The sequence below is a fragment of the Brassica napus genome, chromosome C8, assembly GCF_020379485.1.
Source record: "Brassica napus cultivar Da-Ae chromosome C8, Da-Ae, whole genome shotgun sequence".
Lineage (NCBI taxonomy): Eukaryota > Viridiplantae > Streptophyta > Magnoliopsida > Brassicales > Brassicaceae > Brassica > Brassica napus.
The window spans coordinates 3,723,647-3,795,735 of NC_063451.1; the positions used below are offsets into that span (position 1 = coordinate 3,723,647).

General features: G+C 36.9%; 3 protein-coding genes and 1 long non-coding RNA gene across 20 annotated transcripts; 3 read left to right on the top strand and 1 right to left on the bottom strand.

Annotated features, from left to right (window-relative positions):
• Positions 1 to 9,810: 9,810 nt before the first annotated feature.
• Positions 9,811 to 14,292, top strand: LOC106430325. Of its 17 annotated transcripts, none has more exons than XR_007327441.1 (11): positions 9,811 to 9,825; positions 9,933 to 9,989; positions 10,134 to 10,250; positions 10,364 to 10,469; positions 10,603 to 10,902; positions 10,973 to 11,066; positions 12,683 to 12,881; positions 12,963 to 13,091; positions 13,187 to 13,716; positions 13,814 to 13,851; positions 14,046 to 14,292. It is a non-coding gene; the product is annotated as an uncharacterized LOC106430325 (long non-coding RNA). The 17 variants fall into 17 exon arrangements; XR_007327437.1 differs by having other exon boundaries at positions 10,370 to 10,469; XR_007327434.1 differs by having other exon boundaries at positions 10,413 to 10,469.
• Positions 14,293 to 34,168: 19,876 nt separating this feature from the next.
• LOC106419519 (potassium transporter 9) lies at positions 34,169 to 38,476 on the top strand. The gene is made up of 9 exons (XM_013860320.3): positions 34,169 to 34,529; positions 35,465 to 35,690; positions 35,775 to 36,020; positions 36,096 to 36,146; positions 36,233 to 36,493; positions 36,591 to 36,758; positions 36,843 to 37,097; positions 37,291 to 37,813; positions 37,876 to 38,476. The coding sequence occupies exons 1-9, from the start codon at positions 34,398 to 34,400 to the stop codon at positions 38,396 to 38,398; spliced, it is 2,385 nt and encodes a 794-aa protein (XP_013715774.1). The 5' UTR covers positions 34,169 to 34,397; the 3' UTR covers positions 38,399 to 38,476.
• Positions 38,477 to 39,717: 1,241 nt separating this feature from the next.
• Positions 39,718 to 41,041, bottom strand: LOC106419523 (transcription factor MYBS1). The gene is made up of 2 exons (XM_013860324.3): positions 40,478 to 41,041; positions 39,718 to 40,379 (listed from the first exon to the last, which is right to left on the bottom strand). Exons 1-2 carry the CDS (start codon positions 40,891 to 40,893, stop codon positions 39,884 to 39,886), a joined length of 912 nt encoding a protein of 303 aa, XP_013715778.1. The 5' UTR covers positions 40,894 to 41,041; the 3' UTR covers positions 39,718 to 39,883.
• Positions 41,042 to 62,790: 21,749 nt separating this feature from the next.
• Positions 62,791 to 64,051, top strand: LOC106419725 (CLAVATA3/ESR (CLE)-related protein 11-like). The gene has a single exon (XM_013860541.3). It carries the CDS (start codon positions 63,642 to 63,644, stop codon positions 63,936 to 63,938), a length of 297 nt encoding a protein of 98 aa, XP_013715995.1. The 5' UTR covers positions 62,791 to 63,641; the 3' UTR covers positions 63,939 to 64,051.
• The last annotated feature ends 8,038 nt before the right edge of the window (positions 64,052 to 72,089 follow it).

Below are 72,089 nucleotides of genomic sequence, written 5' to 3' on the forward strand. Positions count from 1 at the left end.
TTGGTGTACACCGTCGTTGTTACACCTTGATCCCCTTACGAATCAAAGAGAGCTGGAAGTTCAGAAAATTGTGCATTTGCATAATTTGGCAAACCAGTTACCAGATGCGTTCACAGATACGAGAAGGGTGACGAAGTCATGTATACCCGCTGAAAATGTTCCATCAAGAGTTGATGTTCCTAAAGAACAAACTGATGGAAATAAAATGAATGAACCTAGGGTTCAGTTAAAGAGGGGGAGGCCAGCGGGTTCTAAAGATAAAAATCTCCGAAAGAAAAAGAAATTGGATGAGCAAAATAGTAAGGTTCGAGAAGAACCTAATATTGAAAGATGTCTGAAAGAAGACATAAATGGAAAGGTTCCAGAAGAACCTGTTACTGAAAAATGTCTGAAAGAAGACAAAAATAAAGATGATCCAGATGACGAGAAGGGAACAGAAAAGTATGAGATTTCCATCAACTACGCCCGAGATGAAAATATATGGATCAGAAATAAGATAAAAGATGTTGATGGAATGTTCTCCTTTTCTGTGTCCAAAGAGATCGATCATGAAAATGATGATTCCGATCCAAGGTCCATTTTGGAATGTCAGAAAAGACATGATTGGGAGGAGTGGAAGAAGGCCATTCAAATTGAATTACTCTCCCTAAATAAAAGAAATGTCTTTGGACCTATAGTCATAACGCCTGAGAACGTAAATCCTGTTGGGTATAAGTGGGTATTCGTGAGAAAAGTAAATGAGAAAAATGAAGTAACACGATATAAAGCCCGATTAGTTGCCCAAAGTTTTTCTCAGAGACCGGGAAATGATTTTGAGGAAACGTATTCCCCGGTAATGGATGCAATTACGTTTAGATTTTTGATTAGCCTAACGGCGTCTAAAAATCTTGAAATGCATCTCATGGACGTTGTGACTGCATATTTGTATGGATCGTTGGATAACGATATATATATAAAATTCCCTGAGGGATTGAAAATGTCAGGGGCATTGAAAGAAAAATCCAGGGAGATTTGTTCAGTCAAGTTACAGCGATCACTTTACGGATTAACGCAATCCAGACGCATGTGGTACAATCGCTTAAGTGAATATCTTTTGAGTAAAGGATATGTGAATAATGCGATATGTCCATGCGTTTTTATAAAGAAATCGTCATCTGGTTTTGTGATCATTGCTGTATATGTAGATGACCTGAACATAATTGGAACTCAAAAGGAGGTTGATGATGCTCGAACTCATATGAAAGAGGAGTTCGAAATGAAAGATCTCGGCAAGACAAAGTTTTGTCTTGGGCTCCAGATAGAGCATATCCGAGAAGGGATATTTGTGCAGCAATCAAACTATACGAAAAGGATATTGAAACGCTTTCGTATGGACAAAGCGACTCCTTTGAGTACTCCAATGATTGGTAAATCTCTCAATGTTGAGAGTGATCCTTTTAAGCCCTGCGAAGATAGCGAGAAGTTATTAGGTCCAGAAGTACCTTATATGAGTGCTATCGGTGGGCTGTTATATCTTGCAAACTGTACCAGGCCAGATATTGCCTTTGCTACTAACCTCCTGGTAAGATATAGTTCTGCTCCTACTCGCATGCACTGGGACGGAATAAAGCATGTATTCCGTTACCTCCAAGGTACAATTGATTTAGGGTTAATGTATTTTAGAGAACCCGAGTTTGGTATGGTTGGTTTTGCAGATGCAAGATACTTATCAGATCCTCATAAGGCTCGATCGCAAACCGGCTATGTTTTTACTGTAAGTGCAAGATGCAAACACAATAAGGTAGTGCAGAAGATAGATCAAGAGACAAATACACAAGCAAACGCCAATGCTTTTATTAGAATCTCCTTTAAACAATCTTTACAAGACTTGCTTATTCAGCTTTTACACGTCTAGTATTAACACCCTAACACACGCTACTGAAAGATTCCTAAGCTACCCGCTTATGTCTCTTCTCCATCAAGTACTTCAGCCACTGCTTCACCACGACCCAAGAACACCTCCAAGAGCTTCTCTCTCTCTATATAAGATCAGCCTCTGTGTCTCTGACTCTATACAGACGACCTCATAGCTATCTTATAGTTATTCTCCACTTTCCTGAAACCCTAGTCTCCAAGGCAACATGTATGGACATCTTCCATAACAATAAGTGCAACTTTCCTTTTCTTACAATGCACTTATTCCTCTTTTTTTAAGTCATAAACTTGCTCCCCAAGTTTATTCCTCTTTCCATATCTCCAAGATACTCCCTTACTCTCCAAGTTTACACGACTCCAGCTCAGCATCTTGACTCCACATGGTCTTCACCACTCACTACGACGTCTGCTTCAGCAACTACGTCATCGATTACTTCAGGGCAGACATCTTACATCTTCAATCTCCCCCTTTTAGCTTTGTGTGCCGATCAAGCACAACACTCTTCTGTTTCAGCAACCACGTTGCAACCACGTTGCTCACCTGGAAACTTTCATACCAAATGTGCTTTTCTCCCCCACGAGATGTGCACCACACCATGTTTTCTCCCCCATGAAATATGCATCATCTGTACCAGAATATCACCATTCTCCCCCTGCTTGATTGCATACTAAGCTAAAACAGATGCTTAGATGTCAAGCCTTACAGACCCACCGTCTGTTTCTTCATGTATAATCATGACACAGCCCCTGCTGCAGCGGAATAACAAGTACTGCATCACGATCTGACGCACCTGTCGAACTACCCTTCGACTAGTTTCTGTTGAGGACCAGGCTTCCGTCATGTGTCTTCTTCTTGACCATGAACCCTTCCCCATCCGCACCGAGTGCCCTCTGCACTCGTTGCTATTGCCTTGGAGTGATTTCACTATCACACCCCTGAAGATCATCTCGCACCACTTCCTGACGCACTTTGATGTCCTTCCCCTTTGTGTCACAGACAACTCTGTGTCCTGACTCCACGCTTGATGCTTCTTGATCTTCCTGAAGATCACTCCTAACAGAGATGCATCCATCTTCTGATGTCTCATCCTTGATCTCATCAAGTAAGCCACTCTTGGCTAAGGACACCTCTTCAACCCTCCTGGGCTTAGTGAACGTCTTGTTCACCTTCTTGGCCATGTTTCTGCTCTTCTCACGAGCAAAACACTCCACCTTCTTGTGTCCAACCTTCCCACAGAACCAACAGCACATCCGATACTGCTTCTTGCTTGGCCTGACACAGTTGCTGATGCACCGATCAGTCTCCTTCCTTGTACCAGCTGCAGAACCATGCTTCAGAACCTCATGTCTGACCTTCATGTTGTTGCACTGATGTACTACTTTCGGCTTGTTACTCACAACTATGCGCTGTAGAACTTCCTCTCTCTGTCGTACGTCCCGACGCACTTCCTGACAAGCTCCTTTGGCTCCACTTTTTGATGTGCTCCCAAGCACGAAATGTGATAGCCCCTTCTGTTGTACGCTAGTACTCTCAGCTCCTCGGTATCCCAGTCCCCATTTCACCATGGCTGGTTGTCCCATTGAGAGTATCTTATCCTAGTCCTTGGATCCACTGTTGAGCATCCTGATCTGTTTGCGATTCTCAGCTAAATAACGGTCCAGCATCATTGCTCTCTCACGTTCATCAATAGCAACCTCCCTCATTCTGCTAACCTCCTTCTCCAGAGACTCATTTTTCTCACTTACAGCAGCAAGTTCTTCAGCAAGATCTTCATACTGCTCACGGCTCTGCACCAGATCGTCTTGCAACCTCAGATTCTCATTCCTGAGATTCAACCACTTGTTGTGCATCACTTGATAATCCTCAGAGTCTGTACTGACATCTGAATCCGAGGATTCACTGGATTTCTCCCTGCGTGCACCAAATGCAACCATGTTCTTCATCACCTTTTCATCTTCGTCAGACTCTGAATCATCAGACGACTGCAATGGAACTCCTTTTCCCTTCTTTGAGTTTGGACATTCACGTCGTGTGTGTCCAACACCTCTGCACTCAGAACACTTAAGTTATCTTTGATGTGCTACAGGACAGTCAGCCCTTATATGACCAATGCCTCCATACTCATAGCACTTGAGATTTTCTCTCCTTCTGCCATTGTCACGATCACCTCCCTGGTGACCATACTGATTCCTCCCACCAAAAGAATTCATCTTACCAAAATACCTGACCAACATACCAATGTCATCTTCAATCTTCTGAAACCTATCAGTATCTTTGTCAGCTACAAGCGCCACACTCCTTGGCGCACTGCTTGATGTAGAGACTGAACTATTGTTTGTCTCCATCTCTTGTGCCTTCAGCATACCCACAAGCTTGTCAAACTTGAGCTCATCCGTGTTTGTAGCCATCTGTACGACCGCCTTGTGAGCTCTAAACTTTGTTGGAAGACAGCGTAGTAACTTCTTTACCAGCTTCTTCTCCTTGTACTTCTTCCCAAGTACAAATGCTTCATGCGCCATAGTACTGAGTTTGGCACTGAAGCTCGCCACAGAATCATTATCAGACCACCTGAGATTCTCAAGCTGCGACCCAAGATGATCTAGACGTGTCCTCTTGACACTCTCAAGCAAACACCAATGATTTTATTAGAATCTCCTTTAAACAATCTTTACAAGACTTGCTTATTCAGCTTTTACACGTCTAGTGTTAACACCCTAACACACGCTACTGAAAGATTCCTAAGCTACCCGCTTATGTCTCTTCTCCGTCAAGTACTTCAGCGCTTCAGCACGACCCAAGAACACCTCCAAGAGCTTCTCTCTCTCTATAAGATCAGCCTCGTTTGGGAGAGGGTGGATGCGGCCAAGGCTGAGGCGTTTGGGACTGCGGTGGCGTCTGGATTGATATGTGGAGATGGGATTTGGTCGTTTCCGAGCTCGGTGTTGGCTATAGCTGGTGTGAATCCTTCTGGTTGTATGAAGTTTCTCTCTGCTGCGACTAATTCGAAAGTCGATAGCTTTCTGAAAAGATCGTGAAGCTCATAAGGCATTGGTAAAGTGTATTGTTGTATAGATCATAGATGTGGAGGAGTTTGTTTGGATTTGTAATTGCACAATACATGCTTTATAAACAGCTGTTTTTAAATCACAAAAAGACACAAACTTGCAAACATAGAAACAGAGTTTTGTAGTGACACATTAAGGTTATAAGAGAGGAGAAGCTATAGGAGATATATGATTAGGGTCATTACTGTAATTAGTTAATACCTAATGACTTATGTATTCTGTATAAATACTGTACCCATACATATCAATAAAGTATTCAGCCTGTATTCCTACATGGTATCAGAGCCTATTATGATACCTAAAATTTTTAACGCCGCCTAAACCTCTCTCTCTTCTCTCCCGTCTTCTTCTTCTTCTCCCTCTGTTTTTTTTTTTTCATCCCTCTTATCAGCCATGGCCAATGACTCTCCTGCTAGATCTCACGAGACCATTATTGTCTCCAACAACCGCACGCTGCTGAATGTCAATATGGCTAATGTCACGAAACTGACTTCCACAAATTACATTATGTGGAATCGTCAGGTTCTCTCCCTCCTTAGTGGCTATGATTTGGCAGGCCACGTTGATGGATCTCCCGAGATTCCACCACAAACACTCACGGTTGATGATGTCGTAACTGTTAACAACGATTACGTGCTGTGGCAGAGACAAGATCAACTGATCTACAGTTCCTTGCTCGGAGCCATATCTGCGTCTGTGCAATCCCTCCTCTCCACCACCGCCACCGCAGCGGAAGTCTGGAACACTCTCGCCGCCACATACGCGAAGCCAAGCCGCGGTCATATTCTTCAATTGCGACAACAACTCAAGCAATGGACAAAGGGGAGCAAGACCATTGATGAGTATGTTCAGGGCCTCACCAACCGCTTCGAACAGTTAGCGCTTCTCGCGAAGCCTCTTGATCATGAAGACAAAATCAAGTTTCTACTTGAGGGTCTTCCGGAGGATTACAAGACGGTGATTGATCAAATTGAAGGCAGGGATGTCTCTCCTTCGTTAACCGAGGTCCATGAGAAGCTCATTCAGCATGAGCTGAAACTCGCGTCCAAGTCTGAGACTCTGACGCATGCTCCTGTGACAGCTAATGCGGCCAGTTTCCGTGGTAATAACAACACCACTCGCGGACAGGGCCGTTCCAATGCTCGTGGCTCTCACCACAACAACTGGAACAATCGTCGTCACAACTCCAACAGTCAAGGGTACACGCCGAGACTTTACCAGGGCAAGTGCCAGATATGCGGCATTCACGGTCATAGTGCTCGTACTTGCTCTCAGCTGCAGCTCAATGGAAGCTTTGGTAACTCAAGCCAGTCCTCTGCCTCCTCCTACGCCCCATGGCAACCTCGTGCTCACATGGTGTCTGCGATGCCGTATAATGCCAACAACTGGCTCCTTGACAGCGACGCAACACACCATCTCACCACTGATCTCAATAACCTTGCTCTTCATCATCCTTATACTGGTGGAGAAGAGGTCACGATAGCTGATGGTACTGGCTTACCTATAACACATACTGGTTCTGCACTTCTCCCTACTCCTCATCGTAATCTTACTTTGAGCGATGTCTTATATGTACCGAATGTCAAAAAAAATCTCATTTCGGTTTATAGAATGTGCAATGCTAATGGAGTTTCCATTGAATTCTTTCCTGCCCACTTTCAGGTGAAGGATCTCAGCACGGGGGTCCAGTTGCTCCAAGGCAGAACTAAAAACGAGCTGTATGAGTGGCCGGTTCAGTCTTCTTCTCCAATGTCGTTGCTAGCTTCACCTTCTCAGAAACCAGACCTCCTCTCTTGGCATGCACGGCTTGGTCATCCGGCTCTATCAGTTCTTAAGTCTGTGGTTTCCAAATTTTCTTTACCAGTCTCCTTGTCTGCTTCAAACGGTTTGTGTTGTTCAGATTGTTCTATCAATAAAAGCCATAAGCTGCCGTTTTACTCAAACACCATTGTCTCATATCATCCTCTTGAGTATCTGTATACAGACGTGTGGTCTTCTCCGATTGTGTCCGTGGATGGCTTCAAGTATTATCTTGTCATTGTTGACATGTACACTCGCTATACATGGATGTATCCACTCAAGCTGAAATCTCAGGTCCACGACACTTTCATCAAGTTCAAAGCTTTGGTGGAGAACAAATTCAAACACAAGATTGGCACTCTGTACTCCGATAATGGTGGTGAGTTCATAGCATTGCGTCAGTTCCTTGCGACTCATGGCATTACTCACCTAACATCGCCACCCCACACTCCTGAACTGAATGGCATCTCTGAACGTAAAGATCGTCATGTTGTCGAGACTGGTCTAACGCTGCTGAGTCAAGCCTCTATGCCAAAGACTTACTGGAGTTATGCGTTTACGGCCGCAGTCTATCTCATCAACAGAATGGTGACACCGGTTCTCGGCAATGATTCGCCTTATGCGAAGCTCTTCGGACAAACACCTAACTACTTGAAGCTTCGCGTCTTTGGGTCGGAATGCTTTCCATGGTTGCGACCTTACACTAACCACAAGCTGGAACCAAGGTCTGCATCATGTGTGTTTATTGGCTACTCCTTAACGCAAAACGCGTATCTCTGTCTGCACAGAGCAACGGGTCGTATCTACACTTCACGTCACGTTGTCTTCAATGAAAAACGCTTTCCCTTTGCGTTTCCTGCGACTGCGACAAAATTAGGAGAAGCTCAGCATCAACCTGCAGAGTTTGCTGCGACGACATTGGTACCGGTATGGCCACTCTTCACAGCTCCACCCCCGTGCTCTGCTCCTCACCAGCAAAGTCCGCAAGTATCACCTTCCCCAGCTCCTCCTCTGTCTCCGGTAACACAGCAACAGAGTTCGTCTCCTACGACGCTTCAGCCACCACCTGAATCTCACACTCAACCACAACCCGGTTCTGTAACCACGTCTTCATCCTCTCTTCCCACCTCACCAAACATACGCCAAAACCAACCCTCCTCTCCATCACCTATGCCCTCACCTGAACCAGAACCTCCAGCACCTCTGCTCCACAATCTCCATCCCATGAAAACTCGAGCCAAAAATAACATATCCAAACCCAAAACCAAAACCTCTTTCACTGCCTCTGTTCCTCAACTCAAACCTACCATTCCTAAGACTGTGGCTGAAGCGCTCAAAGACCCAAACTGGAGACAAGCTATGTGCGATGAGATAAATGCTCAGTTGCGCAATGGAACGTCTGAACTGGTTCCACCAGAACGGTTTCAGAATATCATTGGCTGTAAGTGGGTTTTTACTCTAAAATATAAAGCTAATGGTGAACTTGACAGGTATAAAGCTCGTCTTGTTGCCAAAGGCTTCCATCAACAGCATGGTCATGATTTCACAGAGACGTTTAGCCCGGTCATAAAGCCCACGACGGTGCGAACTGTTCTACATCTCGCAGTCACCAAGGGCTGGACTCTTCGGCAGATTGATGTGAACAACGCTTTCTTACAAGGAACCTTAGACGAGGAAGTTTATGTCACACAACCACCTGGCTTCGTCGATCAAGATTGCCCTCATTATGTTTGTCGCCTGAAGAAAGCGCTATACGGCTTAAAACAAGCGCCACAAGCGTGGTATCAAGAACTTCGCTCATACCTCCTTACACAAGGATTCCTGAACTCTACTGCCGATACCTCACTCTTCACTTATCACTGAGGACCTGATATCATCTATATTCTGGTGTATGTCGATGACATGGTGATCACCGGCAACAACACAAAGTTGATCGATGGTTTTATACAGGCCATATCTTCTCGGTTTTCACTAAAGGACCTTGGCGACTTAAGCTACTTTCTGGGTATTGAGGTCAATAGGACGTCGAAAGGCTTACATATATGCAGAAGAAGTATGTCCTCGACCTCCTAACGCGTACAAACATGCTCTCTGCGCGCCCAGTCTCTATGCCCATGGCACCAATGCCCAAGCTGTCTCTCAAGTCTGGTACACCGATGGAGAATCCTCGCGAATACAGAGCCGTACTGGGTAGCTTGCAGTACCTTGCCTTCACACGACCTGACATTGCATTTCCAGTCAATCGTCTCTCCCATTTTCTACAAAGTCCCACAGATCTCCACTGGCAAGCAGTGAAACGAATATTCCACTATCTTGCTGGTACTGTATCTTATGGGATCCTGCTTCGCTTAGACACACCGTTGAAGCTTCACGCATACTCCGATGCCGACTGGGCAGGAGACGTTGATGATTACTGCTCCACGAATGCATACATTGTCTATCTAGGGAGCAACCCGATCTCTTGGAGCTCAAAGAAACAGCAAGGGGTGGCTCGCTCCTCGACTGAAGCCGAGTATCGGGCTGTTGCCAATGCAGCATCTGAACTTCGATGGGTCTGTTCTCTCCTCACTGATCTCCATATCCCGCTTCCGGAAATGCCTGTCATCTATTGTGATAACATCGGGGCCACATACCTTGCTGCTAATCCAGTTTTTCATTCCAAAATGAAACATATAGCCCTCGACTATCACTTTGTTCGCGACAATGTGCAAGCTGGTACTCTTCGGGACTCTCATCTCTCGACCAAAGACCAACTGGCTGATGCGCTCACTAAGCCACTTCCGCGACCGCGCTTCCTGGAACTCATGCACAAGATTGGAATCACTCTAGTTCCTCCATCTTGAGGGAGTGTATAGGAGATATATGATTAGGGTCATTATTGTAATTGGTTAATACCTAATGACTTATGTATTCTGTATAAATACTGTACCCATACATATTAATAAAGTATTCAGCCTGTATTCCTACAGAAGATAACCTGAGGAATGATTGTGGTAAAGAACGAGACTTTTGGGGGAAGAAACGGTCGACATCACTGATGATGAGGTCGGTGAAGACAAATCAATTTCGTTTCGGTCTCTTCCTCTGTTTTTGACCCTTGCACTGTCTCTAACGTCTTCTCCTCCGCTTATTAATTGTTTTAACAAAAATAGGGAGAGAGAGAGAGAGAGAGAGAGATGAGGTGTCGCAGTCTCAAGATATATAAAAGGGTACGAGAAACTATCTTGCCTCCTTCTCTCCTTGAAGTCCGTTCTTCCTTGTGATCGATCATTCTCGCTTTCTGCTACAAACTTCCTCTGTTTTTCTTCTTTCTTCTCTCTCTCTGTGATTATCTCTATTTTTTTTTTTATCAGAATGAACGGGAAGGCCTCTGTTTCCAAGGATCAATACAAATCGAAACTTCTATCGGTCCAAGTTGCTTATCTACATCTAAGGAAACTCTCTTCGTAGATCAACATGGACGCTCCAAGGTTAGTGTCTTATTCCCAATTTTAAACTGATATTCACCCGTTTTCCAATCTGATATTGAAATGATTTTTGATGCTTCAATAATTTCATTATCACTGATAAATTACCTTATAAGATGTAGATAAGCAAGAATATTGTAACATTGATGTTTTGAAACAACTCAGAATCAAAGGCGACTGTATAAATCGGATTTGCGTTTCCGCAATTGGACGGTGATGAAGGTAAACTTTCTCTCTCTTTTGTTATTTGTTGTTAATGAGTTTTGAACTGCAATACGTTTAGTTAAAACTATATCTAAATAATTATTTTTCAATTTTTTTCAATATATCAAGATCGTTAGAAATACATATGCAGGTGGGGGGGAAGGGAAGGTTCGTACACTCAGTTATTGCAAGGCATCTTCACAAAAGAAACCATCGATGTTCGAACAATAAAGCTAAGTGCTTTCCTTACTGAAAAGCCATATTAGAAATTATTTCCTTTATATTTGTTGTGTGAAGAATTATGATTATGTAATGCTTGAAACTTTAATATCTTGTAAATCAGAAGCTTTATAATAGGTGTCGTTTGAAGAAACTGGAAACACGTTCGACCCTATTACTGATGTGCATTCTATTGTGGTTTTCTCGTTCGTATTGTCTACAACAGACTAAGGTATGATTAATTCTTGGATCATCCTAAGCTTTGACATGGAAATATTTCATGTGGTTAACATTTCACGCAGGAAACAGAGCCAGACATAAATATTTCCCCTCGAAGAAACACCTCCTCACAACTGGCCGCCCATTGTGAACTAACTGTATCCAACTTGGTATAAGGTTAGCATTGAAATTAATACATCTCTGTGATTTTGTTTAAACTGGCCAAAGCTTTTATATAGTTTAGTTAATTATGAGTAAAGGAGTGTACAACACCCTGACTATTGAGTTTCTGAAAGTAAAACACACATATCAAATAATTAAAATAATTTAATTTTATAAGAAACTCTAAATAACATAATTGATCAGTGGACTAATCTAAGAGAAAAAGATAAAAATAGCACTAAATCAAGTTTATGTTTCCAAACTAGCACTCAAGGTCAAAAGTCACAAAAATATCATTTAATGTTTTATTAAAAGTCACAAACTTAGAGTTTAGAGTTAAAGGGTGGGGTTTAGGGTTTAGGGTTTAGGGTTTAGGATTTAGGATTTAGGATTTAGGATTTAGGATTTAGGATTTAGGATTTAGGATTTAGGATTTAGGATTTAGGATTTAGGATTTAGGATTTAGGATTTAGGGTTTAGGGTTTAGTGTTTAGTGTTTAGTGTTTAGTGTTTAGTGTTTAGATTTTAGGGTTTAGTGTTTAGATTTTAGGGTTTAGGGTTTAGGGTTTAGGGTTTAGGGTTTAGGGTTTAGAGTTTAGGGTTTAGGGTTTAAAGTTTAGGGTTTAGGGTTTAGAGTTGAGAAATGAGGTTTTGGGAATAAGATTTCAAATTTTGAAAAATAAAAAAATTAAAATTTTCAAAGGATAAACTTAGAAAGGTCATTTTAGTTTTTGAGTGCTATTTTTGTGATATAAACTTAGAAAGATGTTATTTTGGAGATTTGCCCCTAATCTAATCTAACAATAATAAAAGGAGAATAAACTCAATGTTTAGCTATGCCACCTAAACAAATTAATTCAGACCAATCACACTGCTATATTATGCCATGTCATCTACTGCATTGAACGCTATAGCTTTCGTCGCCGACTTCTTTTTGATCCTTTTCCTCGGAGAAACCCAGCAGCTTTCACCTCTTTAGCTTCTCCTCTGTGACGTCAACGAATCATAATCGTGATCCATAAAGCTCTATCATTTAGTGCAATAACTATATAATCTATCTCTTCCCCTCCGATTTTGCTGAGAAGAAAATGACGTAAAATCTATCTTTTCGAGGTTCTGCCAATGTCATCAACTCTAGATCAAGTAGGCTCTCGTCTCTCCCCCTCTAAATTTGTTTTATAATCTATATGCAAGTTCTTTCTGTATTTGGTTATTCACTCTTGTGTGTATTTGATTCACGCCTTTGCCTCTTTTTAATTCTCTATTTTTTTTTTATTCTTTCTTTTGCCTCTTTCTGATTATACCTTCATGATTTTTATTTTGGGAACTTTTGTTCATTATTTGATTTTCGATTCTACTAGTGTTTCCTGAAAATCGAGTGACTTGTATATTTATTTTTCACAATCGTTTCTTCTGGTTCTGTAGAAAATTGAAATTGCTGTTTAGCTGCTTCGTAATTATTATTCTTCTTACGTTTGATGATTTGTCTTTGAATCGATCTGAGCTTGTTATATTTTTTATTTATTTTGTCAACTTGTGACCTTTGAATAGTCTCTGTTCTCGTTGTTCTTATTTGCAATTTTTCTTTTTGTTTGTTGTAACTTTCTGTCTATATATTGTTACGATGCAAGTCAAAATGCAAAGACTCTTTAACCAACAACCTCCCAGACCTGTCCGAGGTGGTGGACAAGGTGCTGGTCCTGCTGCGCCTCCTGTGAGAAGACCACGACCTCGACACTACCCAGATGTTAGCATTGCAGAATTGATGGCTTCCCCATCCCGGCTTCAGATGCCTCTCATACATACTGAGAAAGAAAACAATGGGCTTTGGTGAGTTAGATTTGTTAAACTTTATGTTTACTTGCTTCTGTTAGTAATGTTATAATCTGTTCTTTTTTTATTGGATTGAAGGTTTAAGATATTGACAAATGTCTAACTGACGATTGTACTTCAATCTACACCTCTGACTGGAGGGTAGCCTGGTACAATTATAGCATGGTCTCTGATGAGATGAAACTTACCTGGTGGGGAGACTTTGTGGTGAGAGTTTTATGTTACTTCTGTTAGATTTTTATGACATTCTCATATTAATATATATTATTCTGATTGCATAATCCTTTTCTGTTTCATTGCAGCAAAAGTATTATTGGGACCCCATTCATTACAATGTGGTGCGTTTACATTGGAAGAAGACAATGATGTCGTTGATCTCCAACTTCATCAGCAAGCGCAAGCGGAGTGGCAAGATACCTCCATTCATGAGTTCAGAGCACTGGGGTGCTTTGCAAACATATTGGGGTACTGAACCTGCTAGAAAGAAAAGCAAGTCTGCTTCTGAAAGCCGCTGCTCAGATCAAGGAGGTCTAGGTCAACACATCCACACTGCTGGTTCGACACGATTTATGAAGATCAAATATGATACTAAGTCTGAACTTGTCTGAACTTGCTAAAGATGTGCTTGCGGTTCAAGTTTCTTCTGTTGCTTCTGAATCGGCGTTTAGCACTAGTGGGAGAATTTTGGATCCTTATAGGAGTTCTTTGACTCCTTATATGATCGAGGCTTTGATATGCACACAACAATGGATGCGGTCTTCAAATCAGTCTCAGCCAGTAGTTGCAAACTTGGCTCAAATGTTGGAAGAAGTTGACTTTTTTGAGTCATTGGGTAAGTTTTACAACAAATGGTGTTTGTTACATATTATGAATGGTATGTTAAGCTTTAATTTTCTTAACTAATTAATGGCGTTTTGTTCCTTTTATAGATTCTCGAAACTCACAGGCATGACCAAGTGAGGTTTAGGTACGTGAAGGTACTCACTTTTGTTTGTTTTAGGTGCATGTTCATGCTCTGTTTTAATTGAAATTTGCTATGTGATGGGTTATGTTTTCTGTTTGTTGTGGATTTACGTTCTCAAGTCTGTGTCATTGATTCTTGAACCTACGATATTTTTTCATTGCTGATTCTTATTGGTTATAATTTTGTGATTGGTGAAGGTGAAGCTAAGGAAGTTGTGAAGAAATGGAGATGTTCGTTTTTGGTTTTAAGAGAAACAAATGGGGTTTGTTTTTGGTGTGAAGAGAAAGAGATGGTGTTTGTTTTTGGTCTCAACCTCTTCAATCTCATTTTAAAATTATGAAGTTGTATGAACAATGTTTTTGTTTTTGCTCTCTGTGGTTTCTGTCAAAAAACTTTATTTTATTATCACACTATGGATGGCTGAGACCAAAAACATTATGGATCGTTCATGTCTGAATTTTTCATTTATCATTATCAAACCATAATTAACCGAACAAACTGAATAGGAGCAAACATAACCGAGAAAACCGTTTAACCCGAGAAAACTGAAAAAAAATTCAAAAAAAGAAAACGAAAAAACCAAGAAATTAAACATTTCGGTTCAATTCGGACCACATAATAATATCTAAAACCGAACCGAATAAACCGATTTTCAAACCGACCCGAACCGAAATTTACTTCGGTTTATTTCGGTGTGATAATTCCAAAACCGAAAGAACCGTAAACCGATTAACCCGACCCGTTTAACCCGAAAAAACCGAATGCCCAGGACTACTTTTTTCAATGAATTTTTTTATATTTTAATTTGCTTTTTTAGTAAAAGATTGTGGTAGCTATATAACATTGATTTCAATATTTATGTGTTGAATAGGACGGTGTGATACTAGGTGTGGATACCCGAGCAACTGAAGGGCCCATTGTTTTCTGATAAGAATTATGAGCAAATTCACTTAAGGGTACCAAACATATATTGATGTGGGGCTGAACAGTGCATTCCAAGTTATGAAGAGATACAACAATGTACTGTTTGATGGAAGCTCAATGAAACTAGAGATTTTGGGTGGAAATATGAAGGATGCTTTTTTGCAAGCTCGTGTTAATGCAACTGGAATGAACGAAAGGATGAAGAGGACTGATTCCATTGAGGATGTCTTGCTATTTGATTTGTCCTTTTTCCACTCACGAAAGAAAAGTGAAGTTTGTGACTTTATACATGCCACTGATTATTGGAGACAATGAGTTAGAGGCGGGAGAGGCAGACTAGAAAGATTTGCAACTTCTCCTTTGAGACGCTTTCCAATGCAAGTGTTATTGACTCTAAGCACGCTTTCATATAAACTATGTGGCGGTTTCCATCTTCTAGTCATATTATATTTATTGGCAGCCAAAACCAACAAGGAGGTGTTGTGAGAAGCGAGGTGGTAGAGGCAGAGGCCAAGCTGATGGTGGCAAAGGGAATAATGGCCCAGCTGGAGATTGTCGTCCCTAAAATTTTTTTAGAAAATGAAATAAAGAGCTCGGACATGGACGTGCAGGATAACAATAGCAGTAGGATTTTTACAGTTGTGGATCCTCACGTAAACACGCTCATGTCTGTCTAGGAGCATCCGGAGCTAAAGCCGCTGTTGGTCAGACTTATGCAACAATCTTTTTCCGTAACTACGAGGTATTTCCGCTTGAGTCAAGAGGTTAGAGGCTGCAACGAGTGTATGACAGGATACAAGGTGATAATTGCGCTACGAGATATCAGTGGGTTACTAACTAATCATACGACAGGGAAAAAGCCTCATCGTTAAGAAAATTTGCGCCGACCACCGGAGGAGTCAAGAAGCCTCACGTTCCGGAACCGCTGCTCTTCGTGAGATTGATTATAAAATAAAATACCAGAAGAGTACGGAGCTGTTGATCCGTAAAATTTTATTAAATTTGAAGACAGTTAAATTTACGTGAATGTATTTCAATAATTTTAAGAAAAACAAGGCATATTTTCATATTTTCATATTAAGATATTTAATATATTACTCTTTTCAATTCTATACAGTTTCACAATATGAGATTTTTAGTATATTTAACAAAGTTTAACTTCATAAAAGTCTATAACTAATTATATTTGCTATTTTTATCTATAATTATATAAATTCAATATAAATTATATTTTAATGATACTTTCAATTTGCTTTAATATATATGTATCATGTAAAACATCTTATATTAAAAAAATATGATAGGACCGGATTTTTACTATACCATACTCATCAAATTTAAAATATATTTTTTTATTAAACCGAGCATGCAATCTAACTTACCATGTAAATTTATTAACAAAACAATAGTGAATTATGTGATAGTATTTTTATATCTTTCATTTAAATAAAAAAATAAAGATTTATTGTATGTTTATATTTTAAATGGGATGAATAAGTCGTTGATTTAGGTAATTATTCGGTATCAAAAATCAGAAAAACCATATTGGCACATCACCACAGCTGAATTTGAGAAACTCATCCGTAGAATTAATCAAGGAGATTAATGACAAACTAAGCAAACAAATGGTGGAGAGTACATAGGGAGAGCTGAAAAAAATTGAGAGTTGTACATTTCGACAGCTGAAAAAAATAGAAAGCATTCTACAGCCTCGCCATTAAAAGAGTTATACTACTTGCACCACGAAATGAAATCATCGTAATCAATGCTTACACTATTTTCCATACTGATGGGGTCTTGAGAAAGTATCTCAGATATTAGAAACTCTTCAAGAACATAATAAACATTATATGCGGTTGAGTATTTTTTTTTTGGAATACACGGATATGTATTCACATAGTTCTCACTTAATGTCAATCAAAAAAGAAGATTATGTCATGGTACACGGCTTACTGTGACTTACTTGGTCTCTGTTATGCTAAATATCAATCAAAAAGAAGATTACGTAATGGTACACGGCTCATTGGAATAGTCTCCCAGGTATTATGACAGAAAACTGAATTTATGCATTGGTTGAAATTTTTTCTCACGCACACTTTTTTTTTAATTCCTTAAGTTATCACTAGATTTTAAAGATTGTCTCCGCTCTTTATGAAATCTAAAATCACATCATCCCACAAACATGATGTTGTCTTAGCCACATGCATAAATCCTAAAATAATGAAAGATAAATAAATCAAATTATACACCTTCAGCAGTATTCTCTTAATACGTTGATTAAATATTAGGAAATTGATACTCACTTCTACGCAAGGAACAAGTTTCTACTTCGACAAGAATATCGAGAATATCAAGAACTTCATAGAGATTTATAAATATTTTCTTTCCAAGTAATCAATTTGACTAGAGCCAACTATGTGATTTGGCTACACTTCTTGACTCCATGAATTTACAGATTGAAAATGAAAAAAGACAACCATTTAGAAGGGGATTTGCAGGTCTTATTCACCGCTTTCCACTCCTTCTATAACATTGATTCTAAGAGCAAAAGAGCATTTTCTCTTCCTGAGGATCTATTCATATTTCTATTAACAGTCAAAAACAATTATCCAACGATCTAGTAGGTATAAAAGCACTTAAGCATGATGTAAACAAAAACCATAATAGATAAGGAAAATAAAAAATAAAACTTCTGAATCTTGAACAAAAGCTGCGTAAATTAAAAAAAAAATATATATATATATTATTTTCAAACATTTTTTCTTGGTGAATGTCATCAATACACATGAGCTGGAATCCTGCAAATAAGTTAAGAATTTTAATAAAAAAGTATAAAATCGCTTTGATTATATTAACATACTATACGGAAAACAAATTATAAGTACTTCTTACTTCTTCCTAAATTCTTCAATCTCTGGAATGTTAGGCTCAAATACAATCTTTGAACATTCTTCAATGTTGGTCATATATTTGAATCCTCTTCGCGATTGAAAAATGATGTAACATATAAAGAGCAGTGAACAGTTAAGACATATATACATTATTAACTAGGGTTGGTCCGCGCTACGCGCGGAATATAATTTATGTATGATGTATGAAGCTATAGAATTGTATCTTATGTTTAATGTGTTCTATGAGCTTTTGGAAGAGAAATGTATTATAATATTTAAGTTTTTTTAGAATGTTGGTGTGTAGAGGATATATGTTAGTTTATTCTTTAGTTTATTTTAAAGATTTTAATAATCTTATTAAATTCAGCCGATTTCTTTAAAATTTTGATGTGAAGATAATATTTTAATTCTTCAACTTAAAAGATTAATTATTCTGAATTATATAAATATATTTTGTGTACAATTCAAGTATAACTTTATCTTATTTTTACATATTCTGAAACGATCTTTTATATAATTATGATCAATACTTTTAGTGTTTATAATAGGTCTTGCATATCTATTTGTATTCTATGTTTACTAAATTGTATATTTTGTTTATTTTTGTATGTGTTTTCTGTTTTTTGCTTGTTGTCAAATATATTTTATGACATTGTAATATTTTAATTATTATCTGTTGTGTCTTTTTATTTTAATGTAAACACATCCTCAACTCATCTTTGTATACTTCTAATTAAAATTAACATTTTTTATATTTTTATTAGTGTTGTTAGAGATCATAATTTGTATTAGGAAGAAAATATTTTCATTATTGTAATTGTTATATAGTTTCTTGAATGTTTTCTAAAAATTAAATATATATATATATATATAGCAAATGGAATATAACTTTTTTATTAGGAAGTTATAAAATACAATGAAAATTAAACTGTTTTAAGTTTGATAAATACCATGAAAACAAAATATGAATTATTACTATTCAGATAAATATATTAATGGATTTTTTATATTATTATATCTAGAGACTAAATAAACATTATTATCCACATAATGGATTATATTTTAAAAAATAAATTTACTCATTATTTTCGAATATTTTTTTAAAAAATTGACTATCTCATATAGAATAAATTCATTTATATTTTGAGAAGCTTATTACATTTTTATTAAATATTTTAATTATTTTTTAAAATTTATCCTTTATTTAAAATAAAATTCTAGTGTATATTTAACATGGTAAAATAAATATTTACTATAACTTCCGATTAATCAACGTTTATTCACAAAAATATGTTTCTTAGATAAAAATTAAAATGAAAAAAAAAAACAATTTACAACTCTTTAAGACAAAATGATCAATCAAAAACGAAAAAACTCTCTTCGCTATTTTTTTTTTTTGAACTTAACTCTCTTTGCTATTGCATAAGACAGTTGATCAGTAGAGTAAGAAATTTTTTGATCGTATTGTTGGTCCTCGAACCATTTGATTACCACCCACGTTCTAAAAGAGATTAAATCTGAGAGGTTGAAACTACAATCCTAGATGATAAATTATATAACAATAAAAGTAATATATGATCTTCAAATGTAGAGGACAACAAAGCGTCATGTTTTCCAGGGGTTAAGAACTGGAACTGAAATAAATATTTAATTAGGTGGAATATTTACAAAAGTAAATAAACGAATAATGAATAACATAATTTGAAAGTTTTAATAACTATAAACATACATATATAAAATATGCCTGTTTTTTTATCTTAATTCGAATAGTAAGTATAATTCTTTTTTTAGGAAGTGGGATCCCTGAGTTAAATTCACAAAAATATAATGTTGGTGCCATTTAGATTGATTAAAGTTTTGAGCTTGTGATATAATCCGGAAGAGACTTGCTTGATTTTGAGAAAGGGTAAAGATAAACCATATTGTTTTTTATGGTATATATATCGAGATCGCCCGTCACCTCTGGTTTTCTGTAATTTCCATTATGTTTTTGCTTCTTCAACCATTCACTTGTTAGTTGTCAAAATATGTTTCATTATCATGATTTCTTTGACAATATTAAAAACTTGATTTATTGTTATTACATGCTTAGCACACAAAACTATCGTGACAGAAGACGCTTTACGTCCCAGCAGTATATGGGTACCTAAGATGAGAAGAATTTAGAGGCGAGACTTGGAAAAAGTTAGATGAGCCGCAAATGGGTAGAGAATAAACGCTCCATGGACTATGGCATGTATTGGTTATGGGTGTGAAACCAAATCGTTCCTTCTTTGACCTTAAGATCAATATTATAAATATGATTCTTCTTTTGGTCTAATCGGACACTACGTCAGGTTTTCAGCTCCGTCCGACCACTGATTCCCATTTGAAGAAGCATGGTGGCTCTGGTACTGGTTTGAGCCATACTTACCGTTACCAAGACGGTCTTGTCCACTCTCCCAAAAATAAACGACTCCTGGCCTGGGGAAGAAAGCAGACTCCTCCTTGAACTCCACTTCTTTTAGATCCTGATTTTCGCGCGGGATGCAAACATATCTTTTGTTTTGTTGTGTTAAGAAAGTGGTTGATTATGTGTGTCGATGTTCTATTTGTTAAAAAAAAATTCTCGGTTATAGTATCTTGAAGTAGTGGGAGAAAAAAAGGATGTTGAGATTGTAGATATATGTTAATAAGAGATGATGTTGGGTGTTGTTATTTAGCTGAACTTGCTATATATTAACAAATTTATTTGAATCCGTTTGAAATTTGGATTTGTTTTTTTATTAGCTTGTTGTTATCCAAATGATTGTTTTTAATTTGGAAGTACAAATTTTGTTTAACAAAATCGACAAATTTAAATAATTTACACTAACAAATAAGAGATGAAGTTAGATGTTGTTTCCGCCGAACGTATTGGTGTGGTCGAGTAAGAAACTGAGATGTTTTTATTAAATTTCATTAATTTATTTAGTATAATTATAAATTAGTAATTTTCTAAGAAACCATATACAAATAAAAAAATATTTATAGATATTTATAAATATAAATTTATACATATAAGAAATTGTATTGTTTATTTTCTTCTCAATGAAGTTTATTTTCAGTTTTTAATATTTAGTGTCATTTGAAATTTTGAGTTTAATTCTACATCTAATACATATCTACATTCTAAAATATATACTTGATTATACCAAAAGTAAAATAAACTAATAGATGAATCTATAGAATTCGATTAAAACCATAATATGAAAGAAGCTATTATTCTTATTTGACACAAAACATATTCAAAAGATATGTGTCAAATTGGCTAATCAAAAAAAAAGTTATGTTTTTGTCCAAAAAAAAGGTTGTGTTAAGATATTTTATTAAATTGATAAAATATCATTATTTAAACTTTATTGATTTTAAAGAGTTAAACATTAACCTAGCGTTGTGAAGAATAAAAAAAAAGAAGAAAAAACCTAGCAATGTTTCCTATTTATCTCAGTAATAGACTTTGTTTGTGAGTCTTTCTAAAGAACCAATCGTTTATGTTAGGGAACCGTTTTTTGCGCAAATAGAAATAGAGAAAAATCTACAAAATTTATTAAGGTAAGAAGTAATTATTTATAATATATAAGTCAATTGCTTCTCAAATTATAACAAGAGTGCTGCTAGAGTTTACACGCTCAGAACCATGGATAAACAAATGAGAGATATTCTTATTGGGAATTCTTCATACATGCATTCACTTGTCTTAACAACAAAAGTGAAACCGCAAATTATACAACAAATTTCCCTGGTTAAAAAGGACAGCGAAGAAGACCAACAGTAACCAAATGAGTTCTTAATCCATTGATTTTTCAGACATTGCACCCTTCTTTTATGTTTTTCACTGTTCTTCAGGCTCAGGATATATAGACAACGCTGTTGTGAATCCCTGGCTTCTGGATATGTGAAACACACTCACATATCCACATTAAGTTGATGTTCTCCTTTTCCCTAAAACTCATATAAGAAAAGAGCACCGTATAGTTGAACTGTAAAACTCATATTAGACATGAGTTAAAAAAACAACTATAACAACATTATCACTGATGGACACCAAACGTTTGGCGGCGTCTGCGACAACTTCCTCAGAGATAAAAAGAGTCCTAAAAAGTTAACAAAGAACCTACTATCCAACCTTCAAAGTTCTAGGATTCATGAATTATTTTTAGCTAATTTTGAACATGGAAACTGAGTTCAAATTTTACACTTACAGAAAAGCTTAGTATTTGTGGTAGCATAAAATTGTACGTAAGGCATCTCAACATTGTTGGTGTGGCCTCAGAATGATTTCGGTATTGGCCATCTATCTTTGCAAAAAAATTATTAGGTAACCATGTTCAGTTTGAAAGGCTTTATAACTAATGCCCCATCACAGCTTGTATTTCAAACCGAATGGGATAAAAAAAATAAAAGTCAGATAGTCACCTTTTTTTACATGACTAAAGACGACACATCCTCCCTAGACACCAGAGATCTTATTTAAAATATTGCAGATGTACCTGATAATTTGTACATAGAGAGGATAACATAATCAAATACGATCGAAGATACACTTTTGCCAATATCAAAAGGAAGAAATCTCTCAGAGGCATCTTGATCCTCAGTTTTTAAGCTCCATATAACAGCGTGCTCATAGATGCCCCTGGTAAGTTTTGAAATCCTCAATTTTGTACAGGTCAATAATTCTTAAAAAGAGAAATCTGCCATATTGGTCGATCCAAATCATCTATGCTACAGAACAAACAAATGCAGCTATTTAACAATTCAAGTAGACCTAGTATACTGTAAGAGAGGTGAAGAAGATGAGTTGAAGGTGAGAAATACTCACATCTATTTATACAGTACACACACCGCCTCGCAGATTTAACAACACATTCAAGACATCATAATGGGTGTCTGATTGAATGAGATTAATCACGAATACATTAATCTGACAGTTTCAGATAGCATGGAGAAAGTCAGTCGTCACCACGCGGCCGTCGAAGAAGAGAGTCGACAGCCATCTCCTCGAGCCTTTAGGATTAGGGTGTGTTTTGAATTTCTCTTTACCTGAGGCCCAAAATCGTTAACAAACATGTAACAAAGCCCATCTCGCCGCAACTTAAGTGATGCTGTGCGTTTTGCTCCATGTGACACGTGTCGCGTCCAGAACCTTCGACTTTCTGACGTGAATGCTGAGGTGGCGCGTCCTGGAGAGAGGAAACTTTCTTTTATATATATAGATAGATAGATAAGAAATTAACATATTTGCTACCTTTGTCTCTTTCAATTTGCCAAACATTTAACACACACAAAACAACATTTGCTTTTGTTGTATTCCAATAAGCATGTAGTTCAAGAGCATTAGTTCCATATGCAACACATTTTATGTGAGTGTACCAGACAATGGATGTAGTATAAAAGGGTTAGATGCAGAAAATTTTTTAATGTAGTATTATGTAGAAATTCAACTCTATAAATTCGCATAACTTACTCGCGCCTTGCGCGGAGTGAGTATATAAATTTGAATTTTAAATTGTACATATGTCAATTTTTATGTTTTGTTAATTTTTCCACAAATGAAAAATATTAATATGGTTTTTTTTGGCAGTCATGTTTACCAAGTTGAACCACGTTCATATGTGATATTTAATTTATTATTATTTTCAATTATTATGTTATTGATTGTATTACTTGGGCCAGGATTATGTATAGCTCGATTTATCCATATTAAAAGAATTAAGATATATCCTTGGAAGAAACAGGAAACACTTTCCAACGTAATATTGATGTACATTCTATCTTCGTTCTTTCTTGTATACTCTACAAAACCGTTAGGTATGATTCATTCTTCGATAATCCTAAGCTATGAGGTGAAATATTGTAATGGGGTTAACATTTGACGCAGGAAACAGAGCCAGGCATGAAGACTTTCTCTCGAAGAAACACTTCAACACAACTATCCGGGCATTGTGAACTAACCGTGTTCAATTTTATATAAGGTTTGCATCGAAATTAAAATATCTGTGTGATTTGTTTAAACTGTACTTTAAATCTTGCGGGGTGAGTGTATTTAACGATGCATGAATTTTATTACCCTGTTTATACAAACGGAAACAACTATTAGTCATAATTTTTTTTTGCATATCCCCTATATATTACGTAATACATAACAAAATTTTAGCACTATAATACTTTAACATCGCAAAAAACCATCTCAATGGTTTCATCTCCAGCTGCTGAATACTGTTTCCACAATCGAATAACTTTCACCATGATTTTCCACGTGGTTTTGAAAGGTTTCAAGTCGAAAACTGAATTGATAGAAGACATTGTTTTTGAAACGTGATTTTTTTCTTATTTGGTAGTTGGAAATATGATGGTCTTGTCATTGTGCTAGAAATCGTCTATATAGTTTAGCATATTTAGGTTAAGGTAGTTAATTTTTACCATTAACTACTAAGATTTGCCTTATTAAATTTAACTTAGTTCTCAAGTAAATGTAATTAATTTTTGCCTTGGTGATAAAGATTTTCCTTAATCCCCCTATTCTCGAAGTGTTTATGAAGTCTTATATATTTGATTAAGTTAATAGTCATTTTATTATAGCCTAAGATAAAATTTAATATATCTCTAGCGAAATCACTTCCTATTTTTTGGACCAACATTGTTTTCATACAACTGAATATGAGGCTGCCACATCATAATTTTGTTTTGATAAAAGATGGATTGGATAAGAAGGCTTTTTGGAATCAATTACAATGGGCTGGTCAGATTATAGTGCAAGAAGGGAAACTGGGATAGTGGAAAAAATTTGTAATTGTCGACATGAAATTGCTAAATGGCGGAAAAATAATCCTCCTTATGGGAAGGATAAAATTACTGAGTTACAGAAAGCTCTTGAAGAGGTACAAACAGATAATTCTAGGTCTCAGGAGGATATTATCGAGGTCTCCAAGAAGTTGCAAGATGCATATAAAGATGAAGAAGAGTATTGGCACCAGAAAAGTAGGAATACGTGGTACACATCTGGGGATCTCAATACAAAATTCTATCATGCTTTGACTAAGCAACAACAGGTACGTAATCGGATTGTGGGTTTATATGATTCTTTGGGAAATTGGATTACGGAAGATATGGGTGTGGAAAAAGTGGCAGTGGGCTATTTCGAAGAGCTTTTTACTACCACTTCCCCAACGGAGTTTGATGACTTCCTCACAGAGGTATCACCGGGTATTACTCCTCAAATGAACCAACGTCTGCTGAGAGCAGCGTCAGAGAATGAGGTCAGAGAAGCCTTGTTTATGATGTATCCAGAGAAGACACCAGGACCGGATGGTATGACAGCTCTTTTCTTTCAACATTCCTGGCATATTATTAAGAAGGATTTGGTGGACATGGTGAATAATTTTTTGGTTACTGGAATTTTGGATCCGAGGTTAATTATTACTAATATTTATATGATTCCAAAAACGGAGAGGCCTACAAGAATGACAGAACTGAGGCCGATTAGTCTGTGTAATGTTGGGTATAAAATTATTTCGAAGGTTATGTGTCAGCGGTTGAAGATATGTTTACCTTCCCTCATTTCAGAAACCCAGTCGGCTTTTGTGCCAGGAAGGTTAATATCTGATAATATTCTTATTGCTCAGGAAATATTTCATGGATTACGGACGAATAAGGCGTGCAAAGGAAAATATATGGCAATTAAAAAGGATATGAGTAAAGCTTATGATAGAGTGGAATGAGATTTTATAAAGACTCTCCTACAGAAGATGGGTTTTGATCTTCATTGGATTACATTAATGATGGAATGTATATCATCGGTTCAATATCGGGTTCTACTTAATGGACAACCACAGGGCCTTATCGTCCCACAGAGGGGTTTACGACAAGGGGACCCTTTATCACCTTATTTATTTATCCTGTGCACTGAGGCTTTAATTGCAAAAAAATATTTCTGCTAGCTCCAAGTAATGAGTTGGATACTTAGCCTCTTTCATACGTGTAATGAGACGTAAATGATTAAGTTATTTTCTTCCATGAACACATTATTAATTTATTAATTTATAAATTATTAATTATTAATTTATGATTATAAATAAATTATTAATTTATGATCTTAATAGGACCATATTTTTACATAGGACTTTCTAAAAAACAAATTATGTTATTAATTTATCGATGTCATATTTTGAACCGTTCCAACTCGGGACTGAAAGTTTTATCAAATTATAATGTTTATTAATTTATCGAGTATTAATTTATAGAGTTTCTATCGTACGTCTTTGATGCTTGACCCAACACCCTGATTTTACTTAGGGTGTATGCGATATGATTAGATTTTTCAGGGTGGTATATAACCAAATTATAATCATCCATTTTTTCCACCCACCTTCTATGTCTTATATTTAGATAACCTTGAGTGAAAACATATTTCAAACTCTTATGATCTGTAAATATCTGAACTTTTTCTCTATATAGGTAATCACTATATTATTAAGGAAAAAAATATTTCTGCTAGCTCCAAGTAATGAGTTGGATACTTAGCCTCTTTCATACGTGTAATGAGACGTAAATGATTAAGTTATTTTCTTCCATGAACACAAATGCTAATCTCGTTCATGTTACATCAGTATAAACCATATATTGTACTCCTGTCTTTGGTAATACACATGTTCTAATTCAGGGGCGAGTAGCCGAGAAACGCGCCCGCCTTTGTGCAAGTCGCAGACCCACCATGACGAAGTAGACCTGATCGAAGGTGAAACGCATGCAAGCACTTTTGGTCCAAGTTAGCCGTATAATAGCGTACGGCGGCGCATTAATTTCAGTTTATGCCAAATATTTGCATAAAATGGTGTAAATTTGTTAAAGAGACGAGGTCAAAGCGGTCATTTCTCACTATACGTTAAAATTTTAAAAATAGAATAAGATGTACGTGAGACTTGAACCCAGGTTTTGGGAAGGTTGATCCACCTCTTTGCCATTGGACCATGTAGCATATCAGTATAGGATACCAAACCTAATATATAGTTCACTCCGATTAATCCAATTTAGTTCTCAATTTTTTGATATATCGCCAGGCCCATATCTACCGCCCGACTCATGCCTGGCGTATCACTAACACCTGAGTTTGAGTTAAATGCTCATTTAACTTCTTAAAGATTTTTTCACGGTATCTGACATTCAAACCTTACTCCTTTCCCATTAAGTTAGTCACTAGTTTGGAAAATTTAGCTAATCTTTTTACATTCTTCTTATAGTATCTAACCAACCCGATAAAACTACACACCTCTATGGCAGTTTTAGGGATAGGCAAATTAGTGATTAGCATGCTCTTTTCAGGATCTGCATCCTCTCTCTCCGAGAGAGAGGAGAGAGAGGAGGAGAAGAGAGAGAGAGAGAGAGAGAGAGAGAGAGCGAGAGAGAGAGAAGAGAGAGAGAGAGAAGAGCGAGAGAGAGAGAGAAGAGAAAGAAACGAAAGGAAAGAAAGAAAGAAAGAAAGAAAGAAAGAAAGAAAAGAAAGAGAAAGAGGAGAGGAGAGAAGAGAGAGAGCGAGAGAGAGAGAGAGAGAGAGAGAGAGAAGCGAGAGAGAGAGAGAGAAGAGAGAGAGAGAGAGAGATAGAGAAAGGAGAAAGAGAGAGAACCAGAAAGAAAAGATCCCTAAAACTCCACCCCTCAAACTCTCCTCTCCATTCCCTCTCCCTCTCCCTCTCCCTCTCCCTCTCTCTCTCTCTCTCTCTCTCTCTCTCTCTCTCTCTCTCCTGAAACCATATGAGCCATGTGTGAATCCTATCTTTCTTTGCCAAAAACTACGCTTACTAAACTTAGTGAATAATTGTTATTTTCATAACCTATTCATCACCACACGCAAATGCCACTCATGGTCCTCTTTAGTCCTTGAGTAAATTATAATATCATTGGTGAACACAATTATGAGTTTATCTCAATAATCATGAAACACGTTGTTCATTAATTTTATAAAGGCTGGCCGCACATTAGTTAACCTAAAATACAAGTACGAACTCATAGTTTCCATAGTGAGTCCATAAAGCCGACTTCATTTCATTCTCTTCCGCTATAGCTAGATATCTGATGATAGCCTGATTCTAAATCTATTTTTGGAAACCATGAAGCTCTTTGTATTTTGTCAAACAACTCGTCTACATGGTAGCTGGATCTTGTTCCTAATTGTGGCGTTATTTAATCCCCGATAGTCTATCTAAACTTCCATCCTTTTTCTTTACAGATTGAATTGGTGCTTCCAATGTTCAACTACTTGAATGAATGAACCCCTTGTCTGTTTAGTCCTCTAATTGCTTTTTCCAACTCTGCCATCTTTGTAACAACTGCTGAATCTATCTGAATGGTTAAAGAATCTCCCCTCATTGGTGGTGGCCTTTTTAATAGTTCAAAGATGTCCTTATGCTACCACTGAAATAGTGTCTAACTCTGCATCTACTTCACCTCTATGGCGATGTAAGGTCCATTCTTCTTTGCCAACAACTTTTCTGCTTGAATCATCGAAAGGATATGAACTCACTCAGAACTTAACTAAATTAGTGTTCCTTCAAGTTTACATGAGTGTCTTAATGATTCAAAACTTTTACTAATCAACCTGATGAAATCTCTTCATAACTAGACACTCCACAAAGATATTCAATCCTACAATTCAACATATACTACTAAACATGATCCAAGGGGGAACCCTATACAATCAAATGACCTTTTTTTTTATGCAAAATAAAAAATATCTCTAACTTATTTGGAACATTCCAAGAATATTCTAACCCATCTCCTTTCTGTTACGATCCTTCGGGTCAAAATCGGAGTGGCCTTTAACCTAGGTTTTAATACCAAATTGTAACACTTGTGCCCAATCACTTTGTTCCATAGTCTCACGCCCTATAAATTGAACTACAAAAAAACACCTACACCCACTAAAAAGGGAAAAAGAGGGGGAGGATGAATAACCAAAAGTCATCTAATTAACATTGTCATGTATGCCCACATGATTCCCAAAACTAGTAACCAACCTGCATGCGGAAATGTTTAAAAATCAATAAGTACAGCAATTCGTTTATATTAACACACATACTTATCAAACACACCAGAATTTCTCATCTTATAATTACCATTTCTGATAATGTTGATAACATGACAACTTGGGCTACCTATTACCTCGAAAGGGCGTAGGCCACTTTGGACCCATTAACTAGTTTACAGGCTTCGACGGGATCGCCATCTTCTCATCCTCAGGTTGACTTCATACAATTCAAATATACTAACCACCTCACATCTTATCATTAATACGCCATATTATCAATGATCAATTATCGTTCTGACTCAACCTCAAAATTTTCAAGTTTTGGGAAAACAAGAAAAATATCTCGCTTAGCACGAGTCTTTAAAATAGCTTCGGCACAAAATAAGAAAAGATATCTCCAACGCATAAATGGTTGGGAGTTCACAGCCTCTACGAGAACAAAGTCAATGGTGTCGGTGCATGGCAAAGGAAACAAAGCAGTGAAACAAAAATTTGTTTTGGGAATGTCAAGGGAAATCGCCTCACAATATGGATTTGTGAGTTTGGGAAACCAAATCTAGACAGATTTCAGAAATATGATGATTTCCCTCAAATTTTAGATCAAAATAAATTTGGATTTTACCTTCGATTTGAGATCTGGAAGTTGTTGTTTCTTCCTTGCTATGAGATCTATCAATCCAACTCAAGTTTTTACCTATATATTTCGTATCTGATCGTCTTTCCAAAACACCTTCTTGGCATTGATTCCTTTTGGGAACTCAAGGTAGTTGACGGTTGCAATTTCAATCATTTTGAGAGCTTTGCTGTCAAATTTGTCTCTCTATCACCTCTATGTTATGGCTCACGTTTATAAGAGAAAGATTATGGATTAAGTCTGTAGACGCCGGTAAACCGGACTGACGTAAACGATATAATAAAAGCGAAGTTAAGGAAATAGACGAATATTAAAAACGAATACGAGGACGATAAGAAATCGTATTCGCAAACAGACATGGAGTCGAGATATGATAGCTTTCCTTAACTCAAAATATTCGCTCCGTTAGTGAGACGAGACTGTACGAATATAGAGTCTCAGGATACAACTATGGCAGACGAATCACGCCTCACTCGTGATCGCCCTATCGAACTATAAACTCTACGAAACACTCTCGGAATTATGAATTACGCTAAGGGATTTTTGCTGTGGTTTCGATACGGAAAAAGTTAGAAATGAATGAAGAGCAGAGGCGATATTTAAAGAGACGGAGACAACCCACTTCCCGCAACAGCTGCTGCACGTGGGCAAGAATCTCGCGGAGATCGAGGGAAGTTGAGTTGCGAAACTTATTCCCCAAGACTCTCTCTTATTTCGTTTAAAATTTCGAGAGGATAAAATGCATAACGTTTTTATTTTATAGACAAACCGTTTGTCGTTTAAAATATAATTGCACGCTGTTTTTTCTCGATTTTAAATGGCAAAATGTTAAATTTAACTTGGTCCGAGCCTAAAGCCGGCCAGGCAACGGCGGCGCACAAGTGGAGCGATCTCTCCTACTGAGCCGTTTTGAACACTAATAGCACATGAGCATATTTATACTGCTCGAAAATCAGTCACACAACCGATGTGGGACTTCACTTACTTCCTCGTTCATTTAATAAAGAGGCCTCCGAATGGGCCATTTATATTCACAGGTTTTTCAATTAATTTGGAAGCCCACTGGCTTAAATTAATTGATCCAACAAAGTCTACCAAAATTACCAAAATACATTAAATTAGATTTTGAGCTTAAATGTGGATTTTATGTTTAGGCTCCGAGAGTTTATTAGAATTAGGCTACACTTCTTTGCAGTTTTTAGAGAGAGAAATACAAGATGCCATGGGAAAGAGCTGAGTACATATCTTTTCTTGTACGGTGTTGGCACAAGTGAAAATCAATTGTTATCTTGTAGCTTGGTTTGCCGCAAGCATCTCTTCTTTGCATTACATGTTCCTTAGTTTTTTTAATAGACGACGTTATATGATTTTGCACATAGAATAAAACGTTTAATATTTTTATATTTTTTAAACAAAAATATTATTAATTGTTCACATTACCACAATTCGACCGATGATAAATAAAAGGGCAATTCTCTTAAATAGACTATTTTTCAAGTTTTTGTTACAAAAATAGACTTTAATGAGAAAATGACCAAAATATTTCATTTAATAGGTAAAATACCATAATACCCTAGATATAAATAAAACAATAAAAATAATAAAAATATATTTTTTAGGCGGAGGCACAAGTGATAAATACTCAGTGGAGAGCTCCTCAAACACGGGATATGACCATGTATGTAATCCCAGGACGATGGTGTTTCACGGATGGATCTTGTAAAGATAAAGATACTTTTTCAGGTCAAGGATGGTACATCACCCTAGAGGGTTTTGATGGACTGTTAGGGGCAACGAATGTAAGGGCGAGTCTTTCACCTTTACACTCGGAAGTGGAAGAACTCATTTGGGCAATGGAATGTATGAAGAACTTACGGTAGTTTCGGGTTACGTTTGCGACAGATTGTTCTCAATTGGTGAAGATAATTTCGAAACCAGAAGAATGGCCAGCGTATGACAACTATCTGGAGGATACTAAGATCTTGAGAGCAAGCTTCTCAACTCAGAAATCGTTCATGTACCTCGGACGAAGAATTTAAGGGCGGATAGTCTAGCACGCAGTTCTAGAAAACGACCGTCTTTCGTCGTTCACATGGTTGCAGAGTTACCGGGATGGTTCGCAGAGTCAGTATGAGTCTTTTTGTGTTGATGTCAGAAAAAAAAAGTTTTAGATTATATGTTTTCAAATTCGAATTTTTTATAAATTTATTTTTTTGAAATGTTTTTTTTGAAATATTTTTTTTTAATTTTCTTTTTTGTAATTCGAAATACTTTTTGAAACTATTTTTCAATATTTTATTTTCAAATTTTTAATATTTATTTATTATTTATAATCTCAAATCTCCACCCCTTAACTCTAAATCCTAAGGTTTAGATTAGTTAACCTTGTGGATATACGTGTATATTTACTTTTTTAATGAAATATTTTGGTCATTTTGATCCTTACAGTCTATATTTGTGATAAAAAAAATTTAGTGGTATCCTAGGGTATTTCTCTAAATAAAAAAATCATATAATAAAACATATTATACTTTACATCGAAAACTGAAAATATTATCTAATTTTCAACAAAAACTATTCTTCAAAATTTTTATTATTAAAAAAGGAGGAAGTAGCAGAAGTACCTAAAACACCATCTAACGATGCACTAATGTAAAAACCTTTTTTTGGTTTCAATAAATTTTACATTTTTTTATCAAGATTTTTTTACATTTTTTTGTTCAAAAATTTTACATTTAGTTAAAATATGAAAAGAAGAAGAAAAAGATGCAGAATTGAAGCAGGAGATTCCTTGTAAGCATTAATGTTGGTTGGATCATTGAAGTTGCCACCAAATCCATGGATATGCAGACCAATAGTCCCAAAAAAAAAAGAATTGAATAAGAAAATACTAACACCCCAAATGATGATAGTCTAAATTAGGCCATTATCGTTTTGTTTTGTTCAAGCTAGAGACCATTCGTTGGTATATGTTTTCATTCCGATTGAGAAGTTAACATGACAGTCACAAATTCTAATTGTTAATCTAGACTTTTCACATTATTATGTTTAGAAGAAAAAAATATTGCTCTTGATTTTGCCATCGATAACTACAGATAACGTGTAAAATATATCATCAACCTAAAAGAAAAAGAGACCGTGTGGTCTCAGTGTTAAGGTTTATTTATTTCCCCATGATACCTCGGATTAATTTTTGTCTTGTAGCAAGTACGAGATAATTTAAAACAGTAAAACAATACAAGAAAAAGTACATATGATGCGCAAGGACGTGGCCATAATCATGTTATTTTAATGCCAAGTAGAAGTTGCCAAGTTAGTGGTGATATAACGAAATCATCAGTCATAAAGCGCGCGTTCACACAACTCGATCACTTCATTCAATTGACGTCATTCAGTTTCTAGATTTTGTTTTTGCATTTAATACGAAACAATTGGTAAATAATCACAAAACTACAGTGGACACTGTAGCCAGACAAAAGGTCCACCAGGGCAATATAAAATCTGCCTCCGCCGCTGGGTGCCACTTAATCATAAACTTAAAATCATATGGGGCATTACAAAAGATTTTGCCACTTGATCATAAAAATTTCAAAAAATCAATGAAAATAAAAGGTTCTTCAATAATTCATATGGGCCAGCTCCCTTCCCTCCTCTCTACGTACCTCCACCACTGGGTGTCACTCAGTGGCGAAAACAGGTTATAGGGAGTGGAGACATGTGCACCCTCAATTATATTAAAATTTAAAATTTTGTATGTAAAACATCAAAAAATGGTAGCTTATATGGTAAAAATGGTAGCTTATATGGTAAAAAGTAGCTTGTGTATCTTCACTTTCCAAGGTTTAATCTTTTTCATATGCAATTTGGTTATTTCATCACCAGTGATGCACCCATCGTTTAGATTGTCTAGATTCGCCTCTGGTGCCACTAGCTACCACGAACCACTAATGGTGCTATGGCCACACAGTCGATAACCTAGAGCCGAGCACATTCTTGGTAATAAAGTAATGGTAAAGTGTGGTCTTCCGTATAATATGAATAAACCCAAAACATATGGTAGAATTCTATCTGTCACCTCAAACGGGGGTTCTTCGTGTTTGGGTTCTAAATATATGTGTTATGTATATATATATATATATATATATTTATGTATATATTATATATGTATAAGTAATTGTTGGGTCCACAATTTTTGTGGAACTCCATAGGTAAAGATTCTTAAAAGAGGGTTTTAAAAATCTCTAAGAATCCTTATTTATGGATTTCACAATAATTGTGGACCCCACAATTATTTACACATATATAATATATATATTAAGAACTCCGATCGGAAGAACCCCATTGGAGATGTCTATGAGCACATTTATCGCGGAACCCAAAATGAGTTTCTGCATCAAATAAGGGTGTGGGCCCCATGTTTTTTGAAAAAACGATCCCCAAAGTTCCCAGTTACGGATCGTTCTTGGCATGTTTGTTACACTATTTTGCAGGTTCCACAACACATGGCGGCCCGCGGTTGGTTTCGTTTTAATTTTTTTTTTTTTTAATCAGATAAAACCAAAAAAAAAAAAAAAAAATTTAGAAACCCTTACCCGATAATCATGCTCTAAGTTGTTGTCCTTTTATTATTTGAAACAGACGAAGAGATCAAGATCATGGTTAACAAAACTACAAAACCCAAATTATTCCCCAGTCCGTGTTTACGTCGCGTAATCTGATTATTTTTTGATTGACTAGATCTGATATTATTTATTTAGACTAGATCTGATATTATTTATTTATTGTTAATATATTAAACATTTTATCGACTTTTTCTTTTCAAATGGTATGTCTTTTCCTTTGGCTTCCTATATATTAATCAATTTCTCACATAGTTGATACTAAATATTGCTACCTCTTTCATAAATCAAAGCCACTTCATTTAGTTCCACTAACAAGCGGAAAACACGTAGATACTTGTCTCATAGCCAGCAAATTTGATCCATAGAGGTTTGTTTAGCTTTGTCTGACAATTTTGGGGAATTTCAAACTCTCTCTTGCTGTATCCGGGCAAAGAAAAATGGCGGAAAAAGGAGAAGGAGAGGAAACAATAGAAGGGCGAAAGGTAAGAGCTATGTGGGATTTAGAGCAGAAACTTGATCAGCCAATGGAGGAAGAAGCACATAAGCTCAAGAACATGCAGAAAGAAAAGGTAAATACTATACATAACTTATCATTTTTTCTTCTTGTAAAGTTCTTCTTGTCTATACTTAGGACATAAACATGAGTATTAGACTAAAACAAAATAATCAATGTTTATAGTTTTGAGTACTATCTGAATTCAATTAACTCAAAGAGAGATGAACAATTCACATGATCAAGGTTGAGAATTGAGAACTTTCTGGATCTTGTTTCTTTCTTCTGAGAATTCGCAAATCTCTTCTTTCAAGCTAGTTCTTATTTGGGTGTGACATGATAATAACATAACTATATGTTTGGGGACTGTTATTCACTGATTAAGAGTTGCTATTTTGATGTTATATAGCCTTCAACACTTGCAATTTTGATAAAATTCAAGAGAATATGTTATGTGTGTGTATTATACCTTCAATTTTTTCCCAGCAATTTATTCACGAAGCTCAATTGAGTTTCATTTTAGGGACTATACTATACAAAGATTTCCGAAAAATAAAGTATTTTGAATAATATAGGATTTAGTAAAATTCTTAAAATTAATCTTGATTGAATAACACAAAACTGTGTATGAAAATAGTAAACATGGTTTACAAAACACCAAATTTTAATCTTTAATTAAGAATACCAATCGGATAACAATTGATTCTGTATAAAATTCATGACTGAATAACATCCTTAGATTAAGATGTAAATTCTATTGGTAAAAGGGACAGTTGTGAGTACCGCCATCTGGGTTCGAATCCGGCCACTTTGGACACCTTAAATGGTAAGATTCCGCGGGCTTTGCGGTGATTATTCTTTGGGCCTAGAAAGTTTTTGGATCATACCACGGTTATAAAAAAAAGTCATAAATTCTATGAGACATCATTTCAGAAGCTAATTCAATCATATACATAAGTTTCAGAGATAAGAAGTTGAGTATTTTTTATCCACTTCATCTATTGTCTACAGGGTTTATCAACGTTGATGCTTCTGAGGTTGGCCTTCCAGAGTCTAGGGATAGTTTATGGCGACTTGGGGACATCTCCCTTGTACGTGTTTCACAATACATTCCCTGATGGAATAAATGACACCGAAGATGTAATTGGAGCACTTTCTTTAATCATTTACTCCCTCTTGCTTATCCCTCTCATCAAATATGTCTTCATTGTCTGCAAAGCTAACGACAACGGTCAAGGTAGGATCCCTCTCACTATATGTTCAAAGTAAGTAAAATCACTACAGATTTAGCTGCTCCTGAATTAATGAAATGTACGTGCAGGTGGGACTCTAGCTATTTACTCGTTGCTATGCAGAAATGGTAAACTGAAACTAATCCCGGACCAGCAACGTAGCGACCAGGAGCTCACGACATATGGACGTACTTTCTTGCCTGAGGGGTCTATGGCTGCGAAAACCATGAACTGGTTGGAGAAGAAAGAATCTAGGAAGAGAGCGCTTCTGATAATTGTTCTTGTAGGGACTTGTATGACGATTGGTGATGGCATCTTTACCCCGGCTATCTCGGGTACGTAGGTCTCTCTTAGCTTACATTTCCTGGATTCATAGATGACAGGTTACTGAGTGTTAGTTCCTGCTTCAGTTCTTTCAGCTACTGGTGGGATCAAAGTTAACAATCCACAGATGAGTAGCGGTATATTCTAATGTTAGTCCATTTTTTTCGGTTTATTTTGTTTTTCATTTGTCTGTTAATCCTTTCCCAACTCTTTTCTTGTTCAGACACCGTTGTGATCGTCGCTGTTCTTATTTTGGTGGGTCTGTTCAGTATGCAGCAGTATGGTACGGACAAAGTTGCATGGCTCTTTGCACCTATTGTCTTTATTTGGCTTCTGTTTATTGGAGGCACCGGGTTATACAACATCTGCATATACGATACAAGCGTTTTAAAAGCCTTTTCGCCGACATATGTATACATGTACTTCAGACGGAGAGGGAGAGATGGTTGGGTTTCGCTTGGCGGAATTCTGCTCAGCATAACAGGTTACATGCTAAACATGCTTGTTCTTTGCCCCTAGCCTCTTTTTTCAACTGATTTTTAAATGCATCTTCTTTGTTGTTTCATCTTTTAAAAATGTAGGGACAGAGGCACTATACGACGACATTGCTTATTTCCCATTATTAGCTATACAGCTTGCCTTTACGCTTTTCGTGTTCCCTTGTCTTCTTTTAGCATATTGTGGCCAAGCTGCGTACCTTGTCAAAAACAAAGATAACTATGCAAATGCATTCTATGAATCTATCCCGGGTTTGTCATAAAACTTGTCTTACTGACTGGAGTCATAGTGCCTAATAATGCTGAACTTTTATCTCTTTTGCTTTGACTCCACAGATAGTATATATTGGCCAATGTTTATAGTTGCCACAGGAGCTGCGGTTGTTGGAAGCCAAGCTACAATATCAGGGACATATTCGATAATCAAGCAGGCTATGGCTCATGGGTGTTTTCCTCCTGTTAAAGTCGTTCATACTTCGAAGAAGTTTCTTGGTCAGATTTATAGCCCGGATATCAACTGGATACTCATGGTTGGTTGCATAGCCGTCACTGCTAGATTCAAGAATCAGAACCAAATAGGGAATGCATACGGTATGATGCTCATCTTAAACCATGTTGCTAACGTTAAGCTAGATGGCTTTCAACCTAAAACCAATTGTGTTAAGAGGAGTGACATATCTATCTTATATATTACTTGGGATTCATTCCAACTTCCGATGTGCGAGACTATGTCTCTAATAGATAAAACCTCTGACTGACTGTCTTGGTATCATGATGAAAATAGGGACGGCAGTCGCTGTTGTGATGCTTGTGACTACAGTACTCATGGTGCTTCTTATGCTACTCGTGTGGCGGTGCAACTGGTTTCTCATCCTCGTATTCACCGTGCTGTCCCTCATGGTTGAAGGCGCGTACTTCTCGGCAGTTCTTTTAAAGGTTAACCAAGGTGGTTGGCTTCCGCTAGTCATAGCAGCGGTCTTACTTGTTGTAATGCTGGTCTGGAATTACGTAAAAATCAAGAGATATGAGTTCCAAGTGCATAGCAAAGTTTCAATGAGCTGGATCATCGGCCTTGGCCCGAGCCTTGGGCTTGTCCGGGTGCCGGGGATAGGGATAGTCTACTCAGAGCTAGCGAGTGGCGTTCCTCACATCTTCTCTCATGTCATCACTAACCTCCCGGCGATTCATTCAGTTGTAGTCTTTGTCTGCGTCAAGTACCTCCCTGTCTATACTATCCCCGAAGAAGAGAGGTTTCTAGTGAAGAGAATCGGATCCAAAACATTCCGAATGTTTCGCTGTGTCGCCAGGTACTTTCATGGTTACTTTTGTGACTTATAATGCACTTAAGTAATTCTCAGCCGTTGAACAGGTATGGTTATAAGGATCTACAGAAGAAAGACGACGATTTCGAGAACAAGCTGTTTAACAACCTGTTCTCTTTCGTCCAAATGGAAAGAATGATGGAGCCAGTTTCGAACTCAAGCAACAGCAGCAGTGCTTCTATCTGCAGCCAGCCGCATCAGTCGAGAGAAGTATTGATCAACAATAACGACATGGACATGTTCTCTTCGATGGTGGACTACACGGTATCAACACTGGACACAATCATCCCCCTTGATATACCGAGCAATGCAGCTAGCTACTGCCCGGACAGAGCGGTGGGTGAGGAGGAGACAAACGAGCTGGAGTTTCTAAAGAGTGGTAGAGACTCAGGGGTTGTTCATATTCAAGGAAACACTGTCGTGAAAGCAAGAAGAAATTCATCGCTTCCTAAGAAGATTGCCATAAATTATGTTTATGCCTTTCTTAAAAAGATTTGTAGAGGGAACAACGTCATCTTCAATGTTCCTCACGAGTCCCTTTTAAACGTTGGACAAGTCTTTTATGTGTAGAATTTATCATGGTTTTAAGGGGCTAACGTCTCAGATTGGTTTGACAAATCGCAGTAAGCTGAATTGAATGTTTGTACACAGTTAAAGTTTGAACTATATGCAGGCCCGGGCTTGAACCAAAACATTTGATACAAACATATGGGGCCTACTATTTTTGTCAAAATTTTAGGGCCTATTTTTTTCAATGTTATTACTTATAAATATATCAATTTGACAATTTGTTATCTCACAGGAAAGATTAAATGGTTTGGCTATATTGTCCATTGAAAAGGATATGATCAAGAACTTGATTATGAAAGTTTGTTGGATAATTTTGCAAGAAAAAATGCAAGAATATCTATATTTAAGAACTGATAAGTTTTTTAGTTTTGAGGATATTGTAATTTTTTATTATAAACTTTAGTTTTTTATCGACATATTTTTTATATATTATCTAGAGCTTCAATTTTGTATTTTGTATTGGACCATGAATATCTCAGGACCGGCACTGACTATATGGTACCTATTATTAAGGATCAATCATATTGATGATTGATTTAGGATCTTCTATGTTTAAGGAAACCATATACTCTCGTCAATAAACCCTACTACAATGCCGTACTGCCGTGTATATAAGGCACTCTTGTATAACTCCATATCATACTCAATACTTTCTTACATTAACAACCCAAAATAAACCAGAAGTGCATAATGATCAATCTTGTTCGGCTACTATGATCTATACCGGTTTCAGTGTTTTTAGAGCAATCTATAACTATGAGTTGGCAAGTATTAGAACTAAAAGATAGTCTTCAATTTGAATGACTCCTATATTCAAACACTTCATAAAATTTATTTATAATTACCTCCAAACAAAGTGTTAATGAATAATAGAATAAAGTAAATATTCTGATTTATAAACAAATAACAAATCATAATATCACAATAACAAGAGTTATTTTATAATGACGTCAAAAATTATTTATCTTATATTATATAAAGCTCGTTTATTCAAAATTGCTGATTAACATGATCGTGACATATGTCAATAAAAATTTTAAGATTATGACATGTCAAAAAAATATGATACCATTTTTTTATGTTAGCATGATCGTGGCATCATACTTGATGGATGTGGTATAAAACTTTACTGACACTATCATTTGATCGTCCTATGCCTGGTGAAATTTTCTAGTCATTAGATACTTCTTAGTATGTTTTCTATTTTCACATCTTTCTACATTTCTACTCTTTAGCATGTCATTTTCACAATAACTCTTTAAGATCAAGAGGAAAGAAAGAAAGATCTCTATATATCTTTCCCTCTACAGACAGAAATATACCCAAAATAATGATTTTTGAAATGGAAAGAAACAGATTCCTCTGCTGTACATTATTATTGCTCGTCTCAGTCTCCGTTATTGTTCCTTCTCTCAGTGTTCAATTTGAGAAAATGGACACAAGTATTCAGTACAATGTGGTGTCAGTTTTCACCACTTGTTGTTGTCAATGCATAGTAGATGGAGCTGGATGTTGCTGTGGTAATGGTGGAACCGGATAAGACGGTACAGCATAAGGAGCAACTCCAAGATGATGATGAGTTCCCATTGGAGGTGGAAGCATCACAGGTGTTCCCACAGCTGAACCCATATGATCAGGCGGTGCGATGATGGGCTGTCCCACGGGTGCACCACCATATATCCCTAATCCAGCCATTGTGTGATGTTGTGGCTGAGGCTGAGGCGGAGGCTGAGGCTGAGCTAGTCTATGCTTGACCACTTGTTGTTGTTGTTGTTGTCCTGTAACTGCAGGAGCTTGATTGTTCACAGAAGTGATGTCGTGAATGCTAGACCTTCTTCGATCTCGGTTCATTGAGTTGAGCCGGATGAAGTATTTTTGAGCATGACTTGCTACTTGAGTTGGTGTTCTTGTGATCACATAGTTCCTTGAGATGCTTCTCCAATCTCCTTTCCCAAATTTTTCCAAACCCAAAAGAAATAACCTTCAACAACAAAAACAAAAACAAAAACAGAGCATTTGAATAAAGGCAACATCTTTATTTCGCTTTTATAAAAGAATTGAGGAGGAAGAAGAAGAAACCGATGCTCTTCTTGTGTCCATGGGATCCCTTTCTTCCTCTCTTGTTCAAGTTTGGAATTACTTCTTCCGCCGCCATTGGAGCTACTTATCCCGGAGACTCCATGGTTTGGTTTCTTCTCCGTTGATCCGCCTCCGCCGGAGGAATGGCAGTCTCTGTTCGCCGGAGAAGTTGCTGCTGCTTCCTCGCCTGTTCTTTGATACCGAGGCAATGGGACTTGTCCACTCTCGATTGCCTTGACATCTTCTAAAAGCATTTGGTAATGATTCTTGACTTCTTGTAATGATTTGGTTGGAACCATTGACGCCATTTTCATCCATTGATCCTCTGTTATCTCCTCTTCTACGCAATGCATAGCAATTGCGTTCTCGAATGATTTCTCTTCTTCTATGCTCCATGTCACTGCCACACTCTCCATTAGATTCTGCTTCAATCTCTTTACTCTCTCACTCTCTCTGTTTTTTTTTTTTCTCTCTTCTTTGGGTTAATCGTGTGGTGGGCATAATATTGTTTGCGAAACGTATGTGAATGGGTCAGATTCTTTGCTTTTTGGAGTTTTGTGAAATTCTTTTGTGTTTAAATTTTGTAGAAGTGCACCATAGTAGTGGAGATTATGTATATGCGCAGGATAAAAGTGGGCATATGCGCAGGATAAGAGCGTTTTTTTCTTTTTTTTGACTGAATTTGGTGCCAAGGGATAAGAGGGTTGATGGGGACATTAACTTATTCACAAGTATCAATCAGTTGGGTTCGTTTTCTATTGTGTCACTCATAAGTAAAGAGTATGCACAAGATAAGATTCTTGTAGTTGACGACTACTCTCATTCTCTCTTTTGAAATGATCCTCACTCTATAGAGATTTGGTCATTTCGGTTGATGCTTCTCTTTTTGGTTCAGACCGGTTTCATGCTTCTAACACTAAACAAAGAATGGTGTTTTTTTTTTGTTTTGTCAGCAACTTTACGGATTCATATTGACTCTGTGAACCACACTGGGAGATCTTGATCCATGTGAACTACAAAAGACGTTTCCTTCCTAGCGATGCGTGCTAAGCTATCCGCCTTCTTGTTATGCGTTCTTGGTACATAGATAATCTCTGCTCGGAAAAAACTCTCTTTCAGGTTGTTTATATCTTCCAAATAAATTGCAAATGCTAGACATTCTTCTGGTTCTGAAACCACCTTCACCAATTCAAAACAATCCATTTTAAACGTAACCTGAAATTGTCGTAAGTTTCTCATGCATTCCATTGCCCATAGTAACGCTTACATCTCTGCATGAAGAGGAGAGAGGGAAGCCCGGACATTCCTTGCCCCCATCAGGCCCTCAAATCCTTCTAAAGTACTATACCATCTTTGACCTGAAAAAATATCGTTTTCTTTCCAGGAAACCATCCGTGAAACACCATCTTCCGGGAATTAACGAAAGAATCGTAGCCTCTACCTGTGGAATCCTCTTATGTTCATTCAAAATTTGTGCCTCAACCCAGAGTGTAGATTCCGTTTCTGCCAGTTTAAGGGTATCCCTAGGATCCACATCCAGATTACTAAAGACTTTATTATTTCTTCATTTCCAGATGTACCATAGTATCCATGCAAACAGATGGTCCTCCATCTGTGGAACAACTCTCCAAAAGAGGTGATCCATGTTCACGAAGAGAGAACTTGTTGGGAACATAGCTGGATTTTTTGGAATCTTTGAAAGAGTCCACACCTGAAGTGCATGAGGACATTCAAAAAATACATGGTTGATCGATTCCTCATCAGCTCCACATCTTGCGCAAAAGGTATCTCTGTGTATCCCTCGCGCTTGCAAATTCTTCTTAACTGCTATGCACGCTGTCACCAATTGCCATAGAAAATGTTTAATTTTCGGTGGACACCGTATTTTCCAACAATATGCCTTCGAATATCAAATGTGGGCCCAAACACTAATGGTGGTTTTTCCTTATTTGGGTATATCCTTTCAACCTAATATCCATATTTAACCGTATATTTTCCATTGTTTGTGAAATGCCATCCTTCTTTATATGTCATCCGAGTTCTACTCATTGGTATACTTTCTATCAATTTCACATCATGTGGGTCCACCAAAGCCCGAAGCGCCTGTGAATTCCATATTCGCTAATGATGATCAATAAGGGAATCCACTGTAAGGTCAGGGTAAAGATTGTGTTGATTTTTATTAGCTGGTCTCGGGCGAGTGGTTGGGAGCCAAGGATCATTCCATACGGATATAAAGGATCCTGTTCCCACCCTTTTGATTAGTCATTTGCTTACCAGAGATCTAGCAGATACGATACTCTGCCAGCCATATGACGGAGAATATGAACGAATCGGACACAGGGGTGATGCATTCCTGTAATACCGACCTTTGAAAACTCGAGAAAATAAAGTATTTGGCTTCTCTATCAACCGCCATAATTGTTTACCAAGCATCGCTGTATTGAAATCAATGATATCTTTAAACCCTAAACCTCCATCGTCCTTACTAATACATACTTTATCCCATGATTTCCAATGCATTCCTCTTGTAATACCTCCAGGACTTCACCAAAATTGTGCTACCGCACTCGTCATTTTTTTTGTAGTAGCCTTGGGTAAACGATAGCAAGACATCACATGATTTGACAAAGCCGTAATCACTGATTTGATGACATGATCACTTCCTTTCCTCCCTTCGTAAAGAACTTAAAAGTCCAGTCATTTACCCTATTATTTAGACGATCATGTACAAAGACAAAAACTTGTATCTTAGAACCCCCAAGACTTTCTGGCAGGCCTAGATAAGTTCTCATTCCTCCCAAATTCTGTATGCCCAAAATATCTCTTAACTCTTGTCTGACAGATTCTTCGATCTTGTGTCCAAATTGAATTGAAGACTTATCAAAGTTTATTAGTTGACCTGAAACTATCTCATATTCCTTTAAAATCCTGAAAATGGTGTGACACTCTTCCTTTTGAGCTTTACAAAAGAAAAGACTATCGTCCGAAAAAAAAACAAATGTGATATTGAAGGACATGCTCTGGCCACCTTTATTCCTGTTAATTGTTTCTCCCTCTCCGTCTTCTTAATATTTGCAATCAAAGCCTCAATACACAGAATAAATAAATAGGGAGATAAAGGATCTCCTTGACGTAAACGCCTTTGTGGCACAATGAGGCCCTGAGGTTGGTCATTTAATAGGACCCGATATTGAACCGATGATATACACTCCATCATTAGTTTAATCCAATGATCATGAAACCCCATTTTCTAAGTAATGCCTTAATAAACTCACATTCTACCATATCATAGGCCTTACTCATATCTGTTTTGACTGCCATATAATTTCATTTACACGCCTCATTAGTCCGTAATCCATAAAACATTTCCTGTGCTATAAGAATATTATCAGAAATCAGCCGTCTTGCCACAAATGTCAATTGAGTTTCTGATACGAGAGAGGGTAGCAATAACTTCAGACAGTGACACAAAACCTTCGAGATAATTTTATACCCTACATTACATAGACTGATAGGTCGCAACTCCGTTATCCTTTTAGGCCTCTCTGTCTTTAGAATCATACATATATTAGTAATATTTAACCTTGAATCCATTTCTCCAGAAACCAAAAAATATTCACCATCTCCACCAATTCACTCTTAATAATATGCCATGAATGTTGAATAAAGAGAGCTGTCATGCCATCCGGTCTTGGCGCCTTCTCTGGATGCATCATAAACAGATCCTCTCTGACCTCATCCTCTGTCGCTATCCTTAATAATCGTTGATTCATCTGTGGAGTTATGCCCGGTGTTACCTCTGAGAGAAAATCGTCAAACTCCGATGGAGAAGTTGCAATAAATAATTCTGCAAAATAGTCTACCGCAACTTTCTTTACTCCATTATCCTCTGTAATCTAATTTCCTTAACATCATGTAGCCCTACGATCCTATTACGGACCCTTCGCTGCTTAGTTAAAGCGTGATAGAATTTTGTATTGAGGTCTCCAGATGAATACCACATATTTCTACTTTTCTGATGTCAGTAGTCCTCCTCGTCCTTATATGCCTCTTGCTACTTCCTAGACACCTCTAAAATATCCTCATGAGACCTAGTATCATCTGTTTGTACCTTTTCGAGAGCTTTCTGTAAGTTTGATATCTTTTCTTTCTCATAAGGTGGATTATTTTTCCTCCATTTTGCTATCTCGTGGCGACAATTACTAATTTTTGCCACTATACCAGTTCCGGTTCTTTCACTATAATCTGACCATCCCATTGTAATTGATTCCATAAGGCCTTCTTGTCCAACTCATCTCTTATCAAATCTAAACTGCCATTTTCTCCGAGGAACTTTATCTTCTAAGTAAGCCACCACTGGGCGGTGATCCGATGGCACCATCCTTAAATGTTCTGTATAAGAACAGGGGAATAGAGTGTGTCACTCCTCATTTGCTAATGCATGATCTAAAAGACATCTAACCATTACTGCTCATTTGCCTTTGCCCCTTCTTCCTTGCCGTGACAACTTATTTCCCTCGACAGGAAACTCCAGTAATCCACAATTCCTTATCATATTATTTAATGAGGCCGCACTTCTCAAAGCTCCACCCTATTTTTTATGATTTCATGTGATCTCATTTAAATCACCAATAATAAATCAAGGTTCGGATTGCGAAATTCAATATCTAGTTAAGCGTTCCCACACTTGTTCTCGTAGGTCTTGAACTAGATCTTCATACACAAACGTCATATATACCGTTTTCCCAAGAGCCACTGCTTCAACATCTATCATTCGATTACTTGAATATAAAACATTAACCTGATACTCATTATTTTAGTAAAGTGCTATTCCACCACTCCGTCCCACTGGATTCACTGTGACCAGATTATCAAATCCAAAATGAGATTGAAATTCCTGAACAAACTCAAACTCTTTCTTTGTCTCCAAAAAAAAAAAAAATCCGGCTTATGTTTATGCCATATCTCCCTTAAATAAAGTATAGTCCACTTACTTTCCATTCCTCGGCAATTCCAACTTAGTGCTCTCATTTAAAAAATATATATATAGAAAGGCTCTCTTGAGCTGTCTAAATTGGGTGTAATGATACCCTGAATTCTCTAACCCCCATATTATATAGGCTCTCCGCCATGTTAATGCCATCAAGCTTATTAACTTTACTAACTCCCAGTCCCATAATAAATTTCCTTGAAACCTCCAAAGAAAAAACTTGTGTCCCGTGATGAAATAAAATATTAGAATGGTCTCTATCCAACAAAAAGTTCCTAATCTCCAACCGTCCCTTGTGATTCGTTATTCTCCCAAATACCATATAAGATCCCATGGAAAAACCTCGGGCTTCCTCCTTGATACCTATATTATGGAAAAATAATATCTGTATAAAATTATAATTTAAGTAAATTATAAGCCTCCTGTTCCGTATCATGAGAAAGAAAATATAATCCCAATTCGTAAAGTCCATTAAAATTGATCATTTATAGCATCTGGTAAACTCTAAAACATAAGGCCATGATCTAATAAATCCCATAATAAGTTCTTTATAAAAGTATTCCATCTATAACTAAACCATATGTCCAAATACACGCTTTTTAGCTCCATATCCAAGTCCAAAAAGTGATCTATGTCCAATTACCCGCTGATGAACTCCATATCCAAATCCAACTAATGAGCTATGTGGCTGTCTTCGGTTTGATGAGACAAAAGACCACATCTGCAAGCCCCTTCCGTAATCCGTTTTCGAATTCCAAAAGACCAAAGAATCATCCAAAGACCAATATCTCTCCCTCCACCTAAATATATACCAATACAGTACCAAGTCTTTCACAGTCCATATCAACCATATCCAAAGAGAGATAAAAAACGAATAAAAAGCACTAAATTTATTCCAAAATAAGACCAGAACCAGATGAACTAGAAATACATAAAACAACTGGCCAACACAATGCCTCAAGACCCCAAACCCCAATAACAAAGAATGGTGTTTGCTTATGTATTTTAATGTATTTTATGATCAGGGTTTTTCATTTAAACGTATTTCATTTAATTAATTGACTTGACAACATATTTAATACTAGGTACATACTAATAAAGAATGATGCGATAATGAACAATCCACAACCACAATAGCATTAAATAAAAATAATATGTAAGTTTTATTTAGTTTGCCTCGGCACATCCTCAGTACATCCTCAGCACATCCTTTAGCTTCCAACCTTAAAACTTGAATCTAAGCTTCAAAATCTTCCGCTGCTTCCTTAGTATCGCTATAATGGACTCTTGGCATAAGAAAAGGTTCAAGGCTTGAATTAACGTCCCAAATCGTTTGAAATACAACTATCTTCTACTTCAAGGTTGGTTTACACGGTCAAATACTAATTTTATTATTAGATATAAGTATTTGTATAGTTTTTGTTTTGTTTGCGTTTGTCATTTATGTTTATATTTTTCAACATGTGTTTTATGATATACTAGGGTAAACTCTCCCTATGGACGGGCGATTAAATAAATAATAATACAAATTTATTTTAAATTTTAAATTTACTTTTAACTAAAAATACCATTAATATTTTTAATTTTCTATGTATTTTAAAATTATTATAGATATTATAAACTTGTCTAATTATAATAAAATTTGAAAAATATAGTTATTTAACTTCTCTCAATGTTTGTTTTAGTTTAACTATTCTTCATTGACAATGCACAAAAAACTTCCATTTTTTGTTTATTTTTCCATAATGCTCATCAATCTTTTGTCTGAGAATATTGACTTTTCTTTATTGATGCATTTGAATGTTACCAGCCATATATAAAAAAATGCTTAAGGATTATCAACCCTTAAGAGCTAAACTCTACTGATTATAATTATACTTCTCGTCTTGATCGTGAGATGTTTATAGAAGGAATCTGATCACTGTCTTCTCTACCAGAAGCATCGTAGCCATCACTTGTTAGACCTTGACAATGGCATAATCATATAAACTAATGGTTATGTTGAGGAAGCATCATGTTGTTGGATGCGATCGGAAGTTGAGCCAACGATTATATGCATAAGAAACATTGAGCAAATCAAGAGCAGTCTATATGACGATACCATAGATTATTTGCTTTAAGATTATTTTGACCTTAACAGCGTTGGTGAGAAGGTGGAAGTGGAGTAGAATTGAATAGCTCGAAATTATGTTTTGTTGTCTCTGTTCCGCCTTGGCATATCTGCATGTCTCATTTTATTCATCTTGTTCAATATCCATGCCAGTAAATGAAGCCATGCAGAGACCGTAAATCTGAAACATGTCAAACCCAAAGATTAAGAGAGATGAGATTTACATTTACAATATATTACTACGAAATATGGAAAAAAATACAAAAATACAAACCAGCTTTTCTGCCAAATGCATTCTTATAGTCTTGAGTCAAGATTCTTGATGTCTACAATTTATGGAATAACAAACTCCACTCGACAGAATAATCGAAAATGGAATTGAAATAATATCCGTAAGAGTTTAAATAAAGATTTGCATTAAAAAAGTTTGAAACTTTTGAGATCATACGCCGGATTTTGTTTCGAATTTGTATTGCTATGAGGAACTGTGAAGTTGATGATCTAGCGATGATTATTTACCTTTATATAGGTGGAGTTCTACAGCCTAGGAGAGAGATAAAGATAACTTAATGAGATATAGTGGGTCAAAGATTTAAGAACTTGTTAATGGCAGTGGCGGACCCAGGAATTATTTTTTGGGGTGTCAAAATTTGGATTTAAAAAAATTAGGTGTCAGGGTGGTATCGAACTCGGGTTTATGGGGGGTCAAGATATGAGTTTTACCATAAATGCTACAGATCTTTCACATGACACCCCATTGCCCTTAGTGGGTCCGCCACTGGTTAATGGTGTGAAATCAATGCTTGTTGTAATGTCTCTAAGGGGAGAAATCGTAAAGGAAAAGACACCAACAAAGAGCTACACAATGATTCTTCAGAAATACTCGTCTGACACAACCTCTCAGAACATCCATTGTTGGCGAACCTAAGGAGAGCTTCAAGGAAACTATGAACCCTAAAAAAAAGAGGCGATGACTCGTGAGGAAGATAGTCTCGATTAACAGAGCAAGCTTTAAAGGGCCAACGTTTTGTTGCCAGCCTAATATATGCAAAACGGATAAGCCAAACTATAAATGAAGGTTTTTCAAAAGATGGAGGACACGTGTCGCACTGTGAGTTAACTATTTGATGATGTGTCATCCTAAGAAGAGAGACAATGTGTACTTTATAATAATAGACTAGGTTAAGATCCGCGCCTTGCGCGGGATCAACATTATATATATAAATTATTTTATGTATTAAATATTTTTACATATTATGAAATAATAAATATATATTAAATAATTAAAAGTCAGTAACTATTAAATATATAATTAAATTGGTGCGAACATATAAATCAATTTTATTAATCCAAATTATTTTTTTATTTGATAGGATATATTATTAAATTTAAATGATACTAACATAGATAATATATTTTAGTATATTTTTAATATTAATGTCTATTAAGTGATGATTTCTACTCATATATTTTTTTGATCATTTGTATCTTTTATAGAAAAAAATTTAAATTACTCATAACAAAATTTTCATTGTGGGATTAATATTTTTATTAATTTATGATTTAAAAAAAAAATAAGTTGTCAATGATTGTTCAAAAATTTTATCAAAAAAAATTGTTCAAAGTCAATTTTGAAATTAAAATATTGTATTTTATATGTTTTATAGTTTAATTTAAAACTATATATATATTAATCTTAATAATTAATTAAATTAGACTTTTTACTTATATAATTTTTGTAATCATTTGTATTTTGTCATAACAAAAATTTTAAACCATGGATCATAAAATTTGAATGTGAGATTTTTAACAGTTTTAGTAATTTATAGCCGTTTGTAAAAATTCAAAATATAACATATTCATAAAAATCTAAATTTTTATTATATGGTTATTGTGGTTGTTTAATTTATTTAATAGTTTAAAATTAAACAAATATGATAGAAGATACACTATTTTTTATCAAATCTTTATTATTCAAAATCATTAATTGCCATATATACTTTAGCTACATTAGGCAATTCCGTAAATTTTATTTAAGAAAATAATAAAGTACATTAATGATGAATTTATTGTTAGTTTAATAAAAAGCTTATTATATAATTAGATGAACCAACATATTTTTCTAATGATTCTAAGAATCATTTTAGTGATGACATGTGGATACAAAAAGAAGTTGTAATGCTTTTTAAATGATATATAAATAATATATAGGGGATAGATAGATAGATTGATTGACTGATAGATAGATGTAAATTTTAGTTTTATTTTCATTATAGAATAAATGTTTTGGGCCTTTACTGGACACGACACGCTAATTGAGTTTTTAAGTTGATGCCTTCTATAGGCCCCATATGTATCCACCTCTAATCAATATTGTACCGAAGATAAATTATATAGCTGAATGTATCACTGGTTTACAGCTGGGGAATGAATCACGTTTAACGTAATGTACGGCACAAGAACTGTAGGCGCTTTGTTTCTTGTAGGTTTCAAATTTCAATAAATGTCAATTATGAAAATAATTAAGTAAACAAATATGTAATTTAATATGAGAAGAGGCCTAAAGATTGGGAATATGAGATATGTTAAGAGTAAATTCTAAGAAAATGTCCGTTTTAATGCAACATTTGCGTATTTTCATACTCATGCATGTGTACTATATTTATGCCACCAAATCTTACTTACAATGTTGAGTGCATATTATGTAAACATTGAAAAGAATCAAATATTTAGAAAGACTTATTCTTGAATTCACCGCTACGGTGAACCTCTAGGGTTTAGGGTTTAGGATTTAGAGTTTTAGTGTTTTTTATTTAGAGTTTAGTATTTATCCAAGGGTTTACGGTTTACCCAAGGGTTTAGGGTTTGTCCAATGGTTTAGGATTTACCCAAGGGTTTAGGGATTAGGATTTAGGGTTTAGTGTTTTTCTGTCGACGTTAAAAATATATTTTTTAAAAAAAAAATTTCTGTAACTACCATCTTTTTTTTACCTTTTTATTTAAAAAACATAATATAATTTGACAATATTTTGTTTCTTTTTTTTAAAAGATATCGAATTTGAATTAATGAAATCCTATTGATTGGTGGATCTAGAGGTTCACACTAGGGGGTGTACCCAAGAATAACTCATTTAGAAAGGGTTACTACATGGACTATAAGAAAAAAACAAACAAAAATGAATTCATGGAAAGAGGCCATTACTTTCTTTGGAAATTAGGCAGAAAGTATATTATGGATACTAGGTAATAATCCGCGCCTTGCGCAGAATGTGATTATTAGTTTCATTTTTTTTAAATAAGGAGACATTAATCTGTTTAATCTGGATATCGGTTCGGTTTTAGATTTTTTTTTTGTTTTTAATCTCCTAAAATATAACTATCATTTTAAATCAATATTTATTTAGTTTGGTCGGTTAAAATGTTTGATGTTTTTGGTTTTTTTCCTGTGATAATCAAAAATTACTATTATTTGTTTGTTTTCATGTTATGAATCTTAGATAGTCGTGATGTCGAACCAATGGTTTGATACTATGGGGGTGATTTGTTGAGGCTGTAGGAGCTTTGCACAGCCTTTTTAATTTCTACATCCATTTTTTAAAGAGTCATGCTATTATTTTAAAAACTGAATCTAAAGCCAAAACATTATAAAAGGAAATATGTTAGCTTTAGAAAGCACTTTGTCTAGAGATCTTATACAGTGCTTTGAAAAATTTCTACAGCAAAATAAATTAAAGCTAAAGCTAAAATTCTAGAACCTAAATCTTAGAGCAAAAAAACAGAAAGCCACAACCTCTACCAATCACCCCCTATAGTTTCTAAACGGATAATAATTCAAAAAAAAAATTATTAAGACAAATCATTTTAGTACAATTTGGTCGATAATAAAAGAAGCATTAAGAAAAAAAATATTTTAACTTCAAAAAAAATTAGATATTTCAGTTGTGGTAAATACTTACTTATAAGGTGTTCACGTCAATGTGCACATGTATGTGTATGTAAAAGTATATAAAGATGGTTGATAAATATATAAAGATACTGTTAATTAATATTAAATGACATTTTTTTTTCAAAATAATACATGAAAAATAAAATTCTTAAAATGAAATTATTTAAAAACAAAATATTGTAAAATTTATATATAACTTATATATAATTCTTTTAATATATATATATATATATATATATGCATATAACGAATCAAATTGGATATCCGTTCCTATAAATATTGATATTTGTGATTTGCTTCTTTTTTTTTTACATATATTGCATTTTAGTATTTGATTTGCTTCGTAGAGTAACGAATATCCGGATTTTTCGGTTCGAATCAAAACGGATAACGAATCAAATCAATATTTATGAATAATTTGTCCAACTCTATTCGTAAACAGTAAAAATAACGTAAAGAAAAATCATGCATGTGAGTTTTATATTAAAAAAAACGTAAAGTACATAGTGTGAACATATTTATGTAGAGTTTGGTTGAGAAACTCTCTATATGTGACATGTGTCCATTTTAGTATGAACGCATTTATTACAATGCTTCTACACGTGACATGTGTCTAGTTTAGTGTGAATGCATTTGTTACAATGCTTCTCCATTAATATATAAGAGATATGAGACTAAAGTTTGCGAGTATCCATAGATTTCTGCGATACCAGCAAGACCAGTCCATCCTATTGCATTGGTAGTTCATCCAAGGATGATGGCAAGTGATTTCATAAAGATATATACGATGAGAGAGAATTTGAAAGGATTTCAAGTGAGAGAGAAATTTTGTAGTTTCAATCAAACCAAATATAGTTCTCATTGTTGTCTTCTCCTATAGAACTCACGTTTTCGAATTTTCAACAATACATAATAAATATCTAATTACCATATAATATTAATGCACTACAAGAAAACAGCAAGGATACTGAGGGAAAAAATCGTCGGAATTTCTTCGGAATAACGTTATTCCGACGACATACCGACGAAACAAGTCCTCAGAAATAATTCCTCGGAATTTCTTCTTTCCTCGGAAATCCCTCGGAATTTTCCGACGGAATTTCGAGGAAACAAAATTCCGAGGAAATTCCGAGGATCACTAGTTTGTCGGAAATCTCCTCGGAATATACCGAGAGAGAACTTCGTCGGGATATTTCCTCGGAAGTTCATCGATCGATGCGAGTTGGACATATATCCATCGATCGATCGGAATATACCGAGGGAAATCTTCCTCGGAATATTCCGAAGAACATGTCCCTCGGTATATTCCGAGGAACATGTCCCTCGGTATATTCCGAGGAACAGGTCCCTCGGTATATTCCGAGGAAAGGTGTCCCTCGGTATATTCCGAGGAAGATGTCCCTCGGTATATTCCGAACGTTTTTTTATAAACATATCGATCGATGGATTTATGTCCAAAAAACGCATCGATTGATCGAGTAAAAAATATAATTAATTTCCTCGGAATGTAAAAAATATAAATTTTTTTTAAAAAATAAAATTTTTGAAATTTAAATTCGAAAATATAAAATTAAAATTAAAATTGAAATCATATTAATTAATATTCAAAGTTTCACAAATAAAAATAAGACATTCCGAGTTTTTGGAAAAAAAAAAACTACGGGTCTGGCACGTCCGGGAACACCTCGTTCGGGTACATCCTCTGCATCATCTCCATCATTTGCTGGTTCAGCCTCCTATGTGCCTCATAGCCCGCCTGTTGAGCCGCCATCTGGGTCTCTAACAAAGATATGCGATCATCCTTGTCCTTCAACTGAGCCGTAAGTACTTCTGGATCAACAAAGGGCGGTGGTGCAGAAGAAGGAGGAACCGACCGGGTGCGACGACCCAAATCGACCAAACGTCCCTTCTTCTTTGGAACCGACTGAATAGAAAATAGCCAAATTTAAACCAAGAAATAAATGAATTGAACTTTAAAAAAAAGAACTTACGGATTCAACGATTTCGTTGATTCGAAACCGGGACAAGTTGGTCGAAGCCGTCGAAGCGTCATCCTCGGTTTGAAGCTGAGACACTTCGTCTACCACCTGAGTTTGGACCAGGTCGACCACGTCCCTCACAAGACCGTCATCAATCTTGCCGGTGTTCTTGTTGGTATACGCCCTCCTCATTAGGGCGAGATCATCAACCGGCTCGCCATCATTTTCTTCCGCCTTGAAAAAAAACATAAATTAAAGAAACATTAGAAATTAGAAGAAATGCACAATAAATTAAAATTCTGAAACTCAAATAATTGAAGAAAAAGCGGTTGAACTTACCATGCGATCTCCCAGAGTGGCAATAGATTGAGCACCCAAGTTATGCTTGTAGATGCCCTTCCCTTTACGGTCGCTCCTGCGGTTGGTGGAGTTGGTGGAAGAAGTTTCTTTCGTCTCTTCCTTATCCCAATGCGCACACAACTCCTTCCAGACCGTGTCGTTCATCGACTTTGGGACCTTTTAATAAAAAAAAAAAGAAAATAGTTTAATAAATTAAAAAATTGTTTAATAAATTAAATCGAACCTTATTGATTTCCCACTTCTTCTTCCACTCGTGGATCTGCTTCCCATAGTTGTCCATAACTTTATGGACGAAGTGGTGATAGATAAAGAGCGTCTCATCGGAATTCCAGTTGAACTCTTGCTGAAAAAAAAACACAATTAGTAGAAAATTTATATTAAAGATTAAAAATATAAGTAAAAAATTAGAATACTTACCGCAAACTGACGAAACCACAGAACCTGCTTGTCGGTAGGGAAGTGAGTGAAAGTCGGATGTCCCCTGTCGAGGGCCGAGTACATCATACGGTTGATCCATGCGCTGATCCCGTTCCCGGATCGGTTGAACCTAATAAAAAGAACAAACGGTTAATAATGAATCCAAATTTAAAGAAAAAAAAATGTTTAATTACCATGTTTGACCCTGTCCATGTGGATACGGAGTGAGATACGGAAGATGGTCACGACCGGGCTGTTGAACCAACTCCGCAACACTCATCACTCCCGGAGGACCCGGAGGAGTAGGAGCGGATGCAGCAGCGGGAGAGAGAGGAGCAGGAGCGGGTGCAGCAGAGGGAGATGTATGGTTGGAGCTGTGGGGCGAAGGGGAATCCTGAAAACGGCTGGAATTCCGAGACTGGCTCCCCGTACCACCACAACTGGAATCCCGAGACTGGCTCCCCGTACCACCACGACCATGACGCTGTCGAGGCCGGGTCTGATCATCATGAGACCTGTAAATTAAAAAAATATATTTAATAAATACAGAAATATATAAATTAATTTTTTTTTAAAAAAAAATCCCAAATAATTTAATCACAAAAAAGATTTATAGATATTAAAAATATTTAATAAATATATAAAAATAGTTCTAATAAACAAAAAATAGTTTTAATAAATAAAAAATAGTTTAATAATTACAAAAAATAGTTTTAATAATATATATATATATTAAAAATATTTTTAAATCCCAAATAATAGTTTTTAATCACAAAAAAGTTTTATAGATATTAAAAATGTTTTGTAAAATCCAAAAAATCGAATTTATATACAAAAAAGATTTTGTAAAATCCAAAAAATCGAATTTATATAGAAAAATCGTTTTGTAAAATACAAAAATCGATTTTATATACAAAAATCGATTTTATAAATACAAAAAAAAAAAATTATAAAAAAATTCTAAATCAATTCAACAAAACAAATTATTCAACCAAATCACAATTCTAAACCTATTATACAACCAAATCACAATCCTAACCAATCACCCTAACAAAAATCTATCAAAACTACACAAAAACCTAACAAATAGAACCTAAGAGAGTGGGATAGGGTCCTTACATGATTTGTGTAAGAGAAGGGGGAGATCGCCGGAGATATCGTCGGATTTCAGGGGAAATCGCCGGAGAGAAGAGAGGAGTCGCGCAGAGGAAGAAGAGAGAAATGGGGAAGAAGAAGGGGCTCGTGGTTATAAAACCTAGGGTCCGACGGACATTATCCGTCGGAATTCCGTCGGAATTCTAATTTCAATTTTCGCGAAATATTTGCCCGGTAAAATGAAAATATTCCGAGGAAATTCCGACGGATAGTAAAATATCCGTCGGAATTTCCTCGGAATATTCCGAGGAAATACCGAGGAACTAGTGTTTGGGGTTTCAAAACATCAATTTTTTTTGCCGTATTTCATTTCTTATACAATTGTAATGCATACCATTGAGGATTCTTTGTATAGATGAGCATAAACCATGAAATAACAAATTTCAAAACTAATTGAAAGTATTTCCTTTACTGTTCATTAAAAGGTATAAGTGTTTCTCTTATGTTATGGGATTTCGTTCATACAATCAGAAAAGTGTTAATTATACGGTAAGGAACAAATTTTTGACTTCATAATGAACGTAAGACACTTAATAAGGGTTATATAGGTGTTATTCAAACCGCAAAACGTTGTTTTCGGTTTAAAAACCCTATTTCCTCGGAATTTCCTAGGATTATTCCGAGGGAATTCCAAGGAAACCCTCTTCTTCCTCGGAATTCCGTCGGAATATTCCGAGGAAATTCCGAGGAACTAGTGTTTGGGGTTTCAATACGTCAATTTTTTTTTATAAACGGATCGATCGATGTATATATATCCAAAAACGCATCGATCGATCACTAAGATGGACCAAAGCGTAACAATGTGATCGATCGATTAGATTATCCCATCGATCGATCGAGAATCTCAAGCGTTCCTCGGAATGTCCTCGGAAAATCTCGTACGTTTTTTTATAAACGGATCGATCGATGTATATTTATCCAAAAACGCATCGATCGATCACTAAGATGGACCAAAGCGTAACAATGTGATCGATCGATTAGATTATCCCATCGATCGATCGAGAATCTCAAGCGTTCCTCGGAATGTCCTCGGAAAATCTCGTACGTTTTTTTATAAACGGATCGATCGATGTAAATATATCCAAAAACGCATCGATCGATCACTAAGATGGACCAAAGCGTAACAATGTGATCGATCGATTAGATTATCCCATCGATCGATCGAGAATCTCAAGCGTTCCTCGGAATGTCCTCGGAAAATCTCGTACGTTTTTTTTATAAACGGATCGATCGATCCGTATTTGTACAAAAACACATCGATCGATGCGTGTGCGGGAAACAGAATTATAAGGCAAAACCCGAACTTTTTGGATCAAAACCTCAGAACTCTCATCCCCTCTGATTTCCCCTATAATTCGACCCCCCCCTTTTTATCTCTCTATAATCATCCGATTTGAACAATTTTGGGCTCTATTCCCCTTGATTTTTCGAGCTCTACCTGATTCCTACACTCGTTTTCACCCTAAGACAGGTATACTCCGCGAATCTCCACATTCTGAAATCGTGTTCTTGAGCAATTTTTTGGGTTTTGTGAATTTCTTATTTCCGTGTTGATTCCTTGATCAAATATGCATGAAACAGATGTTTAAACATGGAATAGAACACAATTGTCTGTGATCAACGAGTTTGGAACAGGATTTAAGATGATTTAGGGATTGAGAATTTTTTTCAATTTGGTTTTTTTTGTCACAACTCGATTTCGCCTTTCATTTTCATGTTGATTTGAGTTCTTAATTGATTATAACCATGTTGAGAGCAATGATTCTATTTTGTAGAGAATGAAGCGCACGAAAACATCAGCAAAGAAGAACACACAAGAAGAGGGTTCGTCTCAGCGAGAGAAGCAAAGGCCAAAGAAGTGGGATAAGTCTGATACCACCCACTACAACAACATGAAGAAGGTAGCCGTTCCGGCTACACAACTAGCATGTCCTGAGACGATGACAATATTGGGAATCAAATCAGACATTGAAGGGCTGTTCCAGAACATGGGTCTAGGCCAACTATGCAACCTCAACGAACCCACTTATCCGGAGTTGGTACGCCAGTTCATAGCATCCGCATACGTCAGCCATCCCGATGATAGCCATCAGGAAGGTTTTCTGGCATTCGTAGTGCAGAAAGTATACTTTGAGGTATCTTTCACAGACCTCTGCGGACTATTTGGATTGAGTGCAGGGGAGAGGACATCTGGTCTTTATTGGACTTCAGAGCTGTTGAACTTCTGGGAAACGATTGGCACAGGGGTTTATAGATCTTCTCAGGCAAAGGAGTCACTTATCCGGAGCCCAGTACTGAGATATGCCACACGCCTCATTGGCTCATTGCTATACGGGACAACCACAGCCGCATCAGTCACGCAATGGGAGTTGTGCCTCCTGTACCAAGGTGTGAGGCATTTGCTACCGGCATTTGGAAACTCTACATTCCCACCTGCTACTGCCTTCAACATGGGAGCGGTGCTGGCCGCAAACTTAGCAGGATACAAGGGGAAAGTAACCAAATCCAAGAGCAGTGCATGTGGATTTGGTGCAGTGATTACTCGGATCCTTACACATGTGGGTGTAGACTGCGAGAACCATCAGGTAGCACTGGACAGATCGAACAACATTGCTTGGAACTACCTGGATGTCATTTCTCTAGTAAGTAAGGAGTTCATAGCTGGTCCCCACTCGAGGATCGATCGGGATGGTCCTTACGTCTACGTATTCCAGGACCGAGCGAAGAAAACACTCTACTGCCACCTGCCTCAGATCGGCCTGACTGCTCTACTTTCAGAGGCTGCAGTTGAGTTCCTACCCCCTGCTACCGCACTAGTAGACAAGCCATCCTTCTTCACGCCAAAATATCAGACCAAAGGCAAGGCCGTGGCTGATGAAGAAGGAGAAGATGAGGCTGCACAAGCCATTCCAGATGATTCACAACCCCATCAGCTACTCCCATCAGACTCCAGCCAGTACAAGCTGCAAGAGCTTCCACCGAACGCCACTTCGCGCCAGCAACAAGATCTGGGCTGCCATTTCACGTATCAGGCCGTGTCGTTGCCAAAAGGATGATGTAGTTCATCGGGACAACTCTCCATCCAGCTCTGGTTCGGGTTCGAGTGGTACACACAGGGTAAGAAAGAGGTCCAAGAGACCCAAAGATGCAGGAACATCTGGAGCAGGAGACGAGGAGTAGGAGCTATCACCGGCCAGTATTGCCATTTGATTTCCGACCGCGCTATTTTATTTTCTTTTCTATTCTAACGTTTTATGGTCTTATTTTCTGTTAATTTTGAACTTAGTTTTTTTTTTTTTTTCTTAATTATGAGTTCGTATTTCTTTTACATGGTTTCTTCGTTTTATTTGGTTGTGTTTTGAGTAGTTTTTAATTCGTATTCAGCTTTGCCTTGCTAGATAAACCAAATAACTAATATCCGAGGAAAGAGGTTATATCAAGTGTTCCTCGGAATTTCCTCGGTATTTCTTAAAAAAAAAAAAAAAAAATCAATGGTAGTCTGTTTCCGAGTCATCATCACCAGATGAATCTGAATCTGGATCTTGGTGAAACTCTCCAATCACTGGTTCATCCTCTACGTGAACGACGGCTTCCTCTCCGAAGTCGGTTAAATCGACTACAAGGCCAACTCCAGCTAAATCTTCTGCTGCACTTAAGTTGCCGGATGTGCTTGGTTGTAGTGGGTCTTCCAGCTCAGAACTTCCCTGAACTCGGCCTCTCGGGTTGAGTCTTGTAACAGTAACCCATGGATCATCTCTGTTCCTTACCCGGGGGTACTTGATATAACAAACCTGTAACATTTAGAAAATTTAGAAAATTATAAATTAATACACATGATGATGAATCATTCTGAATAATTAACATTTAATTACCTGATCGGCCTGAGAAGCAAGAATGAAAGGATCATAATATTGCAGCTTTCGCCTCGAATTTACTGATGTAACACCAAATGCATCTGTTCTCACACCTCGATCTGGAGTGTTGTCGTGCCAATCACAATAGAAAACAGTACAGCGCAATCCAACCATGCCCAAATACTTGATTTCCAAAATCTCATGTATGTGTCCGTAGTATACATCATCTCCTGATGCAGAACAAACGCCAGCATCATAAGTCGTACTCGAACGTCTCCTCTTCTGAGTTGTGAATGCATATCCTCGAGTACAAAATCTCGGATATGACTTCACAACAAAGTTTGGTCCAACGACCATCTCACGTATCCAATCGTCAAATGTTTCACCTCTGGCCAAACCAGCAGACACCTATTAATAGCACATATATATATGTTATATCAATAAATGTGAATTAGTATAAATATGTGATAAAATATATTTTAATTTGTTTAAAGCACTCACATAAGTAAACATCCATCCAGTAAATTCTCTCTGCTTCATTTCTTCTAGTTCGTCCTCTGTGGCGTATCTATACTCGAACCGCTTTTCTGCCATGAAAATCCTGTATATGATGACAATAATGTAATTAATTAAGATTTAAATTTCAACTTGTTAAAATAAAAATTTGTAAGCTCATTTATTTACCTCTCATATTGAAGAACGTCTTCGCAGTTGGTGAGCAAATATGTTTGCAAATGACTGCGCTCCTGCTCAGTAAGTCGACGGTCCTTTGGTTTTCCGCTAAGTCGTCCAACGTCTGTGAAAATGTCTGGAACCGTAACATGATATGTTGCCCGTTCGCCTCTATCATCATGCCGAGCAGGTCTTCTGTTTTTGGTCTGAACTTCTGCTGGAAAGTAGTACTCGGCAAAGTTTGAAGTTTCTTCATTGATCATCTGTGCGACTATAGAACCTTCCACCCTACTTAAATTTTTCACCATCTTCTTCAAATGGAACATATACCGCTCATACAGATACATCCATCTATACTGCACAGGACCACCAAGTTCCAATTCTCTTGCCAGGTGAATAACAAGATGCTCCATAACATCAAAAAATGAGGGAGGAAATATCTTCTCAAGGTTGCACTGAATCACGGCTATGTTAGTCTTCAAATTTTCAATACCTTCAAGAGTCACTGATCTCGTGCATAAATCGCGGAAGAAACCACTTATCCCTGCAATTGCTTCATGAACATTTCGTGGTAATAGTTCCTTGAAGGCGAACGGAAGGAGGCGCTGCATCATTACATGGCAATCGTGGCTTTTCAAGCCAGTAAACTTTCCTTCCTTTCTGTCGATACAGTTACGCAAATTTGATGCGTAACCGTCTGGAAATTCCACATCGTTTGAAATCCAATCAAAGAACGCATCTTTTCCCTCTGCATCAAGTCGGTATATGGGAAAAGGAGCCCTACCATTCTCATCAACATGAAGTTCTGAACGAGCACATATATCGACTAAATCCAGTCTTGACTTCAAATTATCCTTTGTTTTACCTTGAACATTAAGGATCGTGTTCATGAGATTGTCAAAAAGTTCTTCTCAATATGCATGACATCTAAATTATGCCTTAGCAGATGATCCTCCCAGTATGGCAGATCCCAGAAAATACTTTTTTTGTGCCAGTTATGTAGTTCTCCAACAGCATCTACCGGAAAACGCTCATGTCCACCGACGTCTGGCGTCCTTTCTGCACCAAAATCTCTTAGTTGTATCTTCAAATCTTTCCCACAAATTTCCGGAGGTGGACTGTCAAACACCCTCTTGTTCTTCGTAAACAAATTCCTACTCCTACGATATGGATGATCAGGTGGTAGGAATCTCCTGTGACAGTCAAACCAACACGTTTTCCTTCCGTGTTTTAGTTGGAAAGCATCAGTGTTATCTTGACAATATGGACATGATAGCCTTCCATGCGTTGTCCATCCAGACAACATACCATATGCTGGAAAATCACTTATTGTCCACATTAGTACTGCCCGCATTTGAAAGTTTTCTTTACACGAAACATCGTATGTTTCAGCACCTTGAGCCCATAGTTGTTGCAACTCATATATTAGTGGCTGAAGAAACACATCAAGTGATCTCTTAGGATGCTCTGGTCCGGGAACGAGAATCGAGAGAAACAAAAACTCTCGTCGCAAGCACAAGTTTGGGGGTAGGTTGTATGGTGTAAGAATGACGGGCCATAGAGAATACTGTCTTCCACTCTTGCCAAACGGACTGAAACCATCAGTACATAATCCAAGGTAGACATTTCTTCTCTCATACGCAAAGTCGGGATACTTTGATTGGAAATGCTTCCACGCTTTTGCATCTGAAGGATGTCTGATCTCACCATCTGTTGAGTGCTCCGCATGCCATCTCATTGGTTGCGCTGTGCGTTCAGACAGATACAACCTCTGCAACCTTTCCGTCAAAGGTAAATACCACATCCTTTTATATGGCACTGGAACTCTTCCACTCGTATCTTTATAACGAGGCTTTCCACAAAATTTGCATGTAACCCGCTGTTCATCCGCCCTCCAATAAATCATGCAGTTGTCGCTGCATACATCTATTACCTGATACGATAAACCAAGACCAGCTACGAGTTTCTGAACCTCGTAGTATGAACCAGGAGCTACATTATCCTCGGGTAGAATACCTTTTACAAAATCAGCAATCGCATCCACACAGTCTTCAGCCAAATTATAATCTGTTTTAATGCCCATCAATCTTGTAGCAGATGATAAAGCTGAATGACCATCTCTGCAACCTTCGTACAATGGTTGCTTTCCAGCATCCAACATATCATAAAATCTCCTAGCTTGTGCATTGGGTAAATCTTCCCCTCTAAAATGATCATTTACCATCTGCTCAGTACCTACACCATAATCTACATCCGTTCTAATTGGTTCTTCTAATCTAACCGATGGCTGAGGTTCGCTAGTACTACCATGTTCATAATCAGTTTCCCCATGATGATACCAAATTTTGTAACTTCGTGTAAACCCACTCAAATATAGATGAGTCCAAACATCCCACTCTTTAATAACCTTTCTATTTTTACAATTAGAGCAAGGACATCTTAACATACCTGTTTTTGCTTCCGGTTGTCGGTGAACTAACTCCATGAATTCGGTTATACCTCGTTGGTATTCTTCCGTAAGCAATCTCGTGTTCGGATCCAAATGAGGTCGATCGATCCAAGAACGAAAATAATTTGAAGAAGACATATTTTTTTATGAATCAAATTCGTGTGTAAATAGAGTAAGAGGAAGGATTAAGATATGGAGTGAATGAAGAGGAGTGCTTGTATTTATAGTTTAAATCCTGCCAACAGACCGAGGAAATTCCGACGGAAAAGACTAGTTCGTCGGAATTTCCTCGGAATTTGTAAAATCCCCCAACGGCTCTCCAACGGCTATAATATTTCCTCGGAATTCATCGGTTTTTTCCGAGGAACACATTTTTCCTCGGAATTTCCTCGGAATATTCCGACGGATTGATATTTCCTCGGAATTCCGTCGGGATATTCCGAGGATTTCATTTTCCGTCGGAATGTCCGTCAGAATACCGCTGTTTTCTTGTAGTGATGCTAGCTATTATATATAAGCAAACTTGAAATATGCTATTAAGCTATATATAGTTTATTTTTGTTAAAGCATTAAGCTAATTTACAGTTGATAAAAGCGAGTGTTTATCACAAAAATAATCACCAAGTCAACTACGACCGTGCATTATGGACAAATGTGCAATATTCAAAGATTATTTATACAGCTCAATTAATTCGAATCTCACTATAAACTACTTTTTGGCTTAATTCGAACCGTATACCGAAATTATAACAAATATGTTATGAATTAAAGATGTAAAGTTAAAAAACGTGCCCAGCCAACAAAAAACTAGGTCATACCATACCAAAATACAATGTAATAAATTCAAAACTTTGACAATTTAGCGTTTTTAATGGCACCACTCCGCCTCCCATTCTTCCTTGAACGTAAAGTAACCTTTTACTCTTTTATTTCACTCATTTTCATACAATATTTTTACAAATCACATACACAAATCCCACACGTTTATGCCAACTATTACTCAATATCATAATTTAAAAATTAATTAAGTTATCATGTACTTTATTCTCCTAACTTATATAAAACTGTAATTTCTTGGAGAGTAACAAAATAAAACACTTTTTAAAATCCATAAGTCTCATATCATTTTTCTCTAACCATTTATCTTATCTACCTCTCTCTTTCTCTCTCTTTCTCCATGAGCGCTCTTGCTTCTCATCCTTCTTTATCACAAATTCCTCTACAAGGCTATGAAGAAACACCCTAAGCCGTGTAGTTTCCTCTTCCACATCTCTCTACTCTCTGTGTTGTTCGTCTTTCTTCTTGTTTCTTTTGCATTTACAACGTCGTACACGCGTAAATCAGGCATTGGTCTCAGTCATAAGAGAATTCTAGCAAGTAATTTTGACTTTACACCGTTTATCAAGATCAAAGATCGAACTCAACGTCAACTTCGAAGTCAAAACCTGGCCGGAGAAGAAACCGGTTCTTGGTATAACGATGAGGAACGGCTAGTACCTAGCGGTCCAAACCCTTTGCATCACTAGCTAAAATGTCTTCGATTCTGTAGATTTTGATGCTTTGCTTTTGAATCAATACATATGTTATTTTATATATTGTGAAGTGTATTAACCATTATATTTGCTTAAGGTCTTGATCTCAGAAATGTGGTTCGTTATTATATATCAATAGCTTCAGTTTCTATATATGTAGTGTAGGTTCTATCTGTCCTATACTAGATATATAAATATATATATATATGTAATATTCATTGAACATAAGTAACTAATTTATATGAATCTATTGATTTTATCCCCAAAAAGAATATATTGATTGATATTTGCGTTAATTTTTATAAACATCGCGACAATTTGTTTGTTTGAGTATAATAAATTAGTTATCTATTTATTTTCTCCACTACATTATTATATTGATTTGTATTATTGTTATATTGAAGAATAGCCCATCTGTTTTGTTCTGATTGTAAAGTTCTTCGATGTTATGCAATAAAATATCTATAATACATATAAAACTGACAATATGTTATTAGTTTTATCTTGTAATGTACGTCTGAATATATATAGGGTGTCCAAAAAGTTTTTATATTGATCTATCTCAAACAAAAACTTGTATATTTGTTCATGTCAATTTCAATGTGCTTCAAGTATCATATATTGTCTGTAATATAGTTCAGTACAAGTTTTTTTTTTAGTTCAGTATAAGTTATTGTGTGTTTAGTATGTTTTAAAGATATTTAAAAACGTTCAATAAAAATGACATATACAGTTGGTATTTGACATTTCATCTGCATCAAAACCCAATGCCACATTTGTAAAAGATATACCTAATCGTTTCCTAAATGTCAACAAAAAAATGGTGTTTGTTCACTAGCCATTTTGTTAAAAGTAGAGAAGTTTATTCATACATTATACATTTTTAGGACATGTTACAAGAACCATACAAAACTTTTTTTATTACTGCTATTTTTTTAATATCCGGCTTGCATTTTTATTACGTTGTGAAAAAAACATATTTACAAAATATCATTACTTTTTAATGTCAACGTAAGCAAAAAACCAGTGTCACATAGGAATGCGCTGACATGTATTAATGAACTCAGCCGTAAAGCGCTACAAACTTCGTTACAACTATCGGGCTACGATATATGTACTTTAGACCCGTTAGGGTTAAACGGTTTTTGAGTTGAAAGCCCATAATTAAACTCGAATCTAACATGGTATCAGAGCAAATCCTGAAACCCTAGTTTTTGATTTCCCTCTGAAATTTCTTTCTATCGTTTTCTTTCTCTCAAAGTTAGAGCTTCCTTTCTGCTCGAGCTTTCTTCTGTTTTTTTTTTCAATTCCGTAACTTGCAATGAGTAAGGATATCATAGCGGAACGCTGGTGATTCCACTGTTATTACGCCTTTTTCATTGTTCTCGTCTGATAATCCGGGATCAATGATCACTTCGGTCACGTTAACCGGAGACAACTACAATGAATTGTCTGCGGAGATGCTCAACGCTCTTCGTGCCAAAAAGAAAATCGGGTTTATTGATGGCTTGATTGCCAAACCCGTGACTGCTGGGGCTAAGTTAGAGTCGTGGACGTCTGTGAACTCTATGGTGGTTGGTTGGCTGCGAACATCGATCACACCTCGCGTACGTTCAACGATCACATTCATTACCAACGCACATGATTTGTGGGAGAACCTAAAGAAAAGGTTTTCGGTTGGAAATAGAGTTCGTGTCCACCACCTTCGTGCTCAGCTGGCCTCAAGTCGCCAAGAAGGAGAATCCTTGAGTGATTATTACGGACGAATGGCGATTATGTGGGATGAGCTCTACACATACAAACCCATTCCTGAATGTACGTGTGGAGCATCGGCGAAGCTCGCAAAGGAAAGGGAGGAGGAGAAAGTGGACCAGTTTGTGATGGGTCTTAACGAATCACAATTTACAAACGTGATCAATGCAAGCGTTGACTCTGATCCTCCACCAGATTTGGAGCAAGTTTATTCGTGTGTGATTCGTGAAGAGCAACGACTACAAACAGCTAAAAGCCGTGAACAGCCGTCTGAGGCAGTTGGATTTACTACACGAAGAGATTCCCAACTCGATCTCTCTGTTCGACGTGAGTCTGGACCTGATCAACGTGGCGATTCCACTGGTTCTTGAACCAGAGACCGGTTGCTCTGCTCACACTATGGGCGTTCGGGCCATGAAAAGGAATTTTGCTGGAAGCTTACAGGCTATCCTGACTGGGTGACTGAGAGGAATGCGCGCAACACCGGACGAGGTTCGAGTCATGGTGGTCGCGGTGGTTCACCGGCGGGCAAAGGACATGCAACAGCTAATGTCGCTAATGCTACTTCTCCTCACTCCTCTGTTTTTCCTGAACTCACAGCAGAACAATGGAGGGCAATCAGTCTGATGGCGCAACAGAAAACATAACACGTATCAAAGGACAAGCTCTCTGGTAAGCTCTCTGGTGATAAAATAATAGACACATGAGCTTCCCACCACATGACGGGGGATCGATCTCTCCTTGTCGATATAGTTGACACACTGCCTTGTTTGGTGGGTTTTGCCGATGGGAGTAAAACATACTCGTCTAGCATGGGCACTTTGTCTATAACGATTAGTGTGTCCCTTCACAATGTTCTTTATGTTCCAGACCTCAACTGCTCTTTGATTTCTATATCTAAGCTCCTGAAGCAGCTGAAGTATTGTTGTGCTTTGTTTACTGACACTTTGTGTATTGTCCAGGACCGCTTCACGAGGACCCTGATTGGAGCCGGTGAAGAACGGGATGGAGTGTATTATCTCACAGATGTGGCATCAGTTCGCGTCAACAGAGTAGGAGCAGTGTCTGATCAAACTTTGTGGCATAAACGATTGGGACATCCATCATTTTCAGTTTTTTCGTCTTTGCCTTTTGATATTTCGAACTCGTCTAACCCGAGTCCTTGCGACGTTTGCTATCGGGCTAAACAAACAAGAGAAGTTTTCTTTGATAGTTCCAATAAAACGAAAGCATGTTTTGAATTGATACATGTTGATGTTTGGGGTCCATATCGAACTCCTTCTTCGATCGGTGCTGTGTATTTCCTTACCATCGTTGATGATTTTTCAAGATCAGTATGGCTTCATTTGCTTAACGAGAAGTCTGAAGTTCGTCGCGTTTAATCAATTTGGTTTGAGTGTTAAATCTGTACGCATCGATAACGGCACGGAATTCACCTGCTTGGGTCCGTTCTTTCAGCAAGAAGGTATACTTCATCAAACTTCTTGCGTTGCCACGCCCCAACAGAATGGTCGAGTAGAGCGTAAACACCGACATATTCTGAACGTCGCTCGATCATTACTCTTTCAAGAAAGCCTACCTACTAAGTTTTGGGGCGAGGCTATTCTCACCGCTGGTCATCTTATTAATCTCACGCCAACTTCGGTTCTCAAAGGTCTTACCCCACACGAAGTCCTCTTTGGGAAGAAACCAAGCTATGAACACATACGAGTGTTTGGCTCAGCATGTTACACTCATCTTCGATCTCGCGACAAGGACAAATTTAGTCCGCGCAGTCGCAATTGTGTGTTCTTAGGCTACCCCTTTGGGAAGAAAGGTTGGAAGGTTTTTGATTTGGAGACTGAAGAAATTTTGGTGTCTCGTGATGTGATATTCCGAGAAGATATTTTTCCTTTCGCAATGCAAGTCCCTGGCACTGATTCTGTTGCCATTACCAGTTTTGCAGATGATGACTGGTGTCTCTCTCCCACCACTCTAGACAGGGGGAGTTCGGTGGTAATCATTGATACCAATACACCAGCTCAAGCCGATGTACCCACTCAGACTGATACAACTACTCATGACAATTCACCCGCTCAGACTGAATCTGTCACTGTCCCTACTGAGGAACAGTATGTGCATACTGAGACCGTACACCAAGATCACGCTGATGATGCAGACCAAGATACAGTTGGTACATTAGCGATTCCTGGTTCTGATACAGCACCTGATGATGCGTCTGGTTCGATTCCTCTTGGACGGGGTCATCGAACGAAGCAAGCACCTAAGTCTCTTGCTGATTATCTACTCTACAACATCCGCTGCACTGATAATACACTTACTGATCCCGTTCTCTCCGACTCCATTCATGCGTCATCTCCGGTCTCAGGTAGTACTCCCTACCTTCTTGAGCATTACATATCGGATGATGTGTTTTCTACAGGCCACCAAGCATTTCTTGCTGCAATTCTTGCCAGTGTAGAACCTAAAAGCTTCAAAGAAGCAATGCAAGATAAGATTTGGCGGGATGCTATGGGAGATGAAATTGATGCTTTTGAACAAAACAAAACTTTCAGCATTGTCGACCTCCCTGAAGGAAAAGAAGCTCTTGACAACCACTAGATTTACAAGTACAAGTACAGAGCCGATAGGACAATCGAAAGGCCTAAGGCTCGATTGGTGGTTCGAGGCAATCATCAGGTAGAAGGAGAAGATTACACTGACACTTTTGCACCAGTCGCCAAAATGACTACACTTCGTTGTCTTCTTAAAATTATTGTCGTTCAAAAATGGGAAGTGCATCAGATGGATGTCCACAATGCATTCTTACATGGTGATCTTGAAGAAGAAGTATATATGAAACTTCCATCGGGGTTTCGACATTCGGAACCAAATAAGGTTTGTCGTTTACACAAATCTCTTTACGGTCTTAAGCAGGCTCCGAGATGCTGGTTTGCAAAGCTCTCGACATCTTTAAAAGAGTATGGCTTCCTCCAATCCTATTCTGATTACTCACTGTTCTCTTACTCCCGTGAGGATGTGGAACTACGTGTGCTTATCTATGTTGACGACCTGCTGATTTTCGGAAATAACTCTGCTGCGCTATCCACTTTCAAGGAGTACTTGGGTACGTGGTTTCGCATGAAGGATCTGGGGAAACTGAAGTATTTTTGGGTCTCGAGGTTGCTCGAAATGATGAAGGTATCTTCCTATCACAACGGAAATATGCACTAGAAATTATTCAAGAAACAGGCATGCTTGGTTCAAAACCTGTTACTTTTCCGATGGAGAAAAACCATAACTTTGCCGCTGACAAAAGCCCTTTCTTGACGAACCTAGCACGCTATCGTCGTCTCCTTGGGCGCCTCATCTATCTTCTCTTTGCCAGACCCGATCTTTCGTACTTTATCCATCTGCTCTCACAATTCATGCAGGCTCCACGCGAAGCTCATTGGGAGGCGGCTATGCGAATTGTTCGTTTCTTGAAGAGCACGGCTGGTCAGGGGATTATATTTCGATCAGATACTGATCTCACTCTCACTGTTTATTGTGACTCCGATTGGGGTGATTGTCCTCTCTCGCGAAGATCTTTGATTGCTTATGTGTCATTACTTGGCGGTTCTCCGATTTCATGGAAAACGAAGAAACAAGACACAGTGGCACGTTCTTCCGCTGAAGCTGAATATCGGGCCAAGATTCTCTCACTCCGACAATTACTAGAGGAACTGGGCTTTCCGCAAACACAGTCGATTCGTCTCTTTTGCGATAGTCAGACTGCAATACACATTGCTTCAAATCCCGTGTTCCATGAACGAACTAAACACATTGAGAAAGATTGGCATGCAGTTCGCGATGCTGTCTTGGATAAGACTATCTCGACGATTCATGTTAGTACACACGACCAACTAGCTGATTTACTCACAAAAGCTCTCGGTCGACAACAGTTCCAACGTCTAGTGTCCAAGTTGAGCATTCTTAATCTCCATGCTCCAATTTGAGGGGGAGTATTGGGCTACGATATATGTACTTTAGGCCCGTTAGGGTTAAACGGTTTAACCGTCATATGGATGTGTATATAAACATGTTGTACAACGTTAAGTGAAATAAGAAAGCATATTCTCTTTATTAACAACAACTGAGTTATTATTACTTTGCGGTTGAGTTAAACAACACGGCTGACTTATGAAAAATTGGCTGACTTACGAACATAAGTCAGCCATTAGTGATGGCTAATTTACAGATTTCAGACTGATTTATGGAATAACGGCTGACTTACGAACACAAGTTACAGCTGACTTATACATCGGCGCGCTGATTTCTCGAAACTTTGGCTGAATTATAGTTAGGACATGGCTGAGTTATGTTTCGCCGACTGATTTAATGATCATTGCCTAGCTGAGTTACTAAATTTACGGTTGACTTATGGGAGGTTGTTACAGCTGAGTTATATTTAATCAGCCGTAACTAGCTGGATTAACAGTAAACTCAGCTTAATTATGGCTGACTGATTAGCGAAAAATAAATTACTAGAATAGCATTCATTTGACCGCTGATTTATATAATATTGAACCCTTGGATTAAAGAAAAATTAACCAGTGAGAAAAAGGGTGAGATAGACAAAAAGATAATTTTGAACTCTTAGATTAAAATCAATCAATGGTCATGAAAAAGCAATATAAATTGTAATTTTAGTTTTTTTCAATTTTTTTAAAAAAATTGCTTAAATTTAAAGAATGTAGTTATAGATTTAAATCAAAATTTAAAATGGAATTTAAAAATTAATGATTTTTTTGTTTTAAATGGTTAAAATTTGAGTTTAACTCTAAACTATAGACCTAAACTTTAAACCTAAACATTAAACTTTAAATAATAAAAAATATCAGATTTAATGTTCAAAGATAAACTTTATAATTTTATAACTTTATAATTCTATAGTTTAGGATTTGAGGTTTAGATTTTAAAAAAATTGAAGTTAGAGTCTTGTAAGTAAGAATTGTATAAGTGATTGTAAGAGAATATATATCTCAAGATCAAGTTAAAGTTTCAACTTGAAAATTCAAGAAACTATACACATTCAGTTGATTTATATTCACTTGATATTGATAAGATGATATTCAATATAACTTTTTAAAGTACTTGAATTCAGTTTTCCGATTTTAGAGTATGTTTGAGGTATGGCTGAGTTATATAAACGATAAGGCTGAGTTATCTAAACGACACGGCTGATTATATAAACATTTTCTAATTTTAGGGTATGTTTGAGGTATGATTGAGTTATATAAACGACACAGCTGAGATATATAAACGACACGACTGAGTTGTGTTAACATTGCATAACTCAAATACAAAATACATGCGTGAGTTATGTTTCTTACCTAGAAAACCAAAAATATAGGTTTTCTGCACTATTCCGGTGATAACTCCTCCATGTCTCCAAGCTTCATTGAACGAAGCTTTATTGAACTCCTCTGTGTCGTCTCTTCTAAATCCGTCACTTCTTTCAGTCTCCTCCATTGACTTCTTGTTCAATCTTCTTTTTCACTCATATCCGGAAAAAAAATTTAGATTATCGAAATATGGGTATCAAATCACAAACAAACTTAAATGAATACATCCGACAATTGCCAACTTGAGTGTTTTTTAAAATTAATGTATTTGTCTTTTCTCTTCGGAATGCACATTTCTTATAGCTAGGTTTTGGGAGATTGGCGGGAAGTAACTCAGTCACAACTGCATATATAAACTAACCGTAAAAGATAATTAACTCAACCACAACGGAAATTAAAACTCAGCTACAAACTCGAAAAACTCAGCAGAGAAGATGATTTCGGGCGATTGCTGCGAAAAAGATTTCGTGGAAACGCTTGCGGAAAAGACGATTTCGTAGAAACACTTCCAGAGAAGATGATTTCGGTGAAGACGTTATCGGAGAAGTTCGAGATGTTATCTGAGTATCTAAGATGATTTCCAATCCCACCGTGTCACCTGAGATATCCGTGTGAACAACGATGGACCAAACATGACTCGTCTTATGAATCGTTATCTAATAATTAATTTTAGAAAAAATATTTAATTTTGCCGAGTTTTGTAATCTTGATAATACTATTGAACTGTTTCTGAGTTGATGAGATACAAGCGTTAAAATTTATTATTAGAAAAAGGTGAAATAGTGGAATAACCTCTGAGTGTTTCAAAACGTTAGAAAAAAAACGAAAACCACAAATCTTCATGTAACCCTTAAGCGTAGGCTTTTTGAAGGCGAGGATGGGCATGGGCTCAATTGGTTCAGAAGACTGGCCCTTTATATATTTTTTTAAAAAATTCCCTCGACATTGTTTGAAAAATGATTTGCAATATCTCCTACGATCACTTCCCCAGATATAAATATGACATGACTATTAAAATTGATGACAT

Coding starts and splice junctions, on each gene's coding strand:
- LOC106419725 (XM_013860541.3), top strand. CDS start 63,642: ATGAAGAAACACCCTAAGCCGTGTAGTTTCCTCTTCCACATCTCTCTA.
- LOC106419519 (XM_013860320.3), top strand. CDS start 34,398: ATGGCGGAAAAAGGAGAAGGAGAGGAAACAATAGAAGGGCGAAAGGTA. Junction 36,759..36,842: donor ATTCTATGAATCTATCCCGG/GTTTGTCATAAA, acceptor TTGACTCCACAG/ATAGTATATATTGGCCAATG. Junction 37,814..37,875: donor ATGTTTCGCTGTGTCGCCAG/GTACTTTCATGG, acceptor GCCGTTGAACAG/GTATGGTTATAAGGATCTAC.
- LOC106419523 (XM_013860324.3), bottom strand. CDS start 40,893: ATGGAGAGTGTGGCAGTGACATGGAGCATAGAAGAAGAGAAATCATTC. Junction 40,380..40,477: donor TGGACACAAGAAGAGCATCG/GTTTCTTCTTCT, acceptor TTGTTGTTGAAG/GTTATTTCTTTTGGGTTTGG.